Source organism: Capra hircus, unplaced genomic scaffold, assembly GCF_001704415.2.
Source record: "Capra hircus breed San Clemente unplaced genomic scaffold, ASM170441v1, whole genome shotgun sequence".
Classification (NCBI taxonomy): Eukaryota; Metazoa; Chordata; class Mammalia; order Artiodactyla; family Bovidae; genus Capra; species Capra hircus.
This window is the reverse complement of record NW_017189785.1, coordinates 1-71,769: the sequence shown is the minus strand read 5'-3', so window position 1 is coordinate 71,769 and position 71,769 is coordinate 1. Positions and strand designations below refer to the sequence as shown.

General features: G+C 44.8%; 2 protein-coding genes and 1 non-coding gene across 3 annotated transcripts; all 3 read right to left on the bottom strand.

Annotated features, from left to right (window-relative positions):
- Window positions 1-15,210: 15,210 nt before the first annotated feature.
- Window positions 15,211-18,023, bottom strand: SLC25A5 (solute carrier family 25 member 5). Its single transcript, XM_018044743.1, has 4 exons — window positions 17,804-18,023; window positions 16,339-16,825; window positions 16,020-16,160; window positions 15,211-15,622 (listed from the first exon to the last, which is right to left on the bottom strand). The coding sequence occupies exons 1-4, from the start codon at window positions 17,912-17,914 to the stop codon at window positions 15,465-15,467; spliced, it is 897 nt and encodes a 298-aa protein (XP_017900232.1). The 5' UTR covers window positions 17,915-18,023; the 3' UTR covers window positions 15,211-15,464.
- Window positions 18,024-27,982: 9,959 nt separating this feature from the next.
- On the bottom strand, window positions 27,983-70,640 carry SLC25A43 (solute carrier family 25 member 43). The gene is made up of 5 exons (XM_018044744.1): window positions 70,300-70,640; window positions 62,935-63,176; window positions 57,733-57,905; window positions 30,414-30,548; window positions 27,983-29,585 (listed from the first exon to the last, which is right to left on the bottom strand). The coding sequence occupies exons 1-5, from the start codon at window positions 70,572-70,574 to the stop codon at window positions 29,385-29,387; spliced, it is 1,026 nt and encodes a 341-aa protein (XP_017900233.1). The 5' UTR covers window positions 70,575-70,640; the 3' UTR covers window positions 27,983-29,384.
- TRNAE-UUC lies at window positions 43,707-43,779 on the bottom strand. Its single transcript has one exon. It is a non-coding gene; the product is annotated as a tRNA-Glu (tRNA).
- Window positions 70,641-71,769: the final 1,129 nt, after the last annotated feature.

The following is a 71,769-nucleotide window of genomic DNA, read 5'->3' as shown; positions in this document are numbered from 1 at the left end:
ACTCTTCTCCTTCTTAGCTTGCTGTCCTGGTGGTTAATTCTGTGTAGACTAGGCTGAGGGATAGCTAGTGAAACATTGTTTCTGGATGTGTCTGTTAGAGTGTCTCTGGAAGAGATTAGCATTTGAATCAGTTGTAGAAGTAAAGAAGGCAACCCTCCCCAGTGTAGGCGGGCTTTATCCAATCTGTTGAAGGTATCCCACTCTCCCTGCCAAAAGGACAAAAGGCAGGAAAAAAAGTCAAATTTGCTCCTTTTGATTCGTCCATCTTCTACTGGGCTCAGACACTGATGCTCCTGGTTCTTGGGCTTTTAGACTTGGACCTAGACTTATGCCATTGGCCACCTGGCTCTCAGGTCTTAAGACTCGAACTGAGTTACATCACCAGTATGCAGATGGAAGGTCTTTGGACTTCCTGGCCTCCATAATCACATGAAGGTGAAAAAGTGTTAGTTGCTCAGTCGTGTCTAACTCTTTGTGACCTCGTGGACTGTAGCCCGCCAGGCTTCTCTCTGTATGGAATTCTCCAGGCAAGAATACTGGAGTGGGTAGCCATTCTTTCCTCCAGGGGATCTTCCCGACCCAGGGATTGAACCTGGGTCTCCTGCATTGCAGGCAGATTCTTTACCATCTGAGTCACCAGGGATCACATGAGCCAATGTCTATTATAATACACACATTCTGATTCTCTGGAGAACCCAGACTAATAGACTTACTCTCATGGATTTGCATTCATCTTCTAACATGCTGAGGCTGGACACCAAGGGACTTTTCTAGCAATAGTCACTGGAGACACTCTTTCCTTCATATCTCTTCCCTGACTTCTTCCTGCTGAGGGAAGGACTCAACTGCCTCCCTGTCTGGCCCGAGGGTCCTGCTGCACCGACCCCAGGGCAGCTGCCCTGTCCTTGCTAGCACAGACACAGTGGCCCGATGTGTGACCTCGCCCACCAAGTCTGAGGACGTTCACTCTTTCCCTCTTCCTGGAATTCCCTCCCCACGCTGCTCTCACCACTCCTGCCTCTTCACCTTCAATGACTCAGGGTAAAACCTACCTCCTATGCACCTGCCATGTGTCTTCCAAGTTTTTTCTGTATTCAATATGTAGCCCATTGCTTTATGATTACTATTAACAATAACAAGGTCTTCAGGGGATTTCCCTAGTGGTCCAGTGGTTAAGAATCCATACTTCTACTGCAGGGGACATGGGTTTGATCCCTGGTCAAAGAACTAAGATTTCACATGCTGCATGATGCAGTCAAAAAAACCAACCAGACAAAAACAAAAGAAAACAACACAAAAATCCCAAGGACTTCAGCTAACATTCATTGAGAGCAGTTGTTAGACTTTCTCTCATTTACACATTATCTCATTGAAATCCCACAGCCACACTATAAGACAGGTGCAATAACAATTACTCTCCCCATTTTCCAGATGAGGAAACTAAGACTCAGGGAAATTAAATGTCTTGTCCTAGGACGTAGAGCTAATAAGTGGTAGAGATGGATCTGAACCTAGGTCTCTCTGATCCCAGAGGCATTCTTTAAAGTAATGTGAGTTTACCTGTTCTCTTCCATTAGATTCAGTTCATTAAGGGAGTCTTTTGTTTCTTTGGGATTTTTCCTCCAAACACCCAGTCCTGGGCTCTGCTTGGAGTGGGCTGCCCGATTGATCTCAGTTTGCAGGAGCTCTGCTCTCACCATCACACCCTGCTGGGCATTAGCCTCTGCTTCTATTCAGCTCAGAGAGGGAGATGCAAACAGCAAGGCAGCCAGGAGCCAGAAGCAGGAGGCAGCATCAAGTGTGAGCAATTACCAATGACCCCCCTGAAGTCAGGCAATGGCTCTGTGGCTTCCTGCTGCTCACCTCGTGACCACATCACACTTGCACACCTCTGGCAGTGCAGCTAATGAAGCAGGGAAAATAAATGACACCAACATCCTGTTCGTTCTTGTGCTTGTTTGGACAGCTGGGGTATCTATGCGGGAAGATCACCTTTTAATATCACTTACATTTCAACGGCAACCAGACTATGCCAGACATCATCTGCCCCCTTGTGGACTGTGCTTCTCTGACGCTTGGGGAGAAGAGGACAGGAAAATAGATGCAGTCTCTAAAATTCCTGGGAAAATACCATTGTCTGAAAATCTTGCAGGGTCTGAGAACTGGTGATTTTCATTGACCAGGGACAACAGAAGCCCTTGTGAGCCTTCTGGGTTCTTCTACTCTGACTGGGGCTCCCGACAGCACCTGGCTCCTCACACTTTGCAGTTAAACCCACTTAGCAGGTCTCTGCATCTTTTTGAGCTCATACCTGTCTCCCGTTTTAGTCTGCAGCCAGCTCTCAGCAGTCTTCTTTCAAAAATAATAACTCCCCTTCCTGCTCCTTTTCCCATCATCCCTTTCCTTTCGCCTCCACTGCCCCCGCCCTAGCTTGTCCTAATCCCCTGCCAGTTAGAGCAGCCTCCACGCCTGCACCTCCTCCCCTCCCGCCCTGCAACCCTCGCCTCACCCCACTTTGCATAGGAGGTTTGTGCTGTCAACAGGGTTCAAGTTCAAAATCCCCAACCTTCCCCTTAGCCGAAATTACTGACTGATGGCTTATTGTATACAAGCTCAGTTCAGTCGCTCAGTCGCGTCTGACTCTTTGCGACCCCATGAATCGCAGCACGCCAGGCCTCCCTATCCATCACCAACTCGCGGAGTTCACTCAGACTCACGTCCATCGAGTCCGTGATGCCATCCAGCCATCTCATCCTCTGTCGTCCCCTTCTCCTCCTGCCCCCAATCAGCATCAGAGTCTTTTCCAATGAGTCAACACTTCACATGAGGTGGCCAAAGTACTGGAGTTTCAGCTTTAGCATCATTCCTTTCAAAGAAATCCCAGGGCTAATCTCCTTCAGAATGGACTGGTTGGATCTCCTTGCAGTCCAAGGGACTCTCAAGAGTCTTCTCCAACACCACAGTTCAAACGCATCAATTCTTAAAGCGCTCCTCAGAAATCTGTTCCAGCCTCAGGGCTGGGATCACAATGGCTACCAACAGTTTCTGAGGGTTGCCACAGGCAATTTATACACATTCTATCCTTGAATCTCCAGGATTATTATCAGAATGGAAAATGAGTCTCACAAATGTTAGACAAGTCTGTGTTCCTCTAATCTCCATTTGACTTGTGAGGTGTGGGAAGCTTTGGTCTCAACTTGGCCCAATTTATTCATCTCCCTCCCTTTCTCCCCTCCCTTCCACCCCTCCTTTCCTCCCTCCCTTCCCTCCACACTTATCAAGATCTTACTACACTATGTGCCAAGGATTGTGCTAGTCACTGGGGAGACAATAGTGAGGAAAAAACTACCCCCTGGCACTTGCAGTTTGCAACCATTCAATCCTTCCTGCCTCGCCCCTCTACTCAGGCCATTCCTCTGTCTAGATGGTCTTTCTTCCTTGTATTTCTTTACCAAAATCCAATCCAATCCTCAAAGCTGATCTCGAGTCTGCCTGCCAGAGAGCCTTGCCTGACCATCCACCCATAGTGATTGCTGGTGTCATTCAACACTTACCATCTGAACAAGTCACTTGACACATGCAAGACCTTCTTGTATCCTTAACTTCCACATTTATGCATGGATCTTGTAACCCTGACTTTGTTGCAGGGAGCAAGCCAATTCTGACTCCATGTTGAAACTGTTTCTTTGACTTGCTTTTCATTGCTAATCACACAGAATGGTTAGCCTCAGAGAATCCTCCCCCTCTGCCTAACTGTTAAACTAAAGTGCCTTTGTTCAGAACCCTGTGTACCTGGCAGGAAGGAAGAAATTAACACATCCCCTGCCTGAAGCTTGCCATTCTAGGAGATGTTTGCAAAATTAATGGCCTTTTTACTTTGCTTCCTCCCCTACCCTCATCTCTGATCTATCAAATAACCTGGCATCCAGACCCCAATAAGACGGTTATTTTGAGGCGCTAGCCTGCCATCTTCTCAGTCTGCTGGCTCCCCGATTAAAGTATCTTCCTTGCCTCAACACCTCATCTCTTGGATTCATTGGCCTGTTGTGCGGCGGGTTGAGTGAGCTTAGAGTCTATAACAACTTGACTGTTCGTCTCATAATGGGAAACATTTTCACTCTTCAAGAAGCATTTATCCGAGCACCTACTATGTATTTTTAGCAGTGCAGAAAGTGATAAACCTTTGTGGAGCCTCTTTGAATTAACAAAAAGTTTTCATAAATAATTTATCATTTGATTGTCACAAAATGCTACCACTTCCATTTTGTTTTTTGACTTAGAAATGGTAATTTAGATTACTTAATAAATATATTCTCCTCATGAAAGTGGAAATACTATAGGTCTGACTACCATACTCGTTGACCTCCCCTATGCCTTCCCATTCCAGGTTCTCTTAGAGATACAGATGAAGACACCAAGGCTCAGAGAAGTGACCAAGGTCACAGAGCGAGTGTGTGGCGATTTTCTGACTCTAAATCTCTTGTTTCCGTTTTTCCACGCTGCATCCCATGAAGAAAAGGATCCTGGTTACATATCTGTCTCCCGGGTGCTGTGCACAGGGCTCTTCACTGAAGCTGGGACTCAGCGGATATTTCCATTATCAGTGGGCTTTCCCACACACCGGTTTCCTCTGCACAAGGCACTCACTGCCTCTGGAGGAGGGCTATACCGGCCCCACCCGGTTAGTGAAGGCTAAGGTGTCAATTGAGGACACACAGGCATCCTGCTAGGCGCCCTTTCTGCCACCTCCGTGCTCTGACATCGAGGACCCCGACACTCCCCTGGGGAGTCATTACAGTGGGACTTCATAGAGGTGAGTCAAGTGTTCTCTGGGCACTCGCTCTGTGGCTACCAGTGTGCCAGGGGCCATGTGTGGTGGTGAGGAGGGCTGATATTTCAACCCTTATGATATTGTTGTGGAGCCAAGACTTCCCAGTACACCAGACACACTTAGTGAGCCAGCCGGCACATATCCGAGTTCTAAATTATGCAAGCGTGGATGATGCTTTAGGGGATCAGGGGAGGAAGAGTATGGCCACAGTGGTCAGAGCAGGATACTTGGAGGAAGAGGGCTGGCCCAAGCTGGGTGGAGAGCAGCTGGCGCGGAGGGCGCCGCAACCCCCCGGAGCCCCACCACCACCACCCAGGCAGCAGTGCCGGGTAGAGCAGAGACGTAGCGCGCCCTCTGCAGGCAGCTGCGAGGAGGCTACTGAGCCCGGAGAGGCGAGTTCGCCATTGGTTGCGGCCGCGGCTGCGCGGCGGGTCTCCCAGCCTGTATCTGTCAGCCAGCCTTGCATTTTCAGCAGCTTTCAGTCGCCATCAGGCCTACGGCAGCCTCATTTTCCCCTCAGGGCGTGCCCAGCCCTCCTCTCTCTTAGTTGCCTGCAGTCGCCTCCGTGGCAGGAGGGGACATCTCCCTCTGCTACTCCCTCCACTCCCCATCCGCCGCAAAGACTATTGTTGCCAACACGCCGAAAGCGCCCACTACAGTGTTTCCCTTGAAAAATCCGGCACCTAAACGGACGAGGATGGTGGTCTCCAGAGAACCCCATGGTCATTTCACATCTAAGCACAAATTCTGTGCCCAGCTCAGTTCCAGGAGCCTCGCAAGTACTAACTCATTTAATCTGCACAATAGTGCTGTTCTTGACCCTAGTTTACCGCTGAGCAAGCTAAGGCACTGAGAACTTAGTACCTTGTCCACCTCCTGGCCTCACACCTGCAAAGAGGCAGAGCCCTCCTCTAACCACTACACCAAGGTGTCTCCTGACGCTGCAGACATCGGGTCCTTCCCCACCCAGGCGGATGGTTCCCTACACACCGCTCTCCTTCCTCGGGTCTCCCTGGTCATTTTGCAGGAACCACAGCATCTCCTGGCTCTCACTTATGTGGGGGGCGGGGGGTGGGGTGGGGCGGAGCTCTGCTTTCAGGGTTTTTAGCTGCAGGTGCTATTTATAAACATATGGCTTGCCTCAGTTATCCTCATCTGGAAAATGGTAATCACAGCACCTGCATCAAAAAGCAGCTGAAAGGATTAAATAAGAGAACCCATACACCACTGGAAGAGTGTCTGGCCCACAATGAAAAGTTCAAGAAATGACAATGGGTGAGCAATAAGAGACAGAATCCCTGGGGGCTTCCCACCCACTTTCAAAACAGGGAGCAAACCCACTTGCCTTCAGAGTAGATCAGAGGGTCACCTTCACTCTAGGGTTCTCTTCGGCTTTCTGTGGCCAGGGCTGTCTTGGAAGCGGGGAACATCAGGCCCAGGCACAGGAGTATGTCTGGTCTAATCAGGCCTAATATATCACGTGGGTGTGCAGTCGGTACAGCTCTGATGGCAGCGTCCTCAGGTGCCCCAGTAACATGCCTATTCCTCTCCCCTTGGAGTGGCCTGAGTCATGTTGTGTGACAGTCAGTGTTCAGCACTGTCACCATCACAACCAGATATCCATCAAGTAAATACTTGATGGAAGGATCTGTGTTTGGGGTTCGTGATCGAATAGGCAGCATATATTCCCAGGAAGCTAGGGGCACTTGCTGTGGAGTCATATCTATTTTTCACATAGATTTGGGGACAGAGGGTTTCTAAAGCCCTGGCTCTAGCATGGACCACATAGCAGCAATACAGAAACACGGTGATTCCCCAACCCCCTGCTGTATCCAGAGCCTCCCTCTAAGCCCAGGAGCTGGGCAAACAATAGATGCCAGTCAAGAAGGCCCAGTGCAACATATTACTGCAGAGTTGTTCCCAGGGTGCAAGAGGCTGGATCCAGTCAAAATTTACTCCTGCAGATCAATAGGCAAGGAGCTAAGTTCACACGTTCATTCATTTCTCCCTCCAATGGACATTTACCACACAAAGTTTTCTGCTCCATGTTAGGAATGTAAAGAGGAACAAGACACAGCCCCTAATGGGGCCAGACACTTAGTCATTATACAATGACACAAACATTAGAGTTCATTCACTTAATTATTTCTTGAGTACCTACTATGTGCCAGGCACTGTTCCAGGCACTGGGGATACAACCATGAATTGAGCATAAATACTTTAGCAGTTCAGAGGAAAGGGCAGCAAGCACTGACTAGTGGAGTCTGGGAAGACTTGTGGAAAAAGGGATGATCTCAGCTGGATCTTGAAGGACTGTGCCTTGGCAGAGAGGTAAGGAATGGCAGCTTGTTGGGGGGAGGGTGGCGAGTAACTGGACAAAACTGCTCTCCATTTCAGTAAACAAAGAATGTCGCTGCCATCAAGCCATCAGCCACTGCAGTCGCCACCCTCCCACCTTGGTGTGCCCTGAGGGGGAATTCAGAATGGCTAAAAAGAAGATACCAACCCTAGATGCATATCTGAGGAATAATTTCAATGAGCCCAGATTCTTGCATCTTCTATACACACGAAAGTGCTACAATCATTAACTTGAGATGTCTGTTTTTTTTGTAATTAGCAGTAATCTTCTGATGTTTGACTATATATTTTTTTCCCAGCAAAAACTCCATTGTATCCTGGCTCCTCCTTTGCCTTTCTGGAACATTTCCTAGGAGCTAGCTATCTGAGAGGCCATCTCCTCGAGTATGGTCCTCAAAAAGGCCCCTGAATAAAACATACCTCACACCTTTTAGGTTGTGGTTTTACTGCAGTCATAGTACAACAAAGCTTAGAAATACGAGCATGAACACTTGATGAGGGAATGGCAAGTGGTTTGGTTTGGGACTTTGGAGCATGCACGGATGTAGCAGAACAAAAGGCACAAGTTACTGTCTCTCCATAGATGGTTCGTTCAGCTAAAATAGACCAGCGCCCTGGTGTCAACATTTTTCTGAGACCTGCCCCCAACCCTTGGCAAGAGGTGAGGGGGCGTCAAACACCACCTGGTCATGTGGTTGTGTTAGTTGGGTTGAGCCTTACCCAATAGTCCAATAACACAATAGCCCCCGCTGCAGGCAAGTAACCTTAGTAGGGTTCTCAGCATTCCTTGCTAAGAGCCTTCTTTTAAAAGGAGGGTCTGTCCTGAAAAAGTTAAGGAAATTTGAATAAATCAAATGTAGCTTTAGGTTAAAGTAATTATTCTTGAACAATAATTCTTAAATTGGCTGGAATAGTAAATAACTCATATTCTAAAATTGAACTCTGTAAACAGTGCTTTGGTTATTACAATTTCTATTTAATATTTGTCAGGTGGTTGTCTGTGGTTGAAACTAGTTAGTTTTCATATTTTAATATATCATGACTCAAAATAAATAGTTGGACAGGCTCACCTTAAAGTTCTCTTTGAAAGTCAAGGACAGCTCAGAGTGCGTTACCTCACCTCTTAAAGCCTCAGTTTCATCAGCTGTAAAATGGAGCTTATAATAATACCTACCTCTCAGGACTATTGAGAGAACAGGAGAGTTAATCCAGGCAAAGTGAATAGCACAACATTGGCATATAGGAGGTCAAAATAATTAGCTATGATCGTGATTCTGTAGTTTAGAGAAATCATAGTATTTGGTTGTATTGATTGTTTAATCAGCAGAAGCAGGCTTAACAATCCAATCTGTCTAGCTCTAGAAATTCTGAAAAGAGATTTGGTAGAAGATTTAAGAAATGATGTTGCAGCTGATACTGTTAAAACACACACACAAACACATACATGTGTGTATAACTGAATCACTTTACTGTACATCTGAAACTAATACAACATGGTAAATCAGCTATATTTCAACAACAAAAAAAATTTTAATGGGGACTTTCCTGGTTATCCAGTGGTTAAGAATCCATCTACTAATGCAGGGAACACAGGTTTGATCCGTGGTCGGGGAAGATCCTACATGCTGTGGGGCAACAAAGCCTGTGTGCCCCAACTACTGAAACCAGTGCACCCTAGAACCTGTGCTCCACAACGAGAAAAGCCACCGCAATGAGAAGCCTGTGCACTGCAACCAGAGAGTAGCCCCTGCATGCCGCAACTAGAGAAAGTCCATGCACAGCAATGGAGATCCAGCCAAAAACAAATAAATAAATGAAAATGACATTGTAACCCAAACAAGAAAAGTTGATCTCCAATTCTCCTGGTAGACAGACTGAGGGACTAATCCATGATGAGCTCTGATGTGACCTAAGAGACACAGGGAAGCATGGAGCTGAAGTGGGATTACAATTTCCGTGGCCAAACTCCCAGCTTTCTATCCTAACTGGCAAGCAGGATGCTTTTACCCAGAAGTCCAAGCCCCCAGCCTCCGACCTTCACTTCTAGGGTCAGCCCACTAAAAGGCTCAGTTTTTATAATAAAGGGACTCTTAACTCCTGAACTGAATTGCAAAAGTGAAAGGAGATTTTTTGCTTCCAAAAGTCTCAGTGTTGCCTCTCCCCAGCAGCTTCTTTCCCTAGGGAGTCACATCATAGACTTGGGTAATCAGGCAGGGACCTCATGGATTCCTTGAAATACTGTAAGAACAAAGGGAACCCTGATGATCACATAGCTCTCCTGGGCCAGCAGGGCAGTGGGGGTCTGGGTGTGAGGCAGGATGGATTTTTTTTTGGCCTCTGCTCCCTTGAATAACCAGAATTGTAAAATAAGTGCTCTAACTTAAGAGTTCAGGATTACCACCATAACCACACATTCCTATTTAGTGCATTCCAAGTGTTTTTTTTTTCTTTCTTTGCAACCTTTTCTTTCTTTGTGAGAGAGAGAGATTTACTTTCTATGGGACATGTGGCATTTTCGCGACTGTTTTAGAAATCTGTAGGTCAGGGATAAGTCCATTACATCAGTATCCCATGGATGAAACTAAACTCATTTAAGGCATTCCAATAAAACAGTAACAGTCATTGTTGTTTAGTTGCTAAGTCATGTCCGACTGTTTGTGTCCCCATGGACTGTAGCCCACCAGGCTCCTCTGTCCATGGGATTTCTCAGGGAAGAATACTGGAGTGAGTTGCCATTTCCTTCTCCAGGGGATCTACCCAGAGATCAAACCCATGTCTTCTGCATTGGCAGGCAGATTCTTTACCACTGAGCTACCAGGGAAGCCCAGTAACAGTCAGCAAAATTGTGTAAAGCAGGTGTCCACATTGTTCTAAGCACTTTACACATATTAACCCTGTTAATTTTCATGAGGTAGTATTGTTATCTGTGTATGATAGATGGGGAAACTGAGGCAGAAAGCAGTTAGGTACAAATTGGACAGTTGTCAAGTGAGAAAGTTTGGTCTTTGAAAATGAGACCTCCGCAGAAACTAACACAACATGGTAAAGCAACAATGTGTGTTGTGTATGTATTAGTTGCTTAGTCGTGTCTGACCCTTTGCGACCCCATGGAGTGTAGCTCTCCAGGCTCCTCTGTCCATGGAATTCTCCAGGCAAGAATACTGGGGTGGGTTGCCATTTCCTTCTCCAGGGGATCTTCCCCACCCAGGGATCGAACCTGGGTCTCCCGCATTGAAGGCAGATTTTTTATCATCTGAGCCACCGAGGAAGCCCTCAAAGCAACTATACTTGAATTTAAAAAAAAAGAAAATGAGACCTCCAGTCCAGAAGAGTCTTATGAGCAAGTCCTGGGCGAGAAGATGGGAAACAGTGAGGAGACCAGGTGACAAGGAAGTCCCAGACCTGGGTAATGCCTCTGCCTTCATGTACAGGGTTGCCTCCAAATTCCTTAATCTATTCCAGCTCCACCAGCACGTGTAGATGCAGGTTTTGTGGGGATATCAATTTATATAATTATATTATTTGGGTGCCCCCTTTTAAAAAACACAAACATATCTTTTGAACATTTTACAAAACCCAATGACAAAATGAATACATCGCTGTGGCACCTCTCAGGGCTGGGAAGGGGCCCATGCAATGGGTGGCTTCAAGGCTGAAGCATCGTTAGGTTCTTGGCATGTCTCTCCATCAGGAGAGAGTACATTTGCTTCTCACCCAGCAGGGCATTGGAAACTCATTTAGACAGAGGCATTTCCCTTTGCACTCCCAAACAGGAAGCTGATCTGTCAATAGCGGTCTAGCAAAGACTTTGCCCTGGTTATGTCTTTATGGCCACAACCATCTCCATTGTGGGAGTGAAAACATTAGAGACGGTGAAAGGTGTCTTGTGATTAGATCCCAGAAGTTCCCTTAAATCTCAACAGTGCTAAATTTCCTCCCCTCATTACAAAAGTCACCCAAGGAAATGAAATCCCAGGATGGGCACCTCTCTTAAACTGACAGTTATGAATTAATACTTTTAGCCTGTAACTCAGTTGTGTCTCTGAAGAGGGTATAGTGAAAATACTTCCCAATCTGTCACTTGAACGTTGTTTATATTTGTTGCCGGGATACCAAAGGCTCTTTTAAGCCTTTGGCTAAGAAGAACACCATGCATCTGAACTTGTTCACCTGCATTTAAACCGAATAAATGACTGAAATGATGGGGAAGCTCCTCCAAAAATTTTGAGTGGAACACAAGGTACTTTTTTTGTGTCCAGAAATTGTAGCATCCAGTATTTGTTGTTCAAATAAATCACCACTCGCATACCAAAGTGCATATTACAGATAATAAGATGAGGCTTTGAAAAGACGGATATTAACTATTTTGAGGTAAATCAAACCTCCTTTGACCCAAACTCCAAGCTGTAATTTTGTTGCTCAGCTTCTTGGTCTTGAAATTAATGTAAATCTTTACATTTTGCAATTTTACTTGCCAACACCAACCCACCCACACAGTCTGCAAATGACTGTTCTGAGTCAGAGACTATTCAACTTACGACTGTGTTAGATAGTTTAAAATGTTCTCAGGGAGGATTAAATCACCTAATCCCAGTCCTTTCACTGATTCTGCTTTATGTAAAAATGATGGAGCCAGAGAACATCTCAACTGGAAGGAACTTTAAAGGAGAAATTAAGGTTCTGATGTGAAAAGTGACTTGCCCCCAGGTCACTCAGCAACCAAAGCTAAAACCGCAAAGGAAAATACTGGCTTCCTTTTAAGGTTTTAATAAAGGATCACATTTAGAAATCCTTGCTCAGAATCCAGAAACTACCCGTTCCCCACCCTCCTGCCTCTGACAGCGTCTGTAAGTCCTGGTCCCCAGAGTCTGACACTGGTCTAAAAGAATCATGCCATTTTGAATCCAAGCCGTCAGAATAGGATTCAGATAAAAAAACAAATCAGCTACTCTCACAACAATATGCATTACAAAATTTTTTGTCTGAATAGACAAGAAGCTGTTCATAATGGTTACTTTTGAAGACAAGAGTTAGGGATGGGACAGAGGAAACGCTTACTGTTCATTTTACATCTTTACTGTTCAACTTTGAGGACCACGTACAGATACTAACTGTGTTAAAAACCGCCAAAACAAATTAGAAATACTATGCTTACAAACCTCCTAGGAAAAAGGAAACGTACTGCAGGAACACAGACCCTTGAAAATCTAGCATCCAGCATGGCAGTACTTTAGAATTTTTTTGTACCTTAGTATCTGTAATGGCAGAGGAGGTTGAAAGGGTTCCCCCTGGGGTCTGAGGGCAGTGCCAGAACTCTTTCTACAGCTTTAAAATACATTCAAATTGTGCAATAGACTCGCTAACATATCCACATCTCTTTTAATACAAAATAATGGCTTAAATGACTTACCGTCCACGACAACTGCCCCTGTGGGAAGACACCCCTGGTTTCTTTATCCGGCGGTGGCGGTCGGAGCACCCGGAGCACTGCCTCCGGTGACTGAGCCGAGTGGCCCCTGGAATGGAGAGCGAGGCTGTGTGCAAGCTGACCTGTATACTGGCTCTCTCACCTGGAATCGGGCTTCACAGATTCTGTTAGGCTTTGAATAGTAACAAAACAATGGCATAAATTAGGGGGTTGCTAAGATTGTGTACTATCAATGTTCGCATGAGCATAATGGACATAATGAATTCTATAGCACTATCCTGCACAGCTTGGAGAGATTAAAACCACTTTGTCTTTAAATTAAATTTCAAAAATCATTGAACAAGAATAGAAAGAGGGGGAAAAAAAACACACCTCATCTATGTCAGCCACCCAATTGTAGGAAGCACCACTTCTTTCTTTCTGATCATTAACGCTTGGTCCTAGGTTTATTTTAATAGCTGCCAGCTCAGTGAGCCCACATCTATTGTAATAACCATAAAGGGGGCTTGGGTTCTCTTGTATTATGGTTTGCAGCCCTAAGTGAAGAGCCTCTTATCCCTTTTCAGGATCAAATTCTCTGAAAAAAGACCCGATCTGGTTTATTTTATATAAATCCTACACAAAATAGTATATCTAAGCTGTTGCAGAGAAAAGAAAAGTGGGTTTGAGTTCATTCTTAAGTAGTTCTCTGCTTAGGCAGATCTTCATTCCACAAAATGGATGTCTAATTATGAAAAACTCACATCAGAGAGCTTACTAGATGCCAGGCACTACATTGATTGCCTTACATGCTTTATGTTATTTAACTCTCACTCCCAAGACTCCAAGGAAATATGGCTAGCACTGTTATATCCCCATTTTACAGATGAAGAAACTGAGACCCAGGATAAGTGACTTGCCCAAGGCCATACAGTTAAGAAAGCAGCAGAGCTGGGATTCAAATCCAGGTACTTCTGATTTTGGAGCCCCTGAAACCTTAACTGTCTCTTAATAATTATCATAGTTACCACTTACAACGTTATGTATGTTCTATGGTAGATGTGGTGGTATTCACTCAGTCATGTACAACTCTTTGTGACCCCTTGGACTGTAGCCCGCCCGGCTCCTCTGTCCATGGAATTCTCCAGGCAAGAATATTGGAGTGGGTTGCCATTTCCTTCTCCAGGGAATCTTCCTGACCCAGGGAGCAAAATGGAATCTCCTTTAATCCTTGAAACAACTCTCAAAGGCAGGCATTATTAGTATCCTCATTTTATAGATGAGGAAAACTGAGGCTTGAAATTAACTTCCCCAACAGCACAGTTGTGGCAGAATCCATGCTTGATACCAGTAGTCTTGTGGGTTTTTTTTTTAGCAACTTTACTAAGATATTTTTTATTGTCAGTATCACTGAAGGTAAGGGATAAATCCACTATATAAAAACATTGTGTATATTTAAGGTATATAACTTGGTATGTGTACACTGTGTTGACTCAGGTGCTTGGCCAGGTGGCACATAACAAAAAACACTAGGATCCTGTGGGCAGTAATGCCTGCCATGCAGACCCTATCTATGAGTGGCAGATAAACATGCTAGTGTATGTCACATTCCTCAGGAACTTTCACCTGTCCAAGTGGATTACCTATCATTTTCTACTTTGAATGTTGTGGTTTGCCAGCCATGGTGCTTCCTACAAACCTCATTTTAGGTAAAATCCCTGTATTTCTGAGGCTACAAGAGCTGCAGAAATTGCAAACACACTCTCATGTGGATCCCAAGGAAGGACTTTTCCAAAAGAAACACACATCCTCCATTAACTGGGCTGATTAAAATGCCAGCCAAAATGTAGATGTGGTTTCCTTTTTCTAGTGAGATTTGGGTTCTTGGCAGCTCTCTCCATAATCTTTAACAGTATTGCCATCTCAGCACTGCCTAACTATGCCAGTTCTAATCCTCTGCTTTGAACAGGATTAGATTGACTTGAGACAGCTGAAGATGGAGGAGGGAAGGCAATTGGACAAAAATTGCTGTTACCACCTTATGGGCTTCCCTGGTGGCTGACAGTAAAGAATCCACCTGCAATATAGGCCTGGGTTTGATCCCTGGGTCAGGAAAATCCCCTGAAGGAAATGGCAATCCACTCCAGTACTATTGCCTGGAAAATCCCATGGACAGAGGAGCCTGGTAGGCTACAGTCTATGGGGTCACAAAGAGTTGGACACGACTGAGCGACTTCACTTTCACAACACTTTTGTTTAAATGAGATGAAACTCATGGAGGAATGAATTTCATCATGAAATGAGATGAAATTCAAGTGTAAAATTCAGCTAGTATTTCATTAATAAGCACAAGATAGGAAAGGTGGTTCCAGAGTGCTTTTCAGAGAAAGCTCATTAGCTGTCACTGTCCACAGGCAATGGACCAACAGTTTTCGGTTGCTCTGGGTCTGGAATGTCGATGGGTCACACAGCCAAGGTATTCTTTGCTAAGTGGATGGCTGAAGATTGGTTTTACAAGAAAGCTCATCACCTCAGGATATACTGCAGCATTTACTCAAACGTAGCCCTTACTAAATTATCTAATGTACTTTTAAATGAAAATAAACCACAAACAAAACTATTCCAGGTATTTTTTATTTCTTCAAATTTGTTATTTGCCAGGAGTGACTGAAATAAAAAAACTGGGTCCCATCGTCATCATGGAAATGGCTTTAAGAGAAAACTGGTCAGGTGAATATTATTGCTTCCCATTTTCAACCAGTAAATAGTTGCCATAGATAAATAGACAGCTAACAGTCTGTCAGGAATGCTCAAGATATGTTATATAATACAACATGCCTAGTCACAGGAGAAAAACTAGGAAATAACTTAGGTGAACTTCTTGATTTCATCATACAGGACAAGCACAAAAGCCCCGCCCATGCCTCTGAGAACATTGGACCACGCGCCTTTGAAAAAGGCTTTGGCTCCTTCGTCACGAGCAATCTTCCTCCAGCAGTCAAGCGTGCCTGTGTACATGATATCAGCTGCAAAGGACAAAGACAAAGGGTTGGTGACCCGAGGCTGAGGTGAAAAGTCCTTAAGTTTAACTAGACTAACCCAGAGCCCCACCTCTAAGAGCTATTGTCAGTTTTTAAAAATCCAACATTTACACATTAGTGTGGCCAATACTGCAATCTTAATATGGTGACTAAAGGACAACGGGGAGGTGCAGACAACCTGCTGGCCTTAACCTCTAACACCAGGCAAGCCCCCTTGGGCATAGGCACCCAAAGGGCCCGCTGAAAGGAGACTGTGCAGTGGACGCAGACCAATCAACCCCACCTGGGATCTCAACAGACTGCCATTTTCAAAGGCAGGCATGGCTGGTCTGTGCCCATGTGCCATGCCCACATCTGTATCTTTTGCTCCAGTGGAACTTACTTCCTTTGCGCCCTGACTGCATCATCATGCGGCGACGCACAGTGTCGAACGGATAGGAAGTCAACCCAGCAACCGCCGTGACTGACTGTGCGATCATCCAGCTGATGAAGATATGAGTGTTCTTGGGATCTGGAAGCATTCCTGAGAATAGAAGAGAGACACTTTTACCAGTAAGCAGAGTCTTCCTGACTTGTTTTCCATGTCCCCCACCCCCAACATCTCTGTACACAAAGGGCTGTACGGGGTGACACTGGCTGCCTTCAGATAACCCTTTAAAAGTTCTCACATGGACAGTTCTGAAGCCCATGGGCAAACTTACCCTTCGCAGTGTCATATATACCGAAGTAGGCAGCTCGGTAGATGATAATACCCTGCACAGACACGTTAAAGCCTTGGTACAGGCCTCTAATCCCGTCAGATTTGTAGATCTTAACCAGGCAGTCACCGAGGCCTCTGAATTCCCTTTCAGCTCCAGCTTTGCCCACGTCGGCTGCTAGACGGGTACGGGCAAAGTCGAGAGGGTACACGAAACACAGGGACGTGGCCCCGGCGGCACCACCTGATGCCAGATTCCCTGCAAAGTAGCGCCAAAACTGGGTCCTCTTGTCCACACCACCCAGGAAGATCTGCTTGTATTTATCTTTGAAGGCAAAGTTGAGAGCCTGGGTGGGGAAGTATCTGATCACATTGGCCAGGTTACCACGCCAGAAGGACAGGACTCCCTGCTCCTTGGGGATACGAACCACGCAGTCTATGATGCCCTTGTACTGCTTATCTGCAGTGATTTGCTTGCTGGCATGCTGCACCTGACAGACAAGGAGGCCAACAGAAAGAGTGATAATCACAAGAAGGGAAGAGAAGATAGCATCTCAACGGACACCCTTAAAGGTTAACTGGCTCCCACCTGCCCCAAGTCTGGCCTTCTAGATCCCACAGGTGGGACCCTCCTAACCTTCTGCCGCTGTCACAGCTAGAAGCATTAAGCCTCCACCCCTCTGGGTGAGGAGGTGCCACCCTCAAGCGGAGCCGTGACCTTTAGACCTGGGAGAAAGGTCATTATCTCAGACCCTGGTTCAGAGACATTAGGGCGCGTCCCACGTCAGGCGCGGTCACCCTGGTGACCGTGGTCTTCACCTAAGGTCCCTGGGAGCAGCTTCCCTCCCGCTCGGGTCCCCCTCTCCTGGAGGTGACCTGAGGGCCACCACCCGTCAGCCTGTGCGGGCGCGCCCTCTAGAGCCGGAGTAGCAGAGCGCGCCGCCAGGCCGCGGGAACGCGCCAGCGGCCGCGCGGGGGCAGACGCACAAGGGACACGCGCTTCCCGGCGCCGGCTTCCGGCCCGGCCGGTCTGAGCGCGGCTGCCGGCTGCGAGGCCGCTCCACCGACCGCGTGGCCTCCCCCAGGCTGTTATCTCCTTGCCACGACCCTGAGGTCCTCGGTACGGGCAGGTGTCCCTCTTTTCAGCGTCTTCGCCCTTGACACAAGGCCCGGGAGCCAGTCACTCCTGGGCTGCCCCATCCGAGTTCGCTGCCTCTGGGATGCCCAGGCCCTGGTCTTCCTCCGCCCACCCTCCGCCCCCGACCCTTTCCGAGATCCTTAAGTTCAGATCACTAAAACACCTCTCTCAAGTCTGCCTTTTTTGGTCCTACCCCGCGGCCACCCCTGCTCCCACGCTGCCACTTCCCTGGGCAGATCTCGAGGGCTGGTTCCCCCCAGGCCCGGACCACCGCTTCCCGCGCGGCCCCTCCCCCCACTTCCTGGTCAGGCTCTCGGATTCCGAGACATACCTGCAGCAGCAGCTTCACCCGCTCGATGGGCGCGACCGCGGTCTTGGAGATGGCCGCCGCCACTCCACCTGCCAGGAAGTCCTTGGCGAAGGACACGGCGGCATCTGTCATCTTGGAAGGAAAGAGTAAGCAGACGACTGAAAGATCGACGAGGAACCGGCTTGGACTCCGGGGCTCTGGGGCGGAGCGAAGCAAATGGCTGATTTATATAGGGGGAGCCGGCGCCCGGGCGGCCGGCGTCGGGGGCGGGCTCTGAGCCCCGGCGCGCAGGGCGGCGGGGCCGCTGAGTGGCTGAGCGCGCGGAGGGAGGAGCCGTGGAGTGTGGCAGGGACCGCCCTCCGCGCTGCCCGGGCTCGCCCGCAGCACCTGACCCGGCCCGAGGAGGCGGCGGCCCAAGAGTACCTGACCCGGACGCGGGACCCCAGGGGAGGCTTCGGGGCGCGGGGGGGAGGGGAGAGATCACGGTGTGCCTGGACCAGGGTGAGGCGCGGTATTTAAGGGGACCCTAAAGAACCAACAAAAAGCATACCCCCCCTCGCTACCCAAATTTGGTTGTCAAGAGAAATAATATTAAATGCAATATTTTAAAAATTCATATAGATAAACTGTGGCGCGCTGGTCGGTCGCCTGTTTTTGTAAATCAAGTTTACTTGGAGCCCCAGGGCTAGGGTGATGGTGAGGCAAGTGAGGCAGGGCCCTGCCAGTGCAAGAAGGGAGCCTGTCTTTATTCAGAAATTTGAAATGTTCATCAAGGATTTTTGCATTCCTTTGGATTTTTAAAATGGTGCATTAAAAAGAATCATTCATTTTGATTCCTGAGTTGTTTGGTGTCCGCTAACATTTGGCGCCCGGCCAAGTACCTCACTCTCCTCACCCTAAGTCTGGCCCTGGCCTGGAACTTTGCCGGTGTTCTGTTCAGTTCAGTTCAGTCACTCAGTCGTGTCCTACTCTTTGCGACCCCATGAACCGCAGCATGCCAGGCCTCCCTGTCCATCACCAACTCCTGGAGTCCACCCAAACCCATGTCCATCGAGTCGGTGATGCCATCCAACTATCTCATCCTCTATCGTCCCCTTCTCCTCCTGCCCTCGATCTTTCCCAGCATCAGGGTCTTTTCCAATGAGTCAGCTCTTCGCATGAGGTGGCCAAAGTATTGGAGTTTCAGCTTCAACATCAGTCCTTCCAGTGAACACCCAGGACTGATCTCCTTTAGGATGGACTGGTTGGATCTCCTTGCAATCCAAGGGACTCTCAAGAGTCTTCTCCAACACTACAGTTCAAAAGCATCAATTCTTCAGCGCTCAGCTTTCTTTATAGTCCAACTCTCACATCCAAACATGACCACTGGAAAAACCATAGCCTTGACTAGACAGACCTTTGTTGGCAAAGTGATGTCTCTGCTTTTTAATATGCTTTCTAGTTTGGTCATAACTTTCCTTCCAAGGAGTAAGTGTCTTTTAATTTCATGGCTGCAATCACCATCTGCAGTGATTTTGGAGCCCAGAAAAGTAAAGTCAGCCACTGTTTCCACTGTTTCCCCATCTATTTGCCATGAAGTGATGGGACCGCTGGTGAAGCCAGAGGAAACTAGAGGAGCAGCAGAGCTGGGACACTCTGCATGCCCCAGACCCTGGTTTGCAAATGCAGTTTATCAAAGATCTTGTGGGGAATTGGCAGAGGAGCGTTCAAAAGGACTGGGCTGGAGGGTTGGGAAATTATTTGAGCCAGAAGCCAAAGCATAGAGGGTATATCATTAAGGTTAAGAGGTTGTGTGAACTAGATTGGTGTTTGGGTCTCTGGGCCCAGGTAAAGCACTCTTGGATTGAGTAGATTGCTAATCTCCAGAAAAGTTTAGAGGAATCAACAGAACTAGATTGACACACCCATTGTCAAGAGACAAGGGCTTGTTGACTCCCTTAATCTCTGCACTGGGAAAACGTTTGCCACACATGTCCTTAAAAACCTACTTGTTAGCTTAAATGCCCTTCCTCAGATTCAGAAAAGAAGCTGAAGGTGTCCTCACAAATCCTATGTCTAAGTCATCACAGCCATGTTTACAAAAATAACTGTTGAAAATACTCACTGTAGCTGAGCCCTAGGTACCCAGCACACTGAAAACATAGATGGCATGCCACTCAATTTCTTGCCCTCTCCCGCCTTCTCCAGATCTGCCTGTTAAAGGACCCAACTCTAAGATTCCTCTGGGCATGTCAGGTTCTTCCTCTAAGTATACTTTGCAATTCATTAGTCTTTCCATGAACCCGAGCAATCCAAAGTGATGAGCACACACAGCACATGTTCAGAGAAGAGCAATTTTCACTCCAGCTTTGTTGATCCTGGGGGCTATCTTTGACCAGTGTTCTGGAGAGGCCACTTGTTTCTCATTAGTTGATTATAATAGAAATGCAGCTGGATACAGAAATGACCTTGCTGTGCAGTTTCAATGATAGAGTGTGTTCTCTGAAAGTGATAGCCAATCCTCTACCTCTACTGGTGAGAGAGTGAATAGTGAAAACAAAACATCAACAGCATTTTGTTTAGAGGGAGGTGGTTTTCGAATGCATTTCACTATACAATTCAAAACCTTTCTAGTCTGAACTCTTGACATTCTGATGAATGCATTTTTATTCAAATATTAATTACTCTGACCTAGCTCACTATCACCTATGTACCCTTTTCTTTTTTAACTTTTCCTTGGCCACATCTGCTACTTCCATTGAGCATGATATGCCTACCATATTCAACTCCAAAACTCTTTTATTGTTTCAAGGATCTCCACATTTACTGTTCTGTTACATTTCGCTCTCCACAAAAAGATGATCAAATAATTACATAAAATTTGCCCCTTCTCAGTCTTTGGGTCAGAGAAGGCAATGGCACCCTACTCCAGTACTCTTGCCTGGAAAATCCCATGGGCGAAGGAGCCTGGTGGGCTGCCATTTATGGGGTCGCACAGAGTCGGACACAACTGAAGTGACTTAGCAGCAGCAGCAGCAGCAGCAGCAGCAGTCTTTGGGTGCTTAAGTGTAGTTTTACTGAAGGTGAAATACATTTAAGAGTGACTCCATGCCATGACTTGGTATTTTGCTGAATTCACTGTGAGCTGGAGCTCTCCTGGCTGCCTATGACCAGGTATACTTAAAGGAGTTGGATGTTCTCAAAAGTGTCAAGGTCATGAAAAAAAGAGACTGAGGAACTGTCACAGATTAAAGGAGACTAAGGAGAAAGACAGGTTAATACAATGTGTGATCATGGATTGGATCCTGGACCAGAAAAAGGACATGGTGGTACTATTGGTGAGATTTGGACATATAATCTGTAGATTAGTTAATAATATTCTACCAATACTATTTTTAGTTACGGTGGTTATATAAGATGTTACTATTTGAAGAAGCTGAGTGCAGGATACATGGAAATTCTTTATACTGTTTTTTTTTTTTTGTGGGCAACATTTTTATTTCTGAAAGTTAAAAAAATTAAAAAGTCAAAAGAAAAAAAAAGAGGAAAAAGAAAAGAAACCAGGAGCAAGAGTCCAGGCAAACAGGGACTAATGTCAATGATAATGATGATGATGTTGATAATGATATAGACTAGTCAATTCATTAAAAAGAAATGCCTTCATTGAAACATAGTGGGAGCTCTTAGTAACTACTATGTTTCTGGAAGTTGTGTAGAATACACATACAATTAAGGAAGAGAAAACAGAGCTAAGGCAGTGCCTACTGTCTCAGAAAAAACAAGGAAGGTCAGAAATGATACTTAATGCCTCAGTTATCTATGTACTCACACACCCACTGTATGAGTAATAAAGTGAATGTAAAATGTTAATACAAGCAAGAAAAGACAATTTTATAGGTATTGTTCAAACTTGGTAGAATGGGACTTCTGACTGGCATCAGTGAAAAGAAGGGTAAACCTGGTTTAGAGAGATACCATATGGGAGAGCAGAATAGTAATATATCAAGAAAGTATAGCCAGTAATTCATTGGTAAGAGGGTGAAAAGCATTCCATGAAAATAAAAGGGACAAATGAAAGTGAATGTCATTGTGAAAGCATACAAGAGACTGCCCATATAGATAAAAGTTATGAATAGTACTTCATGAAGTCATCATCTTGGGGAGAAATGTTGATCAGAGACAAAAACCATCTGAGTATCTGCTACAAGTTTCATTATTCTGATAGCAGCACACTGATAAATACTTGACTCTCTTGCTGTAATTTATAGTTCTCAGAAAACTGAAGAAGCAATGAGGTAAATTGCTAAACTAGGCTTACTCCTGATAATAAGTAAGGAAGATCTCATTGTAAAGTGAAAGCGACAAGAATCTTAGGGAGACAGACCAAGACTGACTGATCTGGATCTGTTAAACAAAGGAATGCTGGGCATAGTTAGATAGGTTAACTAACCTGTGTGTGTGTGAGTGTGAGTGTGAGAGAGAGAGTGTGTGTGTGTGTTTTAAAAGTCAAAAGGATTAAAAAAAAGATAAATATGATCTCTTGTTCAAACTCCAAATAGAAAGATAGCTCAGGAGAGTGAAAGATTCCAAAGATAAAATTCAGATCCATACAATTTGCAAAAATTCCAATGAGAAATTTAAAAAGGAGAGATATCTAGTAAATTAAGCTGTCCTTCCAGATTCTTCTCTGATGAGCTCAAATTTTTAAAGTACATATATAGATGACAGAATGAAGGCTAGACTTCCAAGGACAAAGACTAAAGAGTATCACAAATCTCTAGGAACTGAGTCAGAAGGGCTAAAGTCCAGAATAAACCGAGGCTTATAAAATGGGAAGGACCGCAATAAACGTTTCTAGTGTTCTGTTTAGTGCAGGACATTTAAGGATAAGGAGCTAGAGCATGTGTGAAAAAGAACTGAGGGTCTTAGTTGACTGTAAGTTGGCAATGCCAAAAGATGCTAATGTCTTGAGATGGGTCAAGATGATGGTCCTAAACAGATCAGGGGACTTTCAGTCCCATTTGGGCCTCTGCTGTTGGCCCATAGAGCTTTGTGCTCACTTCTGGATGCCATTTTAAGAAGACATTAACAAATTGGGACATGTTTAAAAAAGACAGGAAAGTAAAGTGCCTTCAAATCATGTCATATGAGAAATGGCTGAATGAATAAGAGAGATTTAACTGGGAAAGGGCTTTGGGTGAAGGAGGGCCATCATGACTCTCTTCCTAATTGAAGGACTGTCTGTCAGATGGAAGAGAATTAGACATCCTGTGTAGAATCAATGGCAGCTGGTAGAAGTATCATGAAGGCAGACTTCAACTGAACAAGAAACGACTTTCTAAAACATGAGCTACTTGGGAATTCCCTGGCAGTCCAGTGGTTAGGATTCAGAAGTCTGACTGCCAAGGCTCCAGTATCAATCCCTGGTCGGGGATATCCTGCAAGCCTGAGGCCGAAACAAACAAACAAACACAAAAAACCAAACCACCAAGTTCTCATTTGCTGGCCAGTCTTCCTGTCTTTAATGTCTCATTTCTGTTTCAGCTTCTTGAACAATCTTGTTCACGTCCAGTTTTCATCATATCACCTGTGTTGCTCAAGAAACCAATGACTTTCTTCTGCTTAGTGGGTCAATCCTGAACTCTGCAGGCTAGCATTTGAAGCCCCTCCACCTCACCCAAGGGCTTTGTTTTTGGCCCCTTTGAGCAGACTCAGAAAGTGTTTGATATATTCCAGCCTTGGATAACTGCTTCAGATAAAACAAAATATCAGTCTTATTGAGGTATAATCATATGCAATGAAACTTATATATTTAAAACTTTTAACATACATAAACATCTATGAAATTATCACTGCAGGTAAGATGGTGAACCTATCCATCACCAGTTTTTCTAGAACCCTATTGTAATCCCTCCCCAAGCAACCACTAATCTTTCTATCACTATAGATCAGTGTGCATTTCCTATGAATGGAATCATATAGTATGATACCATTCTTTTGGGGATGGGGGCATCTGGCTTCTCTCATTTTATTTATATATATATATATATATATATATATATATATATATATATATATACCCTGAGATTCACCCATGTGTTTTGTGTGTTCACAAAGTCAATTCCTTTATATTGCTAAGTAGCTCCATTGTATGGCTATATAACATTTTGTTTAGCCATTCATCAGTTGATAGACATTTGGGTCATTTCCACTTTTTGCCTATTATGAATGATACTTCTATAAACATTCCTGTACAAGTTTTTGTGTGGACATATGTTTTCGTTTCTCTGGGGTAGATACCTAGAAGTGGAATTGCTAGGTCATATGGTTAACTCCACGTTAAACCAGTTGAGGAATTTCCAGACTGTTTTCAAAATGATTGTACCAATAGCAGAGTATAAGAGTTCCAGTTCCTCCACATCTCGAGGCCTTTCCTTAGCTAACATCTCAATGTCATTTCTTGTTGCTTCCCTCTCCCCCAGGGCTTCCCAGGTGGTGCTAGTGGTAAATAACTTGCCTGCCAATGCAAGAGACTTAAGAGTCATGGGTTCGGTCCCTGGGTCAGGAAGATCCCCTGGAGGAGGGCATGACAACCCACTCTAGTATTCTTACCTGGAAAATCCTATGGATAGAGGAGCCTGGTGGGCTATCGTCCATGGGGTCGAAAAAAGTGGGACACGACTGGAGTGACTTAGCACACACACCTCCTCCCCCAGGAGTTTCTTTCCATCTCCTCCTTTGGTTGTTTCATTCAGTCTCATGGCTTTACATGCCATCTATCTGCTGACCACACCCACATTTCTACTTCCAGCCACCACTCCCTCCTGAGCGCCAGACTTGTCCTGTTTGGCCAGGACAGCCCAGGTATGCTTTGTATCCTGACATAATTATCAATAATGTTCTGGTATATTAGTTTTCTATTGCTGCTGTAACAAATTACTGCAAAGTCAGTGGCTTAAGCAACACAAATTTATTATCTTAACAGTTATAGAGATCAGAAGTCTCATACAGGTCTTACTTGGCTTAAATCAAGGTATCTGGCAAGATTGCAATGCTTTCTGAAGGCTCTGGGGGAAAGTCCATTTCCTGGCTCATTCAGGTTGTTGGCTGAATTCAATTCCTTGTGGTTGTAGGACGGAAATCCCCATTTCCTGGCTCTTGGGCATCTTTGTATTCAAAGTCAGCCAAGTCCTTCTTGTTCCCCATTTCTTCTGCCTTATTTTGCAACCTAGAATCTCTCTTCCACCTTCCTCTTCCACTTTATCTGGCCCTACCCAGATGCTAAGTGCTAAGTTGCTTCAGTCATGTTTGACTTTTTGTGACCCCATGGACTGTAGCCCACCAGGCTCCTCTGTCCATGGGATTTTCCAGGCAAGGATACTGGAGTGGGTTGCCATTTCCTTCTCCAGGGGATCATGTGGGTTTTTTTTTTTTTTCCAGTAGCGCCACCTGGGAAGCCCCGATAAACTATGATAATTTTTCCATCTGAATATCCTTATCCTTAATCATGTAAGTCCCTTTTGCTGTGTAAGGTAAATATTTACAGGTTCTTAGGTATTAGGGTGTGGACACCCTTGATGGGGGGTTCATTATTCTGTCTACCACAACTGGTTTGGACAATTACATGAACAGCTTATGGTCCAGCCAACTGCCTACTTGACTTCTCTACTCGGATGTCTCATGGGCATTTCAAATTTAACATGTCCAAAACAGAACTTTTAATTCCTTCTCCACCAAAACTTGGGCCCCCACCAGTCTTCCCCACCTTAGCAAATGGCAACATTATCTACCTTTTTAATAAGTCAAAAGTGAAAAACCTAGGTACCATCCTTGATTTCTTTCTTTTATTCCCTACATTCAATTGCTCAGCACATCCTGCTGATCCCAAACTGAAAAATCTATCTTGAACCTATTCACTCCTCTCATCCTTATGGCCACCTTTCTAGTCCAAGCCATCGCTTAAATTTTTAAAAAAATTTTTAATTTTTTGGCTATGTCACTTGCAGGATCTTAGTTCCTAGACCAGGGATTGAACCTGGGCCCATGGCAGTGAAAGCACCAAGTCTTAACTACTGGACTTCCAGGGAATTCCCCATAAGTCATCATTTCTTACTTGGACTTTGTAGTAGCCTCTTAACTGGTTTTCCTACTCACAGCCTTGCTTCCTTCCCATCTATTATCCACATAGCAACCAGAGGGATATTTCAAAAATGAAAATCAGATTATATAGCATCTCTGCATAAAAGCTTTCAATGACTCCCTGCTGCACTTAGAATTAAACTTGTTTTACTCATTTATTTTAGAATTAAACATTTTACTATGGCCCAAGTGGCCACATATGACCTGGACCTCTGTCCAACCACATCTCATCTGTTCTCACTCACCACACTGGCTGTGCTCACTTCTTTGTCGTTCATCCAGCCTTTCCCACTACCAGTACCACTGTTGCACCTTCCGTTCTGCCTGCCAAGAATGCTCTTCTCCCTAGTTCCTTATGTGGTTGACTCATTTTTATTTTTCAGGTCTCATTTCAAATATCACCTCTCATAGTGGCTTTCTCTGGGTGCTTGATCAAAAATACTTCCCTTACCTCCCATGTAATTCTCTAATAAAGCACCCTGTTTATCCCCCTCATAACATTACAATCTATACCTCACTTGTTGATTAGTTTTTTGACTGCCCCCCTCACTAGAACATGGGCAAGGACCTGAGCTGCCTGGTGTACCATGATGCCCAGAGTGCAAGCTGTCATTGAATGAATGCATGAAGCCAGTCTTCACACTCTTTTGCAGATACCTTTTGCTTCCTTCCACCTCTGTGATACCACATACGCTACCTTCAGCCTGCAACATATTCTCCCCTCAACTTATTCTGCACCAACTATTATCCTTTTACTTCCTTCAAAATGTAATGTAAGACTCATTCCTTCCCAGGACTTCCCTGGTGGTCTAGTGGCTAAGACTCTGAGCTCCCAATGCAGGGGGCTCAGGTTTGATCCCTGGTCAGGGAACTAGATCCCATATGCTGCAACTAAGCGTTTGCATGCAGCAACTAAAGATGCCATATGCTGCAACAAAGATCAAAGATCCCACGTACCACAACTAAGACCTGGAGCAGCCAAATAAATAATAACTATTGCAGTAGACTTGGGTTAGATCCCTGGGTCAGGAAGATCCCCTGGAGAAGGAAATGGCAACCCACTCCAGTATTCTTGCCTGGGAAATCACATGGACACAGGAGCTTGGCAGGCTACAGTCCATGGGGTCGCAGAGTCAGACACAACTTAGTGACTAAACCACCACCACCATGTTAAAAAAGACTTCTTTTTTTCAATTATACTTTAAATCACTGATTCACTAAGTGAATCAATTATGGAGCCCCTTGGTAATCTTGTTAATGGTTGCTGCTATATTATCATGCCCTTGCTTGTATTTGCTTTGTAATTATAGTCATTTCATATGTATAGGTATGTTTTGTTCCTGAAGACTAGAAGTTACTCCTGGCTCAATATTGCATCACATATCTTTATAATCCTCCCAAAGTACTTAGCCCAGTTTGGTGGTGCCCATTGCAAACCATAAAGCAGAAAAGCAGAACACTTCCTTCATACCTCTGGGAAAATATAAGAAGTTGGAAATTTGTTTTAGGAACAGTACTAGAGTTTTAAAAATATTTTTTTACAGCTTTCAGAATTTTTTAAAAAGTTGTTCACCTCAAGGAAAATCAAGAGTAACTAACATGAACTATTCACTCTGGGTTAAGAATCTGTTAAACTCACCTGTCACCTCTAAACTCACCTGATGCAAAGAACTGATTTCTTAGAAAAGACCTTGATGCTGGGAAAGATTGAAGGCAGAAGAAGAAGGGGATGATGGAGGATGAGATAGTTGGATGGCATCACTGACTTGATGGATATGAGTTTGAGCAAGCTCTGGGAGTTGGTCATGGACAGGGAAGCCTGGAGTGCTGCAGTCCATGGGGTTGCAATTGACTGAGTCAGACACAACTGAGTGACTGAACTGAACTGAAACAGTAACTGATTGGGCTACAGATGAGATTTTCTTGTGTGTATTAACTTCTCTTTTCCATAAAACACAGTCTGCCCCAGTGGCTGAAAAAATGAGTTATTTTGATATATTCCAATAGGACAAGTTTCTGAGAGCTTAAAGATTTTGGCAATAGTTTTCTAACTCAAATTAGTAATAAATGACCAACACATCATTTTTCTTTGGAAAATAAATTTAATAGGGAAAAATACTTCCAACATACTGAAAGTCTCTTTCTGTTTGTGTATAAATTAACAACTTAATATTAGATATTGCTTTTTAATGCATAGATAGGCTATTCAAAAGGTACAATTACATAAACTTGACATAGAATCCCCAAGGTGGAATAAACCCAAAATTTGATTAAAAAAAATCTAGTAGACATGATTAGCCCAAAGTGCTTTTTTAGTTACATTGTGGGTCTGTGTGCGTGTCAAATGTTCTATTTGATCCTCTCTAGGCAATTGGGACATGCTGTGAGAATAAGTTGACTAAATAATTTATTTTCTGGGTAGGCTTGCAAAGCAAGTTAAAAAGGCAGAGAATTCAGGCCATTTGGACTATACATGACTAACTGAAAGAAGGTCTTCTGGGGCATAACAAAGCAGTCATGCTATAAACTACCTTCTAGAAACACAAGAAGGCTTCAAATTTAAATAAAGAAGGCTGGATCTACTATGATGGTGGTAACTTTTAAATGTTAAATGTTTTTCATTTAGTTTCTGGTAAGGCATAATTTACATCATGGTGTGTGCACTCCAAAGTCAGCCAGGATTGTGAGTTCTAGAATGACTGGATCGGGAAGTCTCAAGTGAATCTGGGTGAAACTAGGCTGCCATGGGTTAGTGTAAGCTGTGAGCCTGTCGTGGAGCTCCAGCATGCTGTCTGCCCAGTCACGTCAACAGCACGTTGCTCTGAGAGGTCATGGCCAGGCCCTTTGGTGTTGTGTACACTGCCTATTTGATGCTTTTGAACTGTGGTGTTGGAGAAGACTCTTGAGAGTCCCTTGGACTACAAGATCAAACCAGTCAATCCTAAAGAGAATGAATCCTGAATATTCATTGGAAGGACTAATGTTGAAGCTGAAGCTCCAGTACTTTGGCCACCTGATTTGAAGAACTGAGTCATTGGGAAAGACCCTGATGCTGGGAAAGATTGAAGGCAAGAGGAGAAGGGGACGACAGAGGATGAGATGGTTGGATGGCATCACTGACTTGATGGACATGAGTTTGAGCAAGCTCTGGGAGTTGGTAATGGACAGGGAAGCCTGGCGTGTTGCAGTCCATGGGGTCGCAGAGTTGGACATGACTGAGTGACTGAACTGACTGACTGACATTGCCTATTTATATCCACAGTGTAAACTGTACATTTTATTACTGCTAGATTTTGTTATAAAATCACGGTGGTGCAAGTGTTCACAGGGCCATTACTCTGGAGCTCAGGTGTGGCTGAATCTTCTCATTTCCAAGAGCAGCAGACAGGAGCACCCTCTTGTTACTCCATGCGTGCACAGTTCTGAGGCTACATTCCTCTCTGCAACACGCCTTCATTCAATGCACCTCTAGTTCCATTCAGTTTTAAAGAGTTGGTTTTTTAGACTTTAGTTGTCCAGTTTTGAAGAACTTATTTAATTCCCGTAACTCCTGGGGCTTCAAACTCTGATCCACCCCTGGGGTCAATTTATAGCTCAGAGGAGACATGATGTAACCATTTTGGTAAAGACAGATTCTCTTGCAGAACTCAAAGGTGCCAAACATAACTGCAAAATATGGAACTATCTGTAGAGAAAGAAAATGAAAATCATGTGAAAATCTTAAAACATCAATGCATCTGCAATCAACTTGGATCAGGGTAAACTGAGATAAAGGCTGTGGACAATACAACATGGTCATTCTTTTTGGAATCAGGGAAGATGGAAAAATGCAAGCTGGCCCAATGTTGGTTGGGGAGAGGAGTGGCAGAGCCACTGAAGGGCCTGCCCTGGGGAAGCCTGGGTGTGGGTTGATATGCATGTAGACAATCTAACACTGCCTGTCAACATACACTTGCCTTTTTTTGGCCATGCCATGCATGGTTTGTGGGATCTTAGTTCCCTGACCAAGGATTGAACTCAGTAGTGAAAATGCTCAGTCCTAACCACTGGACAGCTGGGCAATTCCTAACATAATCTTGTCTTGATTGGAATCACTTCTGTGCCAACTAGTGCAAGGTTAGTCCACAGTTCTTAACCTTTTTTTTTTTAAGTCATGAAGTTCTTTTGGAAAATGATATAAGTTATGGATCCTTTCCCCAGAGAGATGCACATATGCCCAAATGGACACATTTTTTCATACAATTTTAGGATAGGGGGATACAGTCCTTTTAGGAGTCTATGAACCTCCCTTTTGGGAACCTTGACACTAAATGCTTAGCTCCTCTGGGATGGGGTATCAGATGTCCCAACACCGCACAGGGTCCCCACTCTTCAGGGCCGACAGCCAGCCTGCACTCACAGGCTCTGTGCTAGAGGAGGTGTTTGCAGGCAAACTGCAGAGGGAGTGGCAACGGTGTAGAACAGGGTGGCAGTGGCAGAGGCGGACAAGCGGGAGATTGACCATTCCTCTCACCTTCAGTAGGTTGGCTGCCAATCCATTCCAGAGCCCTAGGACCCCTTGGGCTTTCACTATCTGCCGGAAGCAGTCCACTGCTCCTGAGAAATGGACATCCACCCCTCCACCATGGGGAAGGTAGGGGCTCTGAGCCTGGTAGGAAAGAGAAGATGGGATGAGGTGATTTAGTCACCGGGAAATAATGGTTTTGTCAAGCAGCCAAGGTCTCAAGATTCAATGTCCTGGCCAAGATGATGATGAAGAATGGCCACCACAGGACTCTATCTTTCCTGTAGGCTTAGAATGAGTATTAGTGGGCAGGAAAGCCATGACACCCTATTCACATATTTGGGGCTATTGTTCTTGGAAGGAAGCAGCTATTCTGGACAGACTCCACTTGACAACTTACCACTGCCTCTCAATCTATACCCTCTGGACATGATAGACACCTCTCAGGCCTTTAATCTTTTTTTTTTTTTTCATTTTCATTTGTCTTCTTTATTAGCTATAAGGATTTAACATATACTATACACATAAACAGCCGCAAGCTTCCAAGGATACTGTTTTACATTAAACGGGTTGTAACAGAGACTTTAATCTTTTTAAGTGCCTTCTGTTTCCTTGTCTTAAATGATTCCTCCTCTGTGAAGCGCCCAAGTGGGGGCTGCTCATTTCCCCACCTCACAGATGTCCCAGAATGGGCAGCAGAGGGAAGGGCATTCTTCCAGCTCCCGCTTTCTGTTCTCAGACCCTGGCCACTCTCATGTCAAAAGCTCTCAGCTGGGGCTGGTGGCACTAAACCACACTCGTTGCTGTTTTCAGTTACTGGCCTCCTGGCCACTCTTCTACACTCACTGAGGCCTGTGACACCTAGTAGCTCCCACTCTTCCACACTCACCACCATCATAGGGAACTTTAGCATCTATAGTCATCCCATCTTATACCTTATTTCTAGACATAGGCATCAGTGATCCTCACCTTGACACCCCTTTGACCACCCACTCCTTTGGTTATCTGATGGATTTCGTCACCACTCCCAGTACCATTCTGGCTGACCACCAAAATGCCCCATCTCTGAAAGTAATTTTTTGTTCTTTAACAAAATAATTTTTATGATCAAATGAAAGAACTTTTCAATATACAATCTACAGGCAGAATTGACACCACTCATCCAGTGTGTCAATGCTCAAACTATTGCACAGTTGCACTCATCTCACACGCTAGTAAAGTAATGCTCAAAATTCTCCAAGCCAGGCTTCAGCAATATGTGAACCGTGAACTTCCACATGTTCAAGCTGGTTTTAGAAAAGGCATCAAATTGCCAACATCCGCTGGATCATGGAAAAAGCAAGAGTTCCAGAAAAACATCTATTTCTGCTTTATTGACTATGCCAAAGCCTTTGACTGTGTGGATCACAATAAACTGTGGAAAATTCTAAGAGAGATGGGAATACCAGACCCCCTGACTTGCCTTTTGAGAAACCTATATGCAGGTCAGGAAGCAACTGTTAGAACTGGACATGGAACAACAGACTGGTTCCAAATAGGAAAAAGGAGTGTGTCAAGGCTGTATATTGTCACCCTGCTTATTTAACTTATACGCAGAGTACATCATGAGAAACGTTGGGCTGGAGGAAGCACAAGCTGGAATTAAGATTGCCGGGAGAAATACCAATAACCTCAGATATGCAGATGACACCCCCCTTATGGCAGAAGGTGAAGAGGAACTAAAAAGCCTCTTGATGAAAGTGAAAGAGGAGAGTGAAAAAGTTGGCTTAAAGCTCAACATTTAGAAAATGAAGATCATGGCATCTGGTCCCATCACTTCATGGGAAATAGATGGGGAAACAGTGGAAACAGGGTCAGACTTTAGTTTTTTGGGCTTCAAAATCACTGCAGATGGTGATTGCAGCCATGAAATTAAAAGACGCTTACTCCTTGGAAGAAAAGTTATGACCAACCTAGATCGCATATTGAAAAGCAGAGACATTACTTTGCCGACAAAGGTCCGTCTAGTCAAGGCTATGGTTTTTCCTGTGGTCGTGTATGGATGTGAGAGTTGGACTGTGAAGAAGGCTGAGTGCCGAAGAATTGATGCTTTTGGACTGTGGTGCTGGAGAAGACTCTTGGGAGTCCCTTGGACTGCAAGGAGATCCAACCAGTGCATTCTGAAGGAGATCAGCCCTGGGATTTCTTTGGAAGGAATGATGCTAAAGCTGAAACTCCAGTACTTTGGCCACCTCATGCGAAGAGTTGACTCATTGGAAAAGACTCTGATGCTTGGAGGGATTGGGGGCAGGAGGAGAAGGAGACGACAGAGGATGAGATGGCTGGATGGCATCACTGACTTGATGGATGTGAGTCTGAGTGAACTCTGGGAGTTGGTGATGGACAGGGAGGCCTGGTGTGCTGCGATTCATGGGGTCGCAAAGAGTCAGACACAACTGAGCGACTGAACTGAACTGAACTGAACTGAACTGATCCAGTGTGAGAGGGACAGCCCCTTATAGCTGGCTTTCAGAAATGCTGACACATTTACATCAAGCAATGCACCTACTTTGGTTCATTTCTGAGATGTCTAGTTGAGGTCAATATAGCATTTTATTATGATGGAATCAAGCTTTTCCATGTGGGAGAAGCAATAGAGTATATGAGTCAGAGAAACATAAACCCTGGAGTCAAACAGGTTGGGTTCTAGTCCATCGCTGCTCCACTTACTGGTTATGTGACCCTGGGTAACTCATCTAATCTTTTCGAGCCTCGGTTTCCTCATTTAGAAAACAGGGATAGTATGTGCTGTGAGAATGAATGAGATGTGCATGCAAAGTACTGGTGTCAGGCACATGGCAAGGATCAATAAATATGAGCTGAAAGTGAAAGTGTTAGTTGCTCAGTCGTGTCAGACTCTCTCCAACCTTATGGACTGTAGCCCGCTGGGCTCCTCTGTCCATGGAATTCTCCAGGCAAAAATACTGGAGTGCGTTGCCATTTCCTTTTCCAGGGGATCTTCCCAACCCAGGGATTGAACATGTGTCTCATGCACTGCAGGCAGATTATTTACCATCTGAACCACTGGGGAAGTCCTGCTGTGACTATTCTGTAGAAAGTATTCTAAATATCAGTCAAACCCCTAACCTGACATATGAGTCCTCTGTCTCCACTTCAGAACTGCTTGGACCAGTGTCCTCATCCATCCAGCTCCCCCGCTCCCTGATGCCTGTTAACCATAATCATTCGGATCACTAACTGATCTAGTCACATGCCCTCTCCCTTGTCTCCCATGCCATTAGTTCCCTGTTGGCTTCATGGTCCTCCTTTTCTTGTCTTCCCAGCCCTTCTTTTTGTTCCTCATCTTAAAATCCTTGCCCTTCATCCTTCAGCTGATCTCCATCCCCCTTCCCCACCAACCTCTTCTCTGCACCAAGCTGCTGAACACGAATCCACAAAGGGACAGTCGGCGCCACTGAAGCTTTGAGGTCTCTAGCCTCTGCTGGACCATCATACTGCAGGGCAAGCTCTGGAAGCATCATTTCCCATTCCTCCCAGGGGCTCTTCCCAACCTCACCAAACACAATGCCCTGCACACCACACTGTGTCCTCCGTCCCAGACGGAGTTTGTGTTGTGCCGCACAGTTTGTGGGGAGAACAGATCATTTTTCCTTCCCACTGGTGCCCTGGATCTCACACCTTTGAATTCCTCTTGGCCACCTTTCCCAAGAGACCTGATTTCCTCCCTTAGTAAATGAATAAACTCAAGTCCCTCCCATATGAAAATACGACTCCTTCCTCCAATCTTTGTCTTTTAGACTCTGCCCAATCTCGTGTTCCCCAAGTAACATACAGTAAAATTACCTTGTTTGGGTGTAGTTAGTTACATGAGTATAGACACATGTATAGATGGGCTTCCCTGGTGGCTCAGTGATAAAGAATCCGCGTGTCAGTGCAGGAGACGCAGGTTCAATCCCTGAGTCAGATCCCCTGGAGGAGGAAATGGCAACCCACTCCAGTACGCTTGCCTGGTAAATTCCATGGAGAGAGGAGCCTGGCAGGCTACAGTCCATGGGGTTGCAAGAGTCAGATACGACTGAGGACTGAGGATACATGCATGCACATGTATAGATCTGTGTGACCACCCCTGTAATCAGGACATAGAACTGCTCCACTAGCCCCCAGAATTTTCCTGCTCCTTTATAATCACAGTCACCCCCACCCTAACCCAGGGCAACCATTGATCTGTTCTGTTCCTATAGTTTTGCTCCCTGAGACTGTCATAAAAATGGAAACATAGAGCTTGTAACTGTTTTGAGATGGGCTTCTTTCACTCAGCATTATGCCTTTGAGAGTCATCCATGTTGTGTTCATCAATATTTTTTTGTTTTTTTTTTTACTGCTGAGTCAGATTCCATTGTGCGGACGTATCATAATTTGCTTATCCATCTAGCTGTGGATGGACATGTCTCTCCCTTTCCATCTGCACTTCTTGAAATAGCTGTCTACTCTGGCTGACTCCACTTCCTCTCGTCCCACCTCCCCACTCTACCACTCAGTTTAGCACCTGTCTCCATTACCCTGCTGAACTGATCGTGGCCAGGCCTATCTCCTTTCCTTGCTCTTTCATAGTTGGTATAATTACTTATTTTCTTTATTGGTTGCTCCTACCCCCAAATAGAATTTCAGCTCTGTAGGAAAGGGATTTCTGTTCTCCTTCAAGGCAAAGAGTGAACTTTGGGGTTAGGCCTTCCCCTTGAGGTATAATAGCAACCAAGCACAGACAGAGTATGAGAAAAGGAATGTGAAATGAACAAGCTGAGTCTCCAGCCTAGTTACAAGAACCAAAAAATGGTCAGGGGTCTTTGATGAATGTCTTTAAAGTGTTCATCTTAGCACTGTTCCGACATGTCCTCTTTTCCCTCCTATCCCATTGAGAAAGAACTGCCGTCAAAGAGATATTAAGCCTCCTTTCCCTTAGAAAGAATCAGCCTAATTGCAAGGTTTGAAGCACCTCCTGCTACTGAAAGATGGAAATATTAAAAAGAAGAGATTGTGCTCATGCAGGAAATTAACTGTCTTATTCTGTTATGAGATAATATTATTGATTTATCTTCTGCTGGTTTCCAGTAAAATAGCAAAAAGCCCCCAGTTATGAGTCAAGGTAATTTGCAACCTGAGGTCCCCTGCTGTTGCTGCTGCTAAGTCACTTCAGTCATATCTGACTCTGTGTGACCCCATAGATGGCAGCCCACCAGGCTCCCCCGTCCCTGGAATTCTCCAGGCAAGAACACTGGAGTGGGTTGCCATTTCCTTTTCCAATGCATGAAAGTGAAAAGTGAAAGTGAAGTCGCTCAGTCGTGTCTGACTCTGCGACCCCATGGACTGCAGCCTACCATGCTCCTATGTCCATGGGATTTTCCAGGCAAGAGTTCTGGAGTGGGGTGCCATTGCCTTCTCTGCTGGGGTCCCCTACCACCACTAAAACAAAAAACACTAACCAAGTTACATGAATTATATAACAGGTTCAGCTATAGTCAATTTGTGATGAATCAGGGGCCATCTATGGTCAATCTTGGGACCCTAACAATCTTTCAGATGTCTTTCCTTCACTCCACCTTCAGTGTTCACATGGACCATTGCAGCAGCATCCTTAGTAGTCTCTTTGGGACAGAAAAAGTTTGAGACTTCTTGCCTTCTGTCTCTATAAAGCAGCCAGAGTGATTAAAAAAAAATCAAATCTTTTTACTCACCAGCTTAAAATATTTTAATGACTTTATTAAAGCCACTGAGAATAAATATAAAATTTTCACTGCTGTCTGTAAGCTATAGTGGTAATATTGTAGTAAATATTTAACAACTGGTTCTGTGGGTGGAAGAAGCCCTGGGTTGTAGCATTTCTTCATTTCAATGTTGTAAATACTCCTACCATGGCAGATTGCAGGCTACCAACTGTGAGGTCAACCAGCACCCAAATTTGCTGCAATTTAATAATCAGCTCTCTTGAGCTGGTAGGAGCTGGCTGAACCCATGACGTGAAGGCTCAGGCCCTGCGTGACCTGCCCCAGTACGTATTTTCAGTTTTCATCTTGCGCCACTACACTTCAACTGCACTGGCCTTCTTCCTGTTCTCCTCTGGCCCCCTCTCTCCTTTGAGCCAGAGGATCATGTAACCAACTGTCTACTTGACATCTCTCCACTTAAAAGTCTAATAAAAACCACAAACTGTATATGTGTTTTGACCTCTTTGCTCAGGCCCCAAATTGGAGTTACCCTTACGTTCTCTTCACCCCTCATGTATACCACTCAAAACTCAGCAGATACTGTCATTGCTTTGCTTCGAAACCTTCACCAATCACCAATTTTCCAAAGGAAAACTTCCAGAAGGAGTGTTTTCCAAAGAAAACTTAATAGAATTCAAAAACTCTACAGTTTGGCCCCCACCTATCTTCCCAGCATCATTTCCCAATATCATCCCATGATGGGTTAGTTTCATGTGTCAGCTTGGCTAGGCCATGGTCAGTACCCAGATATTTGGTTAAATACCAGTTGGGATATTACTGTAAAGGTATTTTGTAGATGTGATTAACATTTAAGTCACTAGACTTTGTTAATTTGATAAATTGGAGTTTGCGATTAATATATACACACTACTGTATATAAAATAAACAACAAAGACCTACTGCATAGCCCAGAGAACTATACTCAATATTTTGTAATAACCTATAATAAAAAGGAATCTGAAAAAGAATATAAATATATATGTACATATATATATATAACTGAATCACTTTGCTGTACACCTGAAACTAACACAACATTGTAAACCAATTATACTTCAATTAAAAAAAAATCACTAGGCTTTTGAGTAAAGCAAATTACCCTTCATAATGTGGGTAGTTCAGTTCAGTTCAGTTCAGTCACTCAGTTGTGTCTGACTCTTTGCGACCCCATGAATCGCAGCACACCAGGCCTCCCTGTCCATCACCAACTCCCGGAGTTCACTCAGACTCATGTCCATCGAGTCACTGATGCCATCCAGCCATCTCATCCTCTGTTGTCCCGTTTTCCTCCTGCCCCCAATCCCTCCCAGCATCAAAGTCTTTTCCAATGAGTCAGCTCTTCGCATGAGGTGGCCAAAGTACTGGAGTTTCAGCTTTAGCATCATTCCTTCCAAAGAACACCCAGGACTGATCTCCTTTAGAAGGGACTGGTTGGATCTCCTTGCAGTCCAAGGGACTCTCAAGAGTCTTCTCCAACATCACAGTTCAAAAGCATCAATTCTTCGGCACTCAGCTTTCTTCACAGTCCAACTCTCACATCCATACATGACTACTGGAAAAACCATAGCCTTGACTAGATGGACCTTTGTTGGCAAAGTAATGTCTCTGCTTTTGAATATGCGATCTATGTTGGTCATAACTTTTCTTCCAAGGAGTAAGCGTCTTTTAATTTCATGGCTGCAGTCACCATCTGCAGTGATTTTGGAGCCTCAAAAAATAAAGTCTGACACTGTTTCCACTGTTTCCCCATCTATTTCCCATGAAGTGATGGAACCAGATGCCATGATCTTAGTTTGTGGGTAAGTGAAGTGAAGTCACTCAGTCATGTCCGACTCTTTGTGACCCCACGGACTGTAGCCTTCCAGGCTCCTCTGTCCATGGGATTTTCCAGGCAATAGTACTGGAGTGGATTGCCATTTCCTTCTCCAGGGGATCTTCCCGACCCAGTGACTGAACCCGTGTCTCCCACATTGTAAACAGACGCTTAACCGTCTAAGCCACCAGGGAAGATAGTTTGTGGGTAGGCCTCATCTAATTAGTTGAGGCCTTTAGAGGGAAAAAGACAGACTGAGGTGCCCTGAGAAACAGAATTCTGCCTGCAGTCCACTGTTGGACTTGAACTGAAACATGTCCAGTCTTTTCTTTTCCTGTTTTGTGCTCCCTGAGGTACTGGTTAGACCTCTGCCATGGGCCAGGCTACCTGGTATAAGTTATCTGGATGCAATCTCTGGGCTGGCAGCCAGCAAGCTCATGGGAGCAGACACTAGGCAGTCCTCACTGTCTAAGCTCTTCAGGGTTTAATAACCTTCATTGCACATACCAGGCACTTGTCAAATGTCAAACAAAATTCCCCTCAATATCAGTGTCACTAGTAGCTTTCCCCAATACAACTGTTTACCTGTGACCAGGCTCAAATAAGCCACATGTATGGCCAGGAAATAAAATAATGGCCAATATTTACAGAGTTATAGGTGTCAGGCATTACACTGAGCACTTGACACGGACTAGTTCATTTAATCCTCACAGAAGCCTCATGAAATAGGCAGTATTATCTTACTAGCCCAGTTTTATGGATGGCAAAATAGAGCCTGAGAAAAGAGAAATTTTCAAAATCACAGACTGCTTGAAAAAAGCATCAACTTGAATCTGGGTCAGATTGAAGCTCTACCCCACTAAGCTACACTATTTCCAGTTAGATTACTACCTCAGCCCTCTGCAAACCTGTTACCACATATCAGCCTCGAATGTGGGTGCCACAGCACACACTGAATGCTTTATGCTAGGACTGGAGCTCATGGCAGTGGTGTTGAGTCATGTCTGGCTCTTTGTGACCCCATGGACTGCAGTGTGCCAGGCTTCACTATCTCCTGGAGTTTGCTCAAAGTCATGAGTTTGCCCATGGTGTGGTATGAATAAATGCCTCTACAAGGATCACAGTAAACAGATACCCAGAAAATGGATAACCAACAAGGTCCTATTGTATAGTATATGGAACTCTGTTCAATATTATGTGACGGCCTTGATGGGAGAGGAGTCTGGGAGAGAATGGATACATGTACATGTATGGCTGAGTCTCTTTGCTGTGCACCTGAAACTATCACAATATCATTAATCAGCTGTACTCCAATACAAAATAAAAACTTTATTTAATTAAAAAAAAACAAATAGACACCCAGATTGCAAAGGCAAAATCATATTGCTGCTTGCCCCCTGGACTCAATGTCTGTGTGTCCCCAAAGTTCATATGTTGGATCCCTCATCCCTACTCTGATGGTATTTGGAGGTGGCAGGTGATTAGGTTATGAGGGTGGAGCCCTCATCAATGGGATTAGTGCTCTTATAAGGAGACACACAAGAGAAATAATGTCTCTCACTCCACCATGGGAGAAGACAGAAAGAAAGTGGCTATTTGCAAACCAGGGAGTGGCTTCTCACCAGATACCAAACCTGCTGGCACCTTGATCTTGGACTTTCCAGTCTCTAGAACCGTGAGACATAAGTGCTTGTCAAGTCACCTAATCTATAGTATTTCTGTTACAGCAGCTCGGATTAAGATATCCCCAAAGAAAGAAAGAATGGTATGGCTATACAGCCATGCTTCTCAACCTTTAGCTATATATTAGACTAAACATGGAAGCTTTTCAAAACCATCAATGATTGGAATCACCCCTGGAGACTGTGATTTAACTGACTTGGGGTGAGGTCTGGACGTCAGCATTTTTGGCAAGCTCCCCACATGAGTCTGATAGGCAGACAGGTTGAGTTTCACTGGCGTGGGCCCTTCATAGCACACAGCAGCTAAGGCTAAGACCTGAGCCCACCCTCCAGCTGCTGACAGTGAGAGTGCCTGGGCAGTGAGAACACATGGGCACTGAGGCCAGACTGCTTAGACTGAGACATCAGTTTGCCACTCACTAACCCTGGGACTTTGAGCAAATGCCTTGGCCTACCTGAGCCTCAATTTCCTCATCTGTAAAATGGGATAATAATAATAATGCCTATCTTATAGGATTGTTGTCAAGATTAAATGAAATACATGTAAAGTGCTTAGAACAGCATTTGACAAATAGTAACCACATTATCATTACTATAGAGTATTTCAGCTTGGAGAAGAGGGAATTCCCTGGCAGTCCAGTGGTTAGGAGTCTGTGCTTTCACTTCCAAGAGCTCAGGTTCGGTCCCTGGTTGGGGAACTAAGATACCCCAAGTTGTGCAGCATGGCCAAAACAGAACACCCCCCAAACCTAAAAAACTCCCTCAAATACCCAAACAACAACAGCAACAACAACAACAAAAAACCCCAAAACCTCCGGAAGCTTGGAGAAGAGACAAGTATACTGAAGACTAAACCAACCCAGGAGCCTAGAATGCTAGACTGCCATTTGCCCAAACTGTATCTTACTAGTAAAGAGACACAAAGCATATCAAGTTACTAACCACAAGGCCCTGAGCTTAAATCCTCCCTCCATACACACCCAGGCGACTGTCCTGTGGTGTCAGTTCAGATCTGCCAGAATGGACATGCAGTGTTCTACAGCAGACACCTCTTGAGAAAGCTGAGTCCTACATCTGGCTCTGCCACCATTTGCCTCACCCTGACCAAGTCCTTGAATTCCTTGAACCTTCCTTTCTTCACATGTCAGGAGACTGAAACTAAATGACCTTGAAGGCTCTTTCTTGCTCCTCTAATCCACGCTGCTGGTCCTACTCCACACTCCTTCCTGCCCCTAGGACTTCAAATCTGTGCTTCCCTTTGCCTAGCTAAGTCTTTCTCACCAATGAGACTAAACATTACTTCTGCAGGGAAGTCTTCCCAGATCTCCAGCCTAAGTCAGGAGCCCAGTAAACACTTTTGGGCACCCCGTACTTCTCTTTCATGGCATGTGATACAGTTTGTAATGATCTAGTGTATAGTGCTTCCCTGGTGGCTCAGATGGTAAAGAATCTGCCTGCAATGTGGGAGACCTGGGTCCGATCCCTGAGTTAGGAAGATCCCTTGGAGAAGGAAATGGCAACCCATTCCAGTATTCTTGCTTGGAGAATCCAACAGAGGAGAGCTACAGTTCATGGGGTTGCAAAGAGTTAGACATGACTGAGCAACTAACATTTTCACTTTCAGTGTATAATTATTTCATGTCTCCCCACCCCCCATACCGCACAGGCTAAATACAATGAGGGCAGTGACTATGTCTATCTTGTTTATGGTTTTGTTCCCAAAGGCTACCAATATGCTCAGCACCCAGAATGTGCTTAATACATATTGAAGGAAAGAAGGATCGGATTTGCAGTCAATGGAAATGATAGGCAAACACTTCAAAGCAATGTGGTTGACTGTTTCTGTGATAAACTCGCCAGAGGTCTTCTACCGGAGGCAACGTTTTAGGTTTTTCATTCTTTCCATGAGTACTGAAATAATTAAATAATACTTGTGAAGATGTAAACTCATATTTCCTTGATTAGCGCAATCTTAATTTTAGGAATCTATCCTATAGATACATTTGCCCATGTGGGAAATGATGTATGTTACAAGCATTTTTGTTGCGGCATTGTTGATAAGAGCAACAAACTGGAAATGATCTGAATGTCTATCAAAAAGATAGTATGTCATACTATGGAACGCTATATCACCATTTAAAAGTATGTGGCAGTTAAATCTGGACTGATAAGGTGCCATCTCTAAGATACATTTTAGGTGGAAAAAAAAAAAACTGTGTAGAAGAGATAAACGCATGCTGCTGATTTTCTAAAAACAAAAAGAATATAAATATGCATATTTATGTATATCTTTGGATAGACCATCTTTGGAATGACTAGGTAAAAAACTGGAAACAATAGGGTTTTCTCTGTAGAGAATTGGCGGGGTCAAGGGACAAAGGTTGGGGAAGACTAACTTTTTAATGGACATTATTTGTACCTCTTAGATTTTGTTTCAAATGCGAATGTTCCCTAGGCAAAAGGTAGAATGTTAATTGTAAAAGAGCATTAATCAAGACAATAAGAAGACAAACCACAGGCTAGGAGAAAATATCGGCAAAAGTCATATCTGATAAGGGACCATAGAGAGAACTCTTAAAACTCAACGATAAGAAACAACCAAATTACCACTACACATCAACTAGAATAGCCACAATCCAGAACACTGAGGGCAACAGATAATGGTGAGGATGTGGGGACAACAGGAACTCTCATTCATTACTGGTGGGCACGCACAATGGTACAGTCACTCTGGAAGACAGGTCGGTGGTTTCTTACAACACTAAATATACTCATACCATAGGAGCCAGCAATTGTGCTGATTAGATATTGATATTTACCTAAAGGAGGTTAAAAATTTATGTCCTCACAAAAACCTGCACATAGTTGTTTAAAGCAGCTTTATTCTTCATTTCCAAAGCTTAGAAGCAACAAGATGTCCTTCAGTGTGTGAATGGATAAATGAACCAGTATCAGACAATGAAATATTACTAAATTGAGAAAGGTATGAGTTATTAAGCCACGAAGAGACAGAGGATACGTAAGACGTCATTATACATTTGCATAAATCCATAGAATGAACAACACTGAGAGTGAGCCCTAAGGTAAACTTTGGACTTTGGGTGGTTATGTTGTGTCACGGTAGGTTCATCAGTTGTAACAAGTGTACCACTCTGGTGGGGGATGTTGATACTGGGGGAGGCTGTGCATGTGTGGAAGCAGAGGGTCTATAGAAAATCTCTGTATCTTCCTCTCCATTTTGCTGTAAACCTAAAACTGCTCTAAAAAACCCAAAGTCTTCATTTAAAAAAAGAGTATTTAAAAGGAGAGACCAAAGAAAGAATCCACAAAAAAGAAGAAAAGAGTCTGCTACTTGGAGCCAATAGGAGCTCATAACCTTTCACTTGTTATTTGGAAACAACTTCTAACTTCTGCAGTAATATAGGGCACAACCTGAAGACCACACCATCCGGTTTCCAAGCCGTCTGAGAATGTATATTCGTGGAAGGCAGTTGGGCTAAGAGGCTTCTGTCTGTTGGCAAATCCCGAGGAGTCAAACAAGCTAAAAAAACCAGTGGTATTAAAGTAAAAGGGCCTTTATGTCTTGTGAGCCACATGGCTCAAGTTTCTCTTGGCAGTGCTAGGTCCCCCCAAATTGTCCTCATACAGCTGAGAAACACCCTGGCTCCTTGGGTGGCGGGGGGGGGGGATGTCCATGCAAGCGGGAATAGGCAGCTGCTCCCAGCTTGGCAGGCCTACAAGCCATCCCCCATAATGACCTACTCGGAAAACCTGCAATAACATGGGGGCAGCGAGGAAATGGACAGCAGGCTAGCATTTTTCTTGGGAAGAGAAGAGAAATAGTTTCCATGTACCAGCTGGGGGTGGAGGTGGGGAAATCAAAAGTGCAGCTGGACCAGACTCGAGAAAGCAATTGAGATGCAGGCACGGGAGCAGCCGAGGGTGGCCGTGGGAGTGTGTGCAGGGCAGAGCCAACTTTTAGAGTTACCTTCTAAAATTTTGTGTTTATTTTTTGGGCCACACCCCACAGCTTGCAGAATCTTAATTTCCTGACCAGGGATTGAACCTGGGCCCTTGGCAGTGAAAGCACCAAGTCCTAACCACTGGACCATCAGGGGTGTCCCTAGTGTCATCTTGACAGGGAGTGAGACTGCGTAGGAAGCTTGCGGGAAAAGATTTGGCACATGCCAGTTTTCAGCAGGCTGGGAATACACAGGCATATGCAGTAGCTGCACCCAGTGGCCTCTGGGTAAACACCTGTTAAATTAACCCAACAAATGAATGATCCACTCCACTACCACCCCTTCTCACCATTATCTATAGAGATGGAAGATCTTTTGAGGTCTTGTGATGTTAGCTCATTAGGGTGTTTACAGTGATCATAAAAAACACATAAACACACCTGGCCTGGCTTTTGTAGCTTTAATCAGGCCTTCGATGCCTGAGTAGATTCTGAAGAGATGCTTCAAGAATAAAAATAGTACCTTAGCTTTACTGAGTATTTATCATGTGTCTGGCTCAGTGTCTGCATTAACCCCATTCAGTCTTCTCCACAGGAATATGAACCAGGCACTAGGCTTCTCCCTATGTTTTACAGAGGAAGAAAGATGAGGTTCAGAGAGGCGACGTGGTTTACCCAAGTTCACACAAAGAGTAAGGGGCAGGGCTGGCATCTAAAGCCCACACTCTGGACCACAGAGCTAGTCTGCCAATGAAAGCTTTAAGATAAACACAGCTATCAAAATCAAATGAGCAGGGGAACTTCCCTGGTAGCTCAGTGGTAAAGAATCTGTCTACCAATGCAAGAGACACAGGTTTGATCCAGGAGGATCCCACATGCCGTGGGGCAACTAAGCCTGTGCGCCTCCAACTATTGAGTCTGTGCTCTAGAGCCTGTGAGCTGCAACTAAAGAAAAAAAGCCTATGCAACAATGAAGACCCTGCACAGCCAAAAACAAGTAAATAAATTATTAAAAACAAACAACCACCTCCCCTAACAAATGAACAGGGACTTCCCTGGTGTTCTAATGGTTAAGACTCCAAGCTCCCTATACAGGAGGCACTGTTTCAATCCCTGGTCGGGGAACTAAGATCCCATATGCCACGTGGCGTGGCCAAAAACAAACAAACGACAAAAAAAAAAGAGACAAACAAATCTCCAAAACAAATGAATAACATCTATGTGAGGGAAAGGAGGTAAAAACTGGTGCTGCATTTCTAAAGCTGGCTTGATGCCAGCAGAGGGATTCACAAACCCCAGTATGCATCTCCCGCTGACAGCAGGGCCTACAGATGAGTGCTCACAGCTGTGGGCCTTTCCTGGGACTCCCCTCCCTTCCCCTGTCTCTCTTCACCCCAACCCTGGAGGCAGGGGGAAGGGGAGCTCCCGTTTTAGCTGCTGTTATTGTCCAGCTGGAACTCAAAGAAGTCTGCTTAGCAGAGGCTGGCCATTTTGATTCCCAGACTTTATCTCTTGGAAGGAATAAGACAGTGCAAGTCAGGAGGAAAGGGCAGAGCAATTTTACAATGAGTGGAATTAGGAAGGCTCCTCCCCGTGGCCCTGGGCCCACCCCCCACCCCTCTGCCCCGCCCGGTGCCTGCCCTCTAGGGAATAGTCTTGTTTCCATGATCAACAACTGCCATCCCTAAAGTATTTAGGGCACTCTACACCTTTGGAAAAAACAAAGGGGAGACTTCTTTCCTAACACCTTAATGATGATACTCAAACAAAGCCACCTGGCCTGAGGGATGTCCAGACCTCTACCTGGATAAGAAAAATGTCCTTTTTTTCCCCTCAGAATGCCAAGGCAATGCTACTGACTGAGGCAGAAGCTGTCAGTTCCCAAAGGGCCCAGCCCCCAAAGCAAAATGATGGCAAGGAGTTAAAGATGCAGTGAACTCAAGGTAACGCTCCCATCCTCTCCCATGACCCCGAGAGTTGAGAACCCAGCAGCGTTTGTATTTCTGGACCAGTGGGCGAGTTGGCTGTGCTGGGGAAACAGAACTCTAGTCCTCCTGAGACTAGATGCCATGTCAACCAAGAAATGCTGAACTAGGCAGAACACCTGAAACTCATGTAGTGCTTCCTGGCAGGTGTGATGAGAATAATCTACACTTTCTCACGCTGGGGCTTTGCACCTGCTCTGCCATGGGCTCGGCAAGCTGTTGGGGCTTTCTTCCCGGTCTGTCTGAGCGGCATGGCCAGTCTGAGGCGGCCAAAGGTCCACGGCTGCTGAATGTTCTCTGCTCCTCATTTCAATCTGCAGGCTTCAAGCTTTCCGTTGTCAGGCTGCCAGCGACCAAAGAAAGCCAGGGCGCCCAACAGCCTGGTTTTCTAAAGATTTTTTTTTTTCCCTTTCCAAATGAGTTAACCATTCCTTGGCCAAAGCCACTCTCATGCCCATTTTTGAGCTTGCGTGCTGTTTTTTTTTTTTTCCCAACTGAGGCCCAGCGTTCCCAAATCTCAAAATTAGGTTTCATTCTCTGTCATCCTGAACTGAAAAAAAAAAAAAAAAAAAAAAAACCTAACTGATTACCTAGCATCTAGGAACAAGCCCCAGAGAAGGCAATGGCAACTCACTCCAGTGTTCTTGCCTGGAGAATCCCAGGGACACAGAGCCTAGTGGGCTGCCGTCTATGGGGTCGCAAAGAGTCGGACACAACTGAAGTGACTTAGCAGCAGCAGCAGGAACAAGCCCCTGGAGCCCTAGTGGATAAAGCATGGGCCTGAAGGAGAGACCTGATTTCCTAGCCCCCGAACCACTTGGTAGCTAAGTGAATGCTGGGCAGGTAACTTACCCTCTCTGTGCCTCATGCCTCATTTCCTCACCTAGAAACTATGGATACTAACTATACTTACTTAATAGGGTGGATGAAGAGAATGGAATGGGATGATACACGGCCTGGTCTACATTACATGATGAATAAATGTAGTTATAATCACATTATTGTCATTTCTTATTTACTTCCCTGTGGTTTTCTCCTCCAGATATATTTTGTCCCCATCCTTATGCCAGATCTAGATCTGCTCCTTCATATCACGTTTACTGAAATCAACATGCAAGTACAAACACTATGATGCTGATTCATCAAGCACAAAGTGGTGGGAGGCTGTTGTGAAGAGGGGGTGTCCATCAAGACTGTTTTTCTTTGTCCTTTTAGCATATTTACTTATCTTGAAATGGTAACAGGTGTTGGAGCTGAGATACACAGAACAGGAGAGGTAAGGCCGGGGGTAGGAGATAGTGTGTTATCAGAGCAAGGATTGCAGGCAGTTTGAGGCAGGGGACAAAGCCGAGGTTTCCCTAGGTCAGTAGGGAGGAAAAGGCAGGCTGTTTTTACCTTCAGCACAGGGCAGGGATGAGCACACAGGCTTGGGGCTCACTCAGTGGCAGCTAAGGTTCAATTCTGTACTCACAAGGCAGTGGGAATTCAGAAGCCAGCCCTGAACTTTATTCACTTTAAAACAAGTATCAAGTGCCTGAAATATGAGGTTATGTGCTGTGGGGACAAACAGATGTGTAAGACACACGTCCCACAGGCAAGGAGCTGTCTGGAAGGAATCATGAACACAGGAGATTATGACACAAGGAAGCATGTGACATGGGCCTGCAAGCTATAGAGAGGGAGCTATGGGCGTTCAGAACCGGGAACCTCTTTCCTCTTGAGAAGGTGAGAGAAGGTTTCAGGAGGGAAGGGTGGAGGCATGCAGCAATGGTGGAGAGATGGTAGGAGGTAGGGCACATGGAGAAATGCTATGGAAACTAAACCAGCTGGACCAGAGTGTACACACAGGCTAAGTGTATTATTTAAAAGGGGTTGAAAAGTGAAAATGAAAGGGTTAGTTGCTCGGTTGTGTCTGACTCTTTGCAACCTTGTGGATGGTAGCCCATCAGGTTCCTCTGTCCATGTAATTCTCCAGGCAAGAACACTGGAGTGGGTTGCCATTTTCTTATCCAGGGGATCTTCCCCATCCAGCAATTGAACCCAGGTCTCCTGCATTGGCAGGCAGATTCTTTACCATCTGAGCTACCAGGGAAGCCCTAAGAATGCTGGAGTGGGCAGCCATTTCCTTCTCCAGGAGATCTTGCCAGCCCAGGGATTGAACCTGGGTCTCCCCTATCACAAGCAGATTTTTTTTTAACTATCTGAGCCACCAGGGAAGCACCTAAAAGGGGCTGTTTAACCACAAAGCTTCTGGAACAAAATATGCCCTTGGGGGTGGGGGTAGTAACAGTGAAGACAGCATCTATAGTTATTGACAGAACGCACTTTTAGTTAACTTGGATTCTCCTACCCCCAAATGCCCTCTGAAGTGGTTTGGAACACCCTTATTTGTGGTTTTACAGAGGCAAAACACAAGATGGATGTCTTGATCCATCACAATAGGACCGCTGTTTGAGGGGTAGGAAAAGTGAACTCATTTATCAAATGAGATCAACATATATGTGCTGTTGTAAGTCAAAAGAGAGCTTCCCAGGTGACTCAGCAGTAAAGAATCCACCTGCCAAAGCAGGAGATGCAGATTTGATCCCTGGGTTGGGAATATCACCTGGAGTAGGAAATGGCAACCCACTCTAGTATTCTTGCCTGGAAAATCCCAAGGACAGAAGAACCTGGTGGGCTACAGCCCATAGGGTCACAAAAGAGTTGGACATGAATTAGCTAAACAACAACTTGATAAGAGCCAGCCACCACGAGGCACATCTCAAGTGAGATGGAGGTGGATGCTCCAGGCAGAGGTGATTAGGAATGTGAAATACACTTATTCTTCAGGGCGATGGAGGAGAGGGGCTAAGGAGATAATTTTGATTGAACTGGAGGCTGGAACAGGCAGAGGTTAAAAAAAAAGTCCTGTTTTGTTTCGCTCAGGCAAAATCTGACAACTTGTATTTGGCAACGTTGAAAGATTGGGGGATCTCACAGGAAAACCTGGATTTTAGGCTCCCTTGAAAAAGGGGCCCACATTTCTAAAAGGCATCTACCGTTTGGAGAAGGGGAACTCACTGCAGCCTCCCCTGGTCACTTTGTTTCATGCTGAGATTCGTATTTAGATGCTGATCACATTTTGTAAGCACAGTGCAGTTAGCTCTCCAGAATGCTTCTGAAAGCCAGGATGGCTCAGAGTGCATTTGCAAGCTTATTCTTTTGGAGGTGAGTGTTACTTATACTATCCAGGTTTCCCTACTTTCTCTTTTTTCCATTACTTCCAAGTTCCTGCCAGCATCTGATTGTGCAACTCCTGATAGAGGGGGCCTCGGTGCAACGAGGGTGGCAAAGTTGGTAAGGGCAGCCTGCCGGCCCAAGGGGCCCAGCTTTTATTCTCTCAGGGCAATGAAGGACACGACACAGGCAGATCTTAAGAAAATCCAGAAGCCCATAGGCTGGGCTGGAGGAGGCAGAAATGAATATTGACTCTGGTGATGCAAGTTACTCAGTTACTGAGTGTGCGGACTTGGGTGGGCTATGGAACCTCTTAGTGTCTCACTTTTCTCCTCTGTAAAATGGGCTTGATAGGAACAGTACCAATCGGGCAGCTCTGTTGCCAGGATTAAAATGAGATAATGAGCATACAGCATGTAGCACAGTGCCTGGTTGGTACATCAGTGCCCAGTGCTTATGAGCATTTTTAGAATGAATCCTGAGATCAACTGCAGTAGTCGACGTATGAGCTGATAAGGTCCTAGAGGAGGGAAGGGACAGTGACAAAGACCAACATGGGAGTGTTAGGAATGAAGACCCAACTGGGTTCAAGGCTGACTGGGGGAGGGGGAAGAGAGACAACTTCTGGGTCTGCAGCCTGGGTAAGAGGGGAATGACTGCACTGAAATGGACAACCCTGGGAAGACAGTTTCAGGGGAGGGAGAGGTCAGTTTGATACATACTTCAAGGTGACCCTGGAGAGGTGGTGGCCAAACGGCAGTGTCCAGCAAGCGATGAGAAGTGCGGGAGCAGGGCTGGGGAAATATGGCTCAGGGCAGAGGATGTGGGTTATGAACATGAGGAACCCAGAGAGGGGAGAGGCACCCTGGAGGGAATGGATGAAGCTCTGGGCTCAGTTCAGCATCTCGGTTTGAACAGCTGGGGACTCTCTTGACCCAGAGACTGTGCATATTCTGCTCAGTCAGCCGTGCCACTTGGATACCACCTTTGTCCTTCATCTTATGTGCTTTTAGTTCAAATGCTGACCGGGCCTAATCCTGCTTGCCTTGTGAGCCCTGATGAGGTCAAAGTCCCCTGTGTAAAAAGTGACAGGCTAACACTTGGTTTTATGTTTGATGAAACGGAGACACCTAATATGGACTGCAGGGAGAGGGGGAGGTCAGGCAGAATTGTGGGGGACCCAGCTTGTGGCTGGCGCCTTCCTCCTGATCCTCTCAGAAGGCCCACCATGTTCCAAAGCTCCACCTTCTCAGCTGCTCCCTAGATTTTCCGGGCAGCTTCTCTCTCTCTTTTTTTCCACATGAACTGTTCAGAGAACCATTTGCTCAGGACTCCCTGGTCCTCATGGAGGCAAATCAATCTCCATCTACTTGTTTCCCTTCTACTTGTTCTCTCAATACACTAAGTGCTGCCAGCCCCTTCAGTCCCAAGCTCTGGGTTAGGTGTGGGACAGACAAAGGTGGCAAGGCTGGGTGTACCTGGAAGAGCTTGAGTTGAAATGTGCTGAAGTGTGGCCAAGGGCATTTCAGGCACGGTGGTCTTGGGGGCCACAAGGGCATACGAGGCGACGGGCACCTCATCGTATGTGTGCACAGAGCTGACTCACCCCCTTCCCACCAGCAGCGATCCCAGCAGAACATGCACATGCATAATTTTATTTACCTCTCCAGTCTCTAGCATGCCAGCCAGGAGCCAGGGTAAGAGAAAGAAAAAGGAATAAAGTGAGTGTAAGCACGGTGAAGGAAGGGCTCAGCTGGTTAAACAAGACTTCTGATTACTGTCATTAGTGCTCAAAAGAGTTCCAACCCGAAGTGGCATTAAATGGACAGATTGTGTGTGTATGTGTGTGTCTGGATAAAGCATATATATTAGAAGAACGAGACCTTCAGACAAAGTGGCCAGTCAGTGTGGGGGTGAGGAAATTTCCTATCCAGCTGGTTATCTAATGCACACCTGATGTTGATTTGCTTCCTGATGGACAAGTGTAAGGAGGAAAGCCAATGGAATGGAAATGTTACCATTAAGTGTGCTCAGGTCAGAGAAGCCTGGCTGCCCTGCAAAGCTCTCTCCTTATACATTCAGCTGGCAAACCTTGCCTGCTCCCCAGGGGGAGGTGGAGGGAGACTCAGGAACACTCTCTTCTTGGAGGAGTTGGATTGAGTACTTTGCAGGAACAAACAACCACAATAGAATTTAGTGCTAGCCTGTTGTTTCTAGGTTCCTTATCCTTCCAACTGAAGATGTATTTTGAGCTGGGATTAGGAGGTTGTAAACTGGACAATGATCACCAGCTGCAAGGCTTCCATACCTTCAGGTAGTGCTCAGATACGCTCCGTTACTGCAGCGACATCTAATGGCCAGAGAAAGCAATGCATATTTGCATTTAAAAGCAGCCTGCAGTTCTGCCTCAGGAGGTTAATTTTTTTTAAAGTAGGTTGTCATATGTGGAATTTAGAAAGATGGTAATGATGACTCTATACACAAGACAGCAAAAGAGACACAGATATAAAGAACAGAATGGATTGTGTGGGAGAATGCGAGGGTGGGATGATTTGAGAGAATAGCATTGAAAACAATAACATGTGTATTACCATATATGAAATAGATTGCCAGTCCAGGTTCAATGCATGAGACAGGGCGCTCAGGGCCGGTGCACTGGGAGGACCCTGAGGGATGGGATTGGGGGGGAGGTGGGAGGGGGGTTCAGGATGGGGGACACATGTACACCCATGGCTGATTCATGTCAATGTATGGCAGAAACCACTACAATACTGTAATTAGCTTCCAATTAAAATAAAGATTAATTTTAAAAATAATGTAGGTTGGATGGGGTACTATTGTTTATTGTTGTCGTTGGTTAGTCGCTAAGTCGTGTCAGACTCTTAAAATTCCATGGACTGTAGCCCACCTACAGTCCATGGGATTTCCCAGGCAAGAATACTAGAGTGGGTTATCACTTCCTTCTCCGGGGGATCTTCCAGATCCAGGAATTGAATCCGTGTCTCCTGCACTGTAGGCAGTCAGGGAAGCCCCATTATTGCTTATTAACTGCTGTAAAATAACATTTTGACCGCAACCCTAAGAATTCACTTCCTGAATCTTTGGATGACATTTATGTTGTCATCCATAACTGGATGTTAATCATATTTTATGAAAACCAAGTAATTGCCTCTTTGAATTTTTTTCTTACAACCATCATGACTTTGCACTATTTTAAAGCTTCTTGTTGGAGCTCTGTGTATGCATTATGAAGAAGGTTTCTATTGAAGGGAAAAGATAATCAAAATTTCCTCCAAATACCCAGTTCTGGGCTTCCCTGGTGGCTCATGGTAAAGAATCCACCTGACAATACAGGACATGACGGTTCAATCCCTAGGTTGGGAAGATCTCCTGGAGAAGGAAATGGCAAAACCACTTCTTGCCTGGAAAATCCCATGGACAGAGGAGCCTGGCGGGCCACAGTACATGGGGTCGCAAAGAGTCAGACATGACTTAGGGACTAAATGACAACAACCCATTTCCTCTATATAGTAAATTGTTGTGGTAAATATATATTCTAGAGTAGAATGGTGGTGGTGGCTGGATTTCCCCATAAGAGGTCACTGTTCTAGCTCTTGGGTAAAGAAAGGAATGCTAAAAGTTTACAGAGAAGACTGAAACCTCTATTCATTGAATTTCATCTGAAACCCTTTGCGATACTGTGACTTATAATAAATATATACTTGATCTTCGTCCCCATTTCTGGCACAGAGCTCCTATAATATTAACTTGACATTTCCTAAGTGATGAGAGCAATAAAGGTGCCTTGTTATTCATAACAAACCCCTTTCAGTCACACCTGAGTTTATGTTAATACAGTGACTTTTGAAAAGTGTCGAAATGGATGGAGTCTGGTTGCCAGTAATCCAGTGAATAAACTAGTTTCCTGAGTTCTGTGAGCCACTCTAGCAAGTTAATCAGATTCAAGGCTGTGTGAACCTCTAATTTATACTTCAGAAGCTCGGGTGACAACCTAGACTTGAGATCGGCATCTGAAGTAGGGGGCAGTCTGGTGGGACTGAGCCCTTAAGCCAAGGAATCTGATGCTGTCTCTGAGAGTGTCTGAACTGAGTGGAATTGTAGGACTCCCATGTGCCACTGGAGACTTGCTTGGTATGCGGGGAAAAAACCCACACACTGGAGTTGGTCCTAGAATCTAACCCCTTTCCACTGACCGCCCCAAACCCTGGGCTTCCCAGGTGGTACTAGTGGTAAAGAATCTGCATGGCAATGCAGGAGACATGAGACGTGGGTTCAATCCCTGGGTCAGGAAGATCTCCTGGAGAAGGGAATGGCACCCCACTCTAGTATTCTTACCTGGATAATTCCATGGACAGAGGAGCCTGGAGGGCTACAGTCCATGGGGTCTCAAAGAATCAGACACAACTGAGTGACTGAGCACACACATCCTAACCTCTAGGTCCTGGGTTTGGGAAGGCTTGCTCTAGGGAGGAAGTGAGGTCATGAAACCTTGAACTCTGCATAAGGAACACTAAATTGTAAGAGGTTCCAGAAGGTGCTGGGTAGATGCCTCTGGCTTTACTATTTCAAAAAGTGATCTCAAAGCATGGAAGCCAGTGATATAAGCAGCCTTAGTCTCATCCATCTTTTGATGGCCAACCAGCGAGAGCCCATTTTCACTCCTTAAAGGAAAAGAAATTCTGAGGGCCAGGATATTAAATGAATAAAAAGCTTGTAGTATATCATATTTCTTTCCCACTCAACTTCACTCTGGATTTTTTAAAGAAGCTATCTTTTTTACAAAGATATACTTTGGCCACCTGATGTGAAGAACGGACTCATTGGAAAAGACCCCGATGCTGGGAAAGATTGAAGGCAGGAGGAGAAGGGAACAGAGGATGAGATGTTGGATGACATCACTGACTCAAGGACATGAGTTTGAGCAAGCTCCAGGAGTTGGTGATGGACAGGGAAGCCTGGTGTGCTGCTGTTCATGGGGTTGCAAAGAGTCAGACACAACTGAGAGACTGAACTGAATAATTATCATATGAAGAAATCAACTTTTCTAAGAATTGACCATATGAAGTTGCCCTTTGGGTATGTCAAAAAAAGGCTGTTGGCAGTGCCATATGGTTCAGTGTTAAAAAAAGAAGACTGAAACTAAAGGGGAGATATACTGTATTCCTCAATAAAGACAGAATATTTTATGTAAATTATTCCAAGTATATAAGTTTAACATAAGTCCAGTCATAATCACAAGGCAGTACTAAAGTTCATCAGAAACAGCAAATGACTGAGAATAATCAAGGGAAGACTGAAGAGTGTTGAGGGGGTAGATGCCTTGCCAGACATAAAAGGCTCTTATAAAGCTTTAGGAATTGCAATAGAGTGGCACTGGCACGAGGACAGGCCGACTGTGTTCAGGACACACAGCCCTGAGACAGACCCTATGACATATATACATCTGCTGCTGCTGCTAAGTCACTTCAGTCGTGTCCGACTCTGTGCGACCCCAGAGACAGAAGCCCATCAGGCTCCCCCGTCCCTGGGATTCTCCAGGCAAGAACACTGGAGTGGGTTGCCATTTCCTTCTCCAATGCATGAAAGTGAAAAGTGAAAGTGAAGTCGCTCAGTGTGTCTGACTCTAGCAACACCATGGACTGTAGCTTACGAGGCTCCTCCGTGCATGGGATTTCCCAGGCAAGAGTACTGGAGTGGGGTGCCATTGCTGGGCCAAAAGTCATAGAACAAAGTAGTGGGAAAAGAGATTATTTCAAAAATGGTGCTTAAACAATTGGTAAATTATTATTATTTTTTAAAGTCAGGTGATTACCTCACATCACACCACAGGTAAATTCTAAATACATTAAAGTGAGAAGTGTAACAATTACAATAAAGTATTTAAAGAAATATATCAGTGAATAGTCGTATGATTGTGGGATGGGGTAGGTCTTTTACACAGAAGAGCAAAGTTAAAAAACCCAGAATAGTAACATATATATATAAAATTGCATAAAAATTGTAAAATATGTACAATAACAGCATAAATAGCATTAGAAGCCAAATGTCAAATGGATGCAGTAAACGACAAAGGGTTAATATCTTTAAGATATAAAGACTTCTTCCCAATTAGTGAAAAGAAAAGCTAAATAGTCTAGAAAAACAGGCAATGGGTACAGACGGAAAGTTTACAAAGAAATACTAATGACAAATTTATATATGAAAAACATGCAATTTGCTTGTAATCAGTGAAATTCAAATTAAAGCAACATGGCAACATTTTTCAGCTATTAGGTTCACAAGGATTCAGAAAGTGAAACCACCCTACTCACTGCTGTTGCAGGTGTCAACTAACAGCCTTTCTGGGGTGCAAACTTCATTAAGACCTTAGACTTATTTTTATTTTGTGGCCTGTATTTCTAGGAATACAGCTAAACAGTGTCATTATAGATGTGAAAAAAAATACAAGGGCTTTCACTGCAGTATTATCGTACTGAAGAATTAGAAACAGCCTAAACATTTAAACATGGAGAAATTGTTATTTATGGTACAATGGAAGCAGAAATTGAAATTATACTGCCACAAACCAAGGAACACTTAGGGCTACCAGAAGCTGAGAGAGACAAGGAAGATTCCTCTCCTAGAGCCTTCGAAAGGGCATGGCCCTGCCAACATCTTGGTAGTAAACTTCTAGGCTCCAAAACTTTGAGAGAATAAATCTGTTTTTTTTTTAAATTATGGCACACCCAAAAGAAGTTGTGCTACATATATATACAATGGAATATTATATTACTCAGTCTTAAAAAGGAAAAGGAATGAATTTGAGTCAGTGGTAGTGAGATGGATGAACCAAGAGCCTGTCCTACAGAGTGAAGTAAGTCAAAAAGGGAAAAACAAATCTTGTATATTAAAGCATATATATGGAATCTAGAAAGATGACACTGATGAACCCAACTGCAGGGAAGGAATGAAGATACAGATGTAGAGAGGAGACTCGTGGACGCAGCAGGGGAAGGAGAGGGCGGGACGAATTGAGAAAGTGGCACTGCCATATATACACTATCATGTGGAAGACAGCCAGCTAGTGGGAAGCTGCTGTGTAACACAGGGAGCCCAGCCTGGCGCTCTGTGACAACTTAAAAGGTGCAGGATGCGGGGGAGGCTCAAGACGGAGGGGATATATATACACAAATATATATATATTTATGATTCATTCACGATGTTGTACAGCAGAAACTAACACAACATTGTAAAGCAATTATCCTCTAGTTAAAAAAATATTAAAATGGAAAATAATTATGGCATATCCAAATGGTAGAATATTATGTGATAATTAGAAAAGATGTTCTTAATACCTGATGGCCTGAGACAATATCCATTCAATAATAAGTGATAAAAGCAGATAATTTTTCATTTATTATATAATTTTTACATACAGTAGGAATGCAATTTTATGAAAAAATAACTTTCCAGATACATATATATTTATGCATACACATCTGCATATACATATGAATGCACAGAAGTAAAACTTAATCACATAACGCATAGCTATTGGGCTTATAGGTAATTCTTTTCTTTGTCATGCTTTTCTGTATTTCCCAAGTTTTCTATAATCTATGTGCATTCCTTTTTTTTTTTACTGTGGTAAAACACACATAACAGAAAACTTGACCATTTTAACCATTTTGAAGTGTATGTATTATTCTTAAAATGAGGGATAACAGTTTTTATCAATAAACATACATTAGGCAGGCTCTCAGCTTGCATCGACATGACAATTACAATAATGTGACAATTTCAAAAATTTGTTTGGACAAAGGACAGGAAAGGAACACAATCCAGAGAGATGAAAAGTTTGATGGGCCGGAGCAGCAGAATTGGGTGTAACTGTGATGTATGTTGTCCTGAAGGCAGCTTTTCTTTATAGGTTGAGATAAATACTTGCAGGCTTTTTGGTGCTGAGGAAAGTGAGGCCTGGCTCAGCCAAAAAAGGCACATGGGAAAGCCGGGGGCCGCTGAGACAATAGAGGGAGAAGTTACAGACATGAGGAAAAACAAACTCAGCTGGGGCTGATCATTTCAAATTGGATTCAACTGGCCCCAAATGAATATCTGAGCAGCTCTTCAGGATACATCAACTGTATAAATCCAGATTTGCCCAGAAAAGTCCAGGAAGGCAGGTAAGCCTTTTGATGTGGAATCTGAGGGGAGGCTAGCAGAGAATGAGGATGGTTCAGGGCAGATGCAAAGCCCCATTTGGTGTGAACCTGCCTGTAATCCTCATCCTTACTTGGACCATTTTGAGTTTTCTTTGATCAGAATTGGCTGATTCTAGGCTCAGTTCCTCACTATGAGACCTTGGCTATCAGGCTTTTGCCTCTGTGGTCTGTAGAGAAACTGAGTTTTCCTAGGTCACTATTAGGAAAATGCAGGGCCAAGCCCACTAACACACTGACTCATTTCAAATGCAGTTACTTCTTCAGCAGGGGAGTCAGGGACTACTGGCCCCTTGTTAGTGACGGTTCCTGGCTTAGTTTGGTTCTTTCCAGGCTGTTTCACTGAAGTAAGGACAGGCTATTAAGGCCAGAGTGACCTGTCCTCACTGTGGAAGCCACCTTGATGTGACAGGCAGTGCAGCTATAAAGTGAGGGAAGAAAAGTGGACCTCACCTGTAGGTCCACTTCTCTGTAGACCTAAGAGAGCAAAGGGTGGGAATGGGGAGGTGGCGTGGGCCCATGCCCATTGCCCTGAAGTTACAGCAGAAATGCTGCGGAGTGGGGCTTTGCAGAAGGTTTGTTTGAGCAGTCATGAGCATTTTGGATCCTGGTCTCACTCAGGTTCTGTGTTCTTTGCTGTTGTTACCCACCCACAAACAAGGCAAGGTCTGCCCAAACACAACTCCTCACCTGCATCTTCCTCTTCACTGTGTCAAAGGGGAAGGAGAGGGTCTGGGTCACTGCGGCAGCCAGGCAGACATTGGCAAAGTTCTGGAGGAGAGAGAACCGATCCCGGGGTCCATTCCAGATTTTCTCCAGGTTCATGTAAACTAGAAGGGAGCCAGCAGAGAAAGGGAGAGCACCTGAAAAACAAGGCCAGGGAGGCTGTGATGGCTCAGGAGACACTGGATTGAGAACATAAATGCCAGTAGGGAACCCTGGGGAAAGCAACAGGACCAGCTCTGCGCTTGTGAAAAATCACTCCAACAGAAGCAGGAGGCACTTTCTTGGGTAATGGTAACGTGGTATATTTTGATCGGGTTTGTGTCATTGATCACAATGCATCGAATGATTCCCTGCAGGTTTGTGTATTCTATGTCCATTTCACTTTTAAAAGAATCATAAACAAATATCGAACTCTAGTTAATAATATGCATGCTGAAAGGCTGAGGGGTGAAGTGTATCGATGTTTGCAATTTACATGAAAATCATCAAAAAATACATGACTGATAAATGGCTAGAGGGATGGACAGATAAATGATAAACCAAAACATTCATTGAAGGACCTGGTATATGCTGGGTATATGGGTATTTCCAATTCTTTTTTAAAAAATTTATTTATGTATAGTTGATTTATAATGTTGTGTTAGCTTCAGCACAGTAAAGTGATGTACAGCAAAGTGATTCAGTTATATAGTCTTTTTCATATTTATTTGTTATCATTTATTACAGGATATTGAAGAGAGTTTCCTGTGCTATACAGTAGGACCTTGTTTATCCAGGGTATTTCCAATTCTCTTAACATTTTGGGGTGTTTGAAATAAAAAAAAAATAGAGTGTTGGGGGAAAAAAATCACTCCTAAATAAAAAGTTAGTGGGAGGTACTTAATCAAGCTTTGGAGTTTAGGGGATACTGATCTCCAGCTGAGAAGGTATAACATTCTGTGAAAACTGAAGAGTGAGATCGTAGTGGTGAGGGAGGGAGGTTACTTGACCTTGCTTCTGGGAATGACGTGGCCATATCAGGGCCCAGTGGGCACCCTGCACTGTGTGGCAGTCTCACCTTTCTTTTTTTTGAAAAAATTTATATTGGAGTAGAGTTGATTTACAATGTTGTGTTAGCTTCTGCCATATAGCAAAGTAAATTAGTTATACATATACATATATTCACTCTTCTTTAGACTCTTTTTCCATATAGGACATTACAGAGTACTGAGGACAGTTCCCTGTGCTATCCAGTAGGTCCTTATTAGTTTTCTTTTTAACTTTTTATTTTGTATTGGGGTATAGCTGATTAACGATGTGGTAATTTCAGGTGATCAGTGAAGGGACTCAACCATACATATACATGTATCCACTCTCCACCAAACTCCCCTCCCACCCAGCAGCCTCACCTTTCTAGGAAAAGATGGTGAGCAAATAGTGCAGTAGTTGGCACTTTGAAGCTTCCAGAAAATTTTGGACCAATCTGAAGTTTACACAGGGACTAGATTTCTCCCTTAAGATGAGATTTAAAAGAGGGCCTAACACTAGTTGGGTTGCTCATCTTTAGAAAAATGTAGTATTTATTTAATAAAAACAAAAATGACATACCAACACTATATTTTCATTTAGAAAACATCTTTGGAGCTAATGCTATGTGATGGGCCCTTTGCCAGGTGCCAGGAATACAAAGAGGAGTGAGCAGGCTAATTCCCGGAGATGCTCACCGTCTAGTGGGAGAGACAGACAGATAACGAGTCATAGTAGTGGGGCCAGGAGGGCTATACAAAGTGCACAAGGATCAGAGGGATCCATTTTGCCTGAGGGAATCAAGAAGGACTTCACAGAAGAGAGAACTTTTCAACTGGGTCTTCAGGAATGAGCAGGAGTTCATCAGACACTGACAGAGCAAGCAGAGGGAACAGCATATACAGAGAGTGGTATTTCCAAGAAATGCCAGTATTTCTGGATGGCCAAAACAGGACTGCAGGTAGAGCATGGTAGGAGATGAGGTAGGGATTAGCCGGCAGGGCCAGGTCTGAAGGCGCTAGTATGCCAGAAGGATCTGGGTTTTTCCCTGTAGCTCACAGGAGTCAGCAAAGGCTTTTAAGGAGGGCAGTGGGAAGAGGTTGATGAAATGATTAACTTGCACTTAGAAAGCTCACCACACCCCTGGCAGCAAGGTACAGGGTGGACCAGGGCAGGAGAGACCCAGGACTGGGACCAGGTAGGAGCCTCTCGTGTCTGCAGGAAAGATGAGAGCGTGACCTGGGGCAGAGAAGATGCAGATGGAGAAGAGGCAGACTTGAGAGTTTAAAAAGGTGAAATTGACAGCACTTGGGGCTGAAGTGGGCATGGAGTGAGAGGAGGAGTCAAAGTTGAGGAGATTATAGGTTTCTTCTGGCTTAGGCCACTGGGTGAAAGAAAGGCAGTCTTGTTCACAGGGACACAGGAAGGGAGCAGGCATGCAACTAATGAGGACATCAGGTTTAGTCCTGACTGATGTATCAAGGGAACATCAGGTGGGGGTGTCCAACTGCAGGCATTCATTCTACCACTGGTAGTCAGTGGCTAAGAGAGATGGCTCTGGGGTTGTATTGCTAGATCTTCTGCTTTCTATCTATGTGGTCTTGGGCAAGCTGCTTAGCTTCCCTAAGCATCTGTTTCACCGGTAAAATGTGGCAAGCATCTATTTCACCGGTAAAATGTGGCTTAAATGAGGAGCTGTGTGCAAAACGTTTAGGACAGTGCCTGGCACATAATAAAGAGCAATAGATGTTAGTCATTGTTATTATAGAGGTGAGATTGGGAGTCATTAGAGTATAACAATGTTTGTTTAAGCCACTAACTTAGATGAGGCCACCCAGGGAGGGAATGAAGAGTGAGAAGAAAACTCAGAAAGGAACCGGGGAATAGCGATAGGTAGAGGGCTGGCAGCATCAGATGAGCCACACAAGAAAGAGCCGAAGAGAGGTGGGAAAAGACATCTAGAGACAGTGGGATCATGGAAGACAGGTTTCTAGAATAAAGGGTGGTGGATCTCATCAAATACTGCAACAAAGGTCAGATAAAAGGCAAAAGTCTACTGGATTGGCAATTGGGGGTCCTGGTGACTTGTGCAGGTGTAGCCCTGGCAAAGGTTCTGAAGATCACAGAAGCTACAGTTGCTACCCTGGTTGTGCTCATACATGTATGGATGTACTCGGAGACTCCTTCCTGCAGTCATATGGGGAGTGCGTGGGACTGTTTGCCTGTCAACTTGTGCCGAGCCACCTGCAGGCTGTCCTGCTCCCTCCCAGGCCAAAGTTAGGAGTGCGGTGTATGGCTATGGAATAGAACAAAGCTAATCAACTCTATATTGAATCCATATGACCTTGAACTCAGATCATTCTGTCATTTTTGAAGCAGAAGCTATTAAGAAGAGGTGGCAAGAATACACAGAATAAGTATACAAAAAAGATCTTTATGACCCAGATAATCACAATGGTGTGATCACTCACCAAGAGCCAGACATCCTGGAATGTGAGGTCAAGTGGGCCTTAGGAAGCATCACTACAAACAAAGCTAGTGGAGGTGATGGCATTCCAGTTGAGCTATTTCAAATCCTAAAAGTTAATGCTGTGAAAGTGCTGCACTCAATATGCCAGCAAATTTGGGAAATGCAGCAGTGGCCACAGGACTGGAAAAGGTCAGTTTTCATTCCAATCCCTAAGAAAGGCAATGCCAAAGAATGCTCAAACTACCACACAATTGCACTCATTTCACACGCTAGTAAAGTAATGCTCAAAATTCTCCAACCCAGGCTTCAACAGTACATGAACCCTGAACTTCCAGATGTTCAAGCTGGTTTTAGAAAAGGTAGAGGAACCAGAGATCAAATTGCCAACAATTGGATTACGGAAAAAGCAAGTGAGTCCCAGAAAAACATCTATTTCTGCTTTATTGACTATGCCAAAGCCTTTGACTGTGTGGATCACAATAAACTGGAAAATTCTTCAAGAGATGGGAATACCAGACCACCTGACCTGCCTCTTGAGAAATCTGTATGCAGGTCAGGAAGCAACTGTTAGAATTGGACATGGAACAACAGACTGGTTCCAAATAGGAAAAGGAGTACGTCAAGGCTGTATATTGTCACCCTGCTTATTTAACTTACATGCAGAGTACATCATGAGAAACTCTGGGCTGGATGAAGCACAAGCTGGAATCAAGATTTCCAGGAGAAATATCAATAACCTCAGATATGCAGATGATACCATCCTTAAGATAGAAAGTGAAGAACTAAAGAGCCTCTTGATGAAAGTGAAAGAGGAGAGTAAAAAAGTTGGCTTAAAGCTCAACATCCAGAAAACTAAGATCATGGCATCTGGTCCCATCACTTCATGGCAAATAGATGGGGAAACAGTGACAGACTTTATTTTTTTGGACTCCAAAATCACTGCAGATGGTGACTGCAGCCATGAAACTAAAAGATACTTGCTCCTTGGAAGAAAATTATGACCAACCTAGACAGCATATTAAACAGCAGAGACATTACTTTGCTGACACAGGTCCATCTAGTCAAAGCTATGGTTTTTTCCAGTAGTCATGGATGGATGTGAGAGTTGTACTATAAAGAAAGCTAAGCACCGAAGAATTGATGCTTATGAACTGTGGTGTTGGAGAAGACTCTTGAGAGTCCTTTGGACTGCAAGGAGATCCAACCAGTCCATCCTAAAGGAAATCAGTCCTGAATATTCATTGGAAGGACTGATGTTGAAGCTGAAACTCCAATACTTTGGCCATCTGATGTGAAGAACTGACTCATTGGAAAAGACCCTGATGCTGGGAAATATTGAAGGCGGGAGGAGAAGGGAACGACAGAGGATGAGATGGTTGGATGGCATCACTGGCTCAATGGACATGAGTTTGAATAGACTCAGGGAGTTGGTGTTAGACAGGACGGCCTGGCGTCCTGCAGTCCGTGGGGTCACAAAGCGTCGAACACGACTGAGTGACTGAACTGAACTGAACGGACCTTGAACTCAGTTAAATGAATTTAATAGGTTACAAGGATATACAATACATTCATATATATCCCTCGAACTCAGTAAAGTAGATTTCACTGGTTACCAACAAAGATATAAAAATCATTTGTATAGATCCAAGAACACAGCCTTTTCTTGGACAAGGTGACAAGTTCCGTCTTACCTAAAACAGTAAGAGAAACCCCTCGATAAAGGGCCAGGAACCCTTCCTGTTGATAAATAGTAGAAAATGCATGGAGGATCCCCCTGTAGGATGGTTCCAGCATGTTCTGCACAATTAACCGGGTTTTGATGAGGTCTGTAGGATATGTCACAATGGTGGAAACCATCCCTGCGAGACTCCCAGCCATGATGGAGCTCCACTGGGAAATATGGCCCAGGTCATCCGTGAACAGCACGACAAACCTGGGAGAAAACAGGGAGAAAGGCCCAAGGGAATCAGCTATGGATTGATTGTTTTGGAGTGTTCAACGCTACTGATTGCAACATTTCCCCACGTTTGGAAATGCTTTATGAAGCAAAAATTACTATACTAATGTATTAAGATAAATGAGTAACACATTCAATTCTACTATATTTATGTAATTCTAGTTAGCTCTAAGGAAGAGATATCTAACCTTCTTATTTACGTCTAACCCTAAGTCGATTTACTTCATCTTAAGCATTTTCCCCTTTTATTTGCATAACTATCAATCCCGGCTTGCCTGTGGGGTGTAAATGAACAGAAGTACTCGATAAATACTGAACTGGAATGTGCTCCTTTGATTCAGTTGCAACTTCAGTGAAATTGCTTGAAACAATGACTTTAAGCATTCCCAGTAACTGAGGTTTTTTGTTTTTGGCTGCCTCAGGTAACAGTAACAAAATATCATTTCTCACCCAGCTGACAGGAAGACAGTCCCACACACTCCCCATCTGACTGCAGGAAGGAGTCTCCAAGTACATCTTGTGTCTTCATATATACAAGAGTTTCTCTAGGATATGCACTGAGAAATGGAATTGCTGGGATGAAAGTAGGCTTTCTTCCAATTTTACTAGATACTGCAAAGTGACCTGCCAATGTACACCTCTCCCAGCAGTGGGTGAGCATTCCTGTTTCCATACTTTCTCACCATCACTTGGTGTTAGACTTTTTCATCTTTGCCAGTCTGTTGGGTGAGAAATGGTATCTTGTTACTATTTTTATTTGTTATTTCTCTGACAGTTGGTGGGGTCATGCATCTTCTCTTACAATTATTAAACCAATATATTTTAAAAACTCAAGGGACTTCCCTGGTGGTCCAGTGGTTAAGATTCTGAGCTTCCAATGCAGGGGGCGCAGGTTCAACCCCTGGCTGGGGACACTTATTATTAACACATTGTTTGTAAGTGAAATTGAATAATCTAAAAGTCCACTGGTAGAGGAATGGATAAATTGTGGAAGTCATATAATGATACCATAAATGAATACACTTAGAACTGTGTATTTACATGGATAAATCACAAAAGCATAAAGTTAAGTGAAAAAAGCAAGTTGCAGAATGACCTATAGTGTATGGTTCAGTCATTTCTCTGTTTCAGAAACCCCAACAGATACCAACATCTGTGGATGCTCAAGTCCTTCATATAAAACAGTGTATTATTTGCCCTCTAGTATACTTTAAGTCAGGGGCTTCCCCACTGGCTCAAACAGTAAAGACTCTGCCTGCAATGCAGGAGACCCGGGTTTGATCCCTGGTTCAGGAAGATACCCTGGAGAAGGGAATGGCAACCCATTCCAGTATCCTTGACTGGAGAATCCCATGGACAGAGGAGCCTGGCGGGCTACAGTCCACGGGGTCACAAAGAGTTGGACACAACTGAAGCAACGTATCAGGTACACACGCATACTTTAAATCATCTCTAGATTACTTATAATACTTAATACAGTGTAAATGCTATGTAAAAAGTTGCTGGGGCATGGCAAATTCTAGTTTTGCTTTTTGCAACTTTCTGGAATTTTTTTCCCCTGAATACAGTATTTCCAACCTGTGGTTGGTTGAATCAGTGAATACAGAACCTGAAGATACAGAGGGCTGACTACATTTAAATCAAGAAATACATCTACAAAACCATATCGTAAAGTAATAATGGATAGATATAGACATGTAAAAAAAAGTATAAAACAGACCCCCAAGAAGGTGGAGAGCAGATGGGACTGAAAAAGAGAATGAAGGGGACTTTACCATTAATATTTTATTTCTTGTACTAGGTCTTCCCTGGTGGCTCAGTTGGTAAAGAGTCTGCCCCTAATGCAGGAGACCCAGGTTCAACCCCTGGGTCGGGAAGATCCCCTGGAGAAGGAAATGGCAACCCACCCCAGTATTCTTGCCTGGAGAATCCCATGGACAGAAGAGCGTGGTGGGCTACAGTCCATGGGGTCACAATTAGCTTAAAAGATACTTCAAGTATCTTTTTTATTTCTTGTATCTTTTAAGCTTATTCTCTTTTATGCTGTCAATTCTGCACCGTGGGTATATGAGTGTTTGCTGGACCATTCTTTGTGTTTTGCTGCAGTTTCACAATTTAGTCCCAAATGGTTTTGGGTGGACTTTTCTATTGGCAAACTAGAAAGCCACTCTGTTACAATTCCTCTTTCTGGAAGCAGTACATCCCCAGTCATGAGAGCCTACGTTGGCAGAAATTGTTCTAAGAGGACGTTTACATGGTGCACGTTCCCGGGCCAGGAAGCAAAGGAATTTTATTCATTCTTGGGAAATGTGGAGAAAATAAAAGAGGACTTGGAAACCAGGAAAAATAAGATTTTCTGTGAGAGGGTGGGTAGGGGGTGCAGGAGAGGTATAACAAGGATCTGAATAAAAGGAAGGTGAACAGAGCTAGCTTAAAGTATTTTATCTTTTTAAAAATGAGAGCATCCTGAATACTTCGGCTTCCAAAGCTCCAGCGAAGATGTGTATTTCCTGCTTTTTCAGTTTGGCAGCAGGCCAGGGCCCCCTGGCTGCCGAATAAGTGTTCAGGTGAAACCACTGAGAGAGTTCTAGATTGGCTCCTTTGCTCTCAAGTAAACACTTATCTATTAAAACCATCTCCTTCAAGCTGTAGGAAAGTCTGGACTTCATTTTGTCAGCCTCACTTAATAGTCATTTGAGCGAAACAGCGCGACCTTCTAAAGATACGGGTAAACCAAGCTGGTTCTCCCTAGTGGGCCGTCTGCCTTGGTTTCACTGCCTGCACCCTTCTTGAGTCCTTCCTCCCTCCTCTCTCCCCTGGCCAGTCGAGGGGGAGGGGAACCTTAACAGAGGGAGGGGAGACAGAGGAAGTGGAAATGCTTGGCTAGAGGGGTGGTCTGCAGCATGCTGGAATAATCTAGAAGAAGGAGGAGTTTGAAGAAATACCATTCATTCTCATTGCCTCCCCCTTATTCACCATCCCAGGGCACTCGTGCATGCATTCGTTCCCCAGTCACTGAATATATACACTGTGTGAGCTTTCAGCATAAGATCATGAGAGTTCAACGGACCTGCCAGAGAGACGTCTGATAGGGGTGGCCCGAGAGAAAATAGGGTCTCTGAATGACTTGATGAACTAGGAAGAACCCTGTCTTCTATAAGTTTGCTTTATAAAGAGGGTTTTGCTGACAAATATACAAAATCGAAAAGAAGAACCAAGGAAAGCCCTTTTTCTCAGACTCTTACTATACAGAGGTGAAGACTACAGATGGTTCCTCTTACAGAGTCAAAGCAGGGCAACCCTGATAGGCCATCAATGATGTCATCTGAATGCTCACATCTTAAGTGCTTGTCTGATTGGCTGGGGCAGCAGTGTTCCCCTTTCTGCTCTTCCTTGCACTCCCACACATTGCACAGCAGCTTTTCCAGCAAGACTGGATAAGCTGATGCACGGCAGTAACCCCTTCATTTCAGGCACACGGAGATTACACACACCCTTGATGTATGTAGTTAGAACTGCCAACACTTCAACCTAACACAAGTTGGCAGCCCAACACAAGCTCGTGAATTGGTTACACAATAAGGAAATGGTGTTGGTGGTGAACAATTTCAGAGTTTCAGGGACCCAAAACGATGCTTATACAGCTAGACAAACAGTTGTAGCATAAAGTTGGGTGAGGGTCTACATCTGATAGCCACCCATTGTGTTAGATTTTATTTGTTTAGTACAAGGACCTAGCTCCTCCCAGACTCTGAGTGGATTCTTTTCATTGTAAATCCATGTAAGGAGATATGTCATCATCACAACGTTAAGCTGAGCACTGGACTAAGCAGAAGACCCGGTTTCAAGCTCCAGCTCTGCCATTAATTGTGTTTGTGAGCAAGTCACTGAACTACTGCATTTTCTTTTTTAAATTTTTTATTTATTTTTGTCTGTGCTGGGTCTTTGTTGCTGCATGGGCTTTTCCTGAGTTGCAGCGAGTGGGGGCTACTCTCTAGCTGGGGTGCATGGGGTTCTCATTTCGGTAGCTTCTCACTGCAGAGCATAGGCTCTAGAGCACAGGTTCAATACTTGTGGCATGTGGGACGTTCCTGGACCAGGGATCAAACCTGTGTCTCCTGCATTGGTGGATTCTTTACAACTGAGCCACCAGGGAAGCCCTGAACCACTGCATTTTCTGAAAATTCTGTATGTTTATGCTTTTTTATTCAAACCCACAATCATAGGCTGTACCATTACCCACAACTAACTGTTCTGCAAATTCAGTATAATGATGGATCCAAGGCATTGTCTTAATGTAGGAAGCCTGGCATCATGATTGATCAACCACTTTGCTGCCTATCACTGAAATATTTCCTTTTAATTTTCAGAAAGAAACTAACCTTTCAGGAGAACATTATTAGCAAACCTAGCCTGAGTAGCTGTGTGTTCTTCCTCTCTCACACATCTCCTTTTCTCCATTCCCACTGTCATCAGCCCATTTCAGATGCTCTCAGCCACCACATGGACTAGTGCAACTGGTTCCTAACTGGTCCTGCTGCCCCCAGCCTTCTTCCTCTTTAGATATCCTCTGCAGCTACCAGGTGATAATTCCTGTTGAATTGCTTTAATCACAGCACTCCCCCATCAAAAATCCCCCACAGTTACCCTTGCATTCCAAGTGAAGTCCAAACTCCCTAATCTGCCCCTCCAAGATCTCATTCCAACCTGCTTTTCTGGCTGTATTTTCCATTACAGCCAGAGGCACACCTTATGCTCCAGTCATGCCGCATGCCTTCCCACTGCTGTGCCTTTGCTTATGGCATTAACTGCAATATCTTTCTCCCCATCTTTGCCAGAAAACTCCTACTCATTTTCCCAAGACCAAACTTGGATGGTTTTTCTCCGCTACGACATCTTCACATCTCCTCCCTCATCAGAGGTGTGAATTTCTATAGCACTCTATCCTTGGCAGTCACATGCTATGGGCACACTAGTTTTATTCTATTGCTCTGGAAGCTCCGGGACACAGGAACCATGCCCCTTTCATCCTTGCGTTGTCCCCAGCATCATGCATACAGTGGGCACTTAATGAATGCAGACAGAAAGGCAGTATGAAGTAATAGGGCATGGGTATTAGAGTCGGAAGGCCAGGTGGTGGAGTTCAGCTCTGTCACTGATGAGTGGTGTGGCCAATCTGAGCCCAACAGTGCATCTGTAAAGTGGGCATACTTCCTGTCCTGTGGATGGTACAGGGAAGGAGACAGGTGTTGTAAATATCCAACGATTTACACACACATACATGCACACACGAAATGGTAACTAGGTAGAGGTAATGGATGTTAATTAGCTTGATTGTGGCAATCATTTCACAGTGTATACATATATCAAAGCATCAACTTGTACACCTTAAACACAGATAATTTTTCATGTCAATGATATCTCAAAATCTTAAAAATCCAATGATATACAGTCATCCCTCTGTATCCATGGGTTCCAGAACTGCAGATTGAAAATATTCAGAAAAAAATTCCAAGAAGTTCCAAAAAAGCAAACCTTGACGTTGCTGCATAGTATCAACAATTTACATAGCATTCACATTATATTTACAACTATTTCCATGGTATTTACATTGTATTGAGTAGTATAACCAACCAAGAGATGATTTAAAGTATCCAGGAGGATTGTGCAGGTTACATGCAAATACTACTCCATTTCATAGAAGAGACTTGAGCAACGGGCGGGTTGGGGAGTGGGGGGCAGGTGGAGGTTGTCCTGAAACCAATCCCCTCCCTGATATGGAGGGATGTCTGTATATATTGGAGAGGGTTAGCAGCAAAGCCACAGTACTTAAACCAGCCTTTGAAGTTCTGCTTCCCTCTCCTTGGTACACATTCCAAAGGAGGAGTTCCATACTTTGTGGACAATACAGTAAAGTGGGGAGAAATTGAGTCATTAAAACTCAGAGGAGAAATGTTTACAGGCTGCAGGCCAGATGTTGCTGAGAGCAAGGGGGCTGGGGAGGAAAGAGAGCCTTGACAGAGATTCCCCACCATCTCACTACCCTCCTTTCCCAGAGTTAAGAGAGGCAACGCTATTCCCAGGGATAAGTGAAATAAGCGCTGACCTCGAGGAATCAGTGATAAGGAAGATTCCACTGGGCTTGTCAGTTGTTGGATGAGACTTCTAGCTCCAGCCTCCCTGAGCCAAAGGCAAAATCCTTCGACTGTCAGTCTGCAAGGCAGACCTACAGTGGTCAAGACTGTGGGTTGTGTTTCTCTAATTCTGAGCCAAGGCCAGGCTTCAGAGTTGGCTGCTGTTCCCAGTGAATGGGGAACCCGGGACCATCCCCCCAACTACAGAAACATCTTTACCTGAAACCCCATCTCTACCACTTCATTCTTTTAGCCTGTGTTTCCAGTTAAAATGCAAATATCTCTGAGTTCTTAAGGAAGCTTCAAGACTTATCAGGCTAATTTACATCTTTAGAAGTTTTTCTAAAAAGCAGCTGTTTTTTGTGGGAGGTGTTAAAAGGAGGCCAGTGAGCAGTGAGGGTGGGGCAGCCTCTGTAGGACCCCAAAGGCCAGCTTCTTGGGGGAGAGGGCAGGGAGCTGAACTCCACGGCCTTTTGGTGACAGTAGATTGGGCCCTCTGTCCCTAGCAAGCACTGTCTTCTGGGGGTTCTGGTCACACAGACCCTCTTCCATACATGTATCTTCAGAGGTCTCTCTCCCACGCCAGCCAGAGCAAAATTTCCAAGTTGGTGGACAGTGGGAAGGGGGTTAGGAGCCATCTATCCGGAGATTTCTTCTCTTCTTCCCCCCAAAATCTCCTTTCACCCTCTTCCGCCTCCTCGCCCGTCCAGCCCCGTCAGCCTCTCTGGGCCACAGCTGCGTCCCCCTCAAACTGCAGAAATCCCCAGAAAAGGTGAAGAAGAAAAGGTGGGGACTGCACTCTGGGGGCCGAAGAGGTCGCCTTCTGGCCCAAGGGGCTCCCATGAGATCCGGAAGGAGGCGGGGGCGCACCGCCGGCCCGATCCCCAGCACCCCGGCGGCGTCGGGCCGCGGGATACCCGGCGGCGGCCTCCCGGGCCCCGGGCCCGCCCACGCCCGGCTCTTACTTGCGGTAGGCGGCTAGCTGGACGGCGCTGCAGGGGAAGAGGCGCAGGCAGGCCACCGCATTCCCCTTCCACAGGGCGCGGGGCCCCTCGGCACGCCACACGCGGAGCCCCGCGGCCCACGGCCCCCGGGCGCGGCCGCGCACGACGCCGACCTGGGCCAGTACGGTGGCGAGCTCCAGCGGCGCGGTGAGGCTGAGGCTGAGCGCCCCCGCCAGCCCGGCGCATAGCAGCCGCTGGCTGCCCGTCAGCCGGCCGTCCCGCCGCCAAGTCGCCATCGTGCGTCCGCGGCCCGAGCCCCGGGCGGCCGGCCGATCGCGTGGCTCGGGCCTGGGGCTCCCGGGCTCCGGCGCAGGGGGCGGGCCAGGCTCCGCCCGGCGTAGGGCGGACCCGCGGACCGGACGGGAAGCCGGTCCGCGGCCGGGCCCGAGCGGGCCTGGGGCTGAGGCGGGGTTGAGGAGGCTGGTCTAGGGTTGAGGCTGTGGCCGCGCCGGTTTAGTGTCAGATTTTCGGCCAAGACGTTTCTGTTTGCAGCTGAAAAACACCGCGTTCTTTCAAGGCCTAGGCCGCCTTATTTGTGTTCTGAATATTCAGCCCCCGCCCCCCCCCGCCTTATTAATACCCTTTCTCCCTTTCCAAGTTCCACCTTGCCCCCTTCCTTCCCTTGCCTCTGTTCTCATCCCTGCGACCTTTTTTCTGTCCCTAGGGAAAGCTTTACAGATTTCTCAGGGCAGAAGGAAAAAACCTTCTATAACATACACACGATATCCAACACTTGACAAGTATCAGGCTTTTCGTACATTGTCTTAGTTTTCAAAACAGTCCTTAGTAGGTGTGTCCCCATTTATTACTCTCAATTCGAGAGGTTGTAGAGGTGCTTAGAGCTTCGACTCCAGCCTGTGTTAGCATCTGAGCCCTGCAGTTTACCAGCTGTGTGACCTTGAGGAAGTCATTCAACCTCTCTATGCCTCACTTGCTTCATCTATAGTTTTTTTTTCCCCCCCTCTAGGGGTTGTTGTAAGTAGTAAATGAAAAATGATACAGGTAAGTACTACAGATGTGTTAGCTATGATTAGATGTTGTTTTTACAACAACAGGAAGAAGGAAGAGGAAACAGAGAGATTGACTTGTTCTAGGCACACAGCGGCTAGACGCCATCTGGATTCAGGTCTGTTTTGTGACAACATTCCCAACAGCTACACTAAACGTCCACTGGGACAGCCAGAGTGTCTCTCGAGTAGAGACATTTTCGGTGGTTTTGTGAGCTAAGGGAACCACAGGGGCAAAGAAAGCTTAGCAGTCAGTGACTTGGCCAGAGTCTAAGAAGGATTTTGATAAGTTTTAAAAAATTCAAAATTTCTCCCTGTTTTCTCTTCTTAAAAAGCCATTTCAGTAATAATAATGGAAAGGTAGTCCAGCAGTCTGTTAGTATAAGACATCCCAGTTGCTTTTAGGCTTGTATTGTTATTTTGC

Coding starts and splice junctions, on each gene's coding strand:
- SLC25A5 (XM_018044743.1), bottom strand. CDS start 17,914: ATGACAGATGCCGCCGTGTCCTTCGCCAAGGACTTCCTGGCAGGTGGA. Junction 16,161..16,338: donor TATATATGACACTGCGAAGG/GTAAGTTTGCCC, acceptor TTCTATTCTCAG/GAATGCTTCCAGATCCCAAG. Junction 15,623..16,019: donor GCAGTCAGGGCGCAAAGGAA/GTAAGTTCCACT, acceptor TGTCCTTTGCAG/CTGATATCATGTACACAGGC.
- SLC25A43 (XM_018044744.1), bottom strand. CDS start 70,574: ATGGCGACTTGGCGGCGGGACGGCCGGCTGACGGGCAGCCAGCGGCTG. Junction 30,549..57,732: donor CAGTGAAGAGGAAGATGCAG/GTGAGGAGTTGT, acceptor CTTTCCTACCAG/GCTCAGAGCCCCTACCTTCC. Junction 29,586..30,413: donor TGGCAGCCAACCTACTGAAG/GTGAGAGGAATG, acceptor CTTTCTCTACAG/ATAGTTCCATATTTTGCAGT.